The sequence below is a fragment of the Gasterosteus aculeatus genome, chromosome 12 (assembly GCF_964276395.1).
Source record: "Gasterosteus aculeatus chromosome 12, fGasAcu3.hap1.1, whole genome shotgun sequence".
In the NCBI taxonomy this organism is placed as follows: domain Eukaryota; kingdom Metazoa; phylum Chordata; class Actinopteri; order Perciformes; family Gasterosteidae; genus Gasterosteus; species Gasterosteus aculeatus.
The window spans coordinates 18397282-18469370 of record NC_135700.1 but is presented as its reverse complement, the minus strand read 5'-3'; the positions used below and the strand labels follow the sequence as shown (position 1 = coordinate 18469370).

The 72089-nt window shown below is 41.3% G+C and overlaps 3 protein-coding genes across 3 annotated transcripts; all 3 read left to right on the top strand.

Annotated features, from left to right (window-relative positions):
* Nucleotides 1-16771: 16771 nt before the first annotated feature.
* Nucleotides 16772-29794, top strand: mmp2 (matrix metallopeptidase 2). Its single transcript, XM_040201104.2, has 13 exons — nucleotides 16772-17128; nucleotides 17274-17500; nucleotides 18480-18628; nucleotides 19125-19253; nucleotides 19962-20135; nucleotides 20808-20981; nucleotides 22563-22736; nucleotides 23019-23174; nucleotides 23332-23458; nucleotides 26403-26539; nucleotides 27157-27316; nucleotides 27558-27667; nucleotides 28662-29794. The coding sequence occupies exons 1-13, from the start codon at nucleotides 16979-16981 to the stop codon at nucleotides 28763-28765; spliced, it is 1971 nt and encodes a 656-aa protein (XP_040057038.2). The 5' UTR covers nucleotides 16772-16978; the 3' UTR covers nucleotides 28766-29794.
* Nucleotides 29795-29926: 132 nt separating this feature from the next.
* Nucleotides 29927-40407, top strand: lpcat2 (lysophosphatidylcholine acyltransferase 2). The gene is made up of 14 exons (XM_040201091.2): nucleotides 29927-31011; nucleotides 31416-31558; nucleotides 33067-33284; nucleotides 33750-33862; nucleotides 34098-34158; nucleotides 34417-34475; nucleotides 34822-34856; nucleotides 34983-35037; nucleotides 36275-36357; nucleotides 36734-36859; nucleotides 36996-37149; nucleotides 37813-37911; nucleotides 38506-38647; nucleotides 38800-40407. The coding sequence occupies exons 1-14, from the start codon at nucleotides 30895-30897 to the stop codon at nucleotides 38967-38969; spliced, it is 1575 nt and encodes a 524-aa protein (XP_040057025.1). The 5' UTR covers nucleotides 29927-30894; the 3' UTR covers nucleotides 38970-40407.
* A 6279-nt stretch (nucleotides 40408-46686) lies between these two features.
* On the top strand, nucleotides 46687-65096 carry slc6a2 (solute carrier family 6 member 2). Its single transcript, XM_040164504.2, has 15 exons — nucleotides 46687-46815; nucleotides 47214-47655; nucleotides 49228-49359; nucleotides 50401-50638; nucleotides 54586-54724; nucleotides 55104-55238; nucleotides 56050-56153; nucleotides 57993-58117; nucleotides 58325-58437; nucleotides 59225-59353; nucleotides 59820-59919; nucleotides 60108-60208; nucleotides 61023-61190; nucleotides 62803-62874; nucleotides 63155-65096. Exons 2-15 carry the CDS (start codon nucleotides 47361-47363, stop codon nucleotides 63176-63178), a joined length of 1875 nt encoding a protein of 624 aa, XP_040020438.1. The 5' UTR covers nucleotides 46687-46815; nucleotides 47214-47360; the 3' UTR covers nucleotides 63179-65096.
* Nucleotides 65097-72089: the final 6993 nt, after the last annotated feature.

The following is a 72089-nucleotide window of genomic DNA, read 5'->3' as shown; positions in this document are numbered from 1 at the left end:
TTTAATTAAGACCAAAAAAATAAAAAAAATGAACACTGAACTTGAGATGCTATTTTCTTTCTTTACACTCTCCGTTTATCTAATAAAAAGGTCCCCTCCCCGCCCCATAATTATTATTTTTTTCTTACTGCTGGCGGTGAGTGATGGCTTTTGCAGTCACTGTCAGTCAGTTGTAGGTCATCTGACAGAAGACACAGAGGGATACGGAGGGAGGCAGGCATGCGTGTGGATGCTGGTGGTTGTGTGGGGGTTGGTGTGTGTGTGTGTGTGTGTGTGTGTGTGTGTGTGTTGGGGGTATTGTGGACCCAGAATGAATTTTGTTTGTTTGTTTTCTGTGTTTAAAACAAAGAGCGCATGGCATTGAGAATTCCATCTGAAGGAACTCCCCTCAGAGATTAGTTATTCAAAGGCATGCAAATGACATCGCCATGTGCTGGTTTACAAGGGGGTTGTGTTCATTTTGGATCTGCTTAATTGCTTCATTTCTAAAATAACTTCTCTGTTGTTTGCCAGCACAATACAGATAAAGGCTGTGTAGAGCAGAGCTGGAGCGCATTTGATGCACCCAGTTTTTGCGTTGTTTGTGCATTATTTCGCTTGTTGGTCGACAATATGTTCATCAAAAATGATTGTGCTGGTTTATGAAGTACAGAACAGTATCTCTATGTGGGTGAGGTCGTTTTGACTGCCTTTTGACTGCAACCTGGAAAGGTCTATTGCAAAGTAATAATAATACAATATAATATAATATAATAATAATAATAATAGTTTTTATCTCCATCATTAGCAGCTTTAAAACACCACCAAATTACCTCCAGATTACTTTACCTTAAATTACCATCATTCCAGCTGGTCCCGACCGGTTCTGACCATCAGCACGTTTGTTGCAGTTTGTTCTGTTAGCAGTTAGCATTGTTAGCCTCCACCTCAGCGTATGTTGAGTGCTCAATCTCATTTGATGCCCCATTATGTACAGCCTTCATTTAGTGTGTTTTCAGTGAATTACAACAGTATCACTATTATTTTAATGACTTTCGTTGGAGTTTTTCTGAGGCTGATTAAAAAAAGATGAAGGTTTTCAAATTGTAAAGCCTATAGATGACCCATGCAGAGTGCTGTTTAAAGCCTAACCCGCCATAAAAAAAACAAATACGAAATACTATAACTCTTAAGTCTTAAACTAATAAAATCTAAGATTTTGGATAGTTTTGTTTTGCACATTTGACTTTTCACTTAAAATATAAAAAAAAATAATAAACTCAACTACATTTTGCCTTTCTCAGTCAACGATAAATTAATAGGATCCATATTTTCAGAACCAAATCAGTTAAAGAATTGGATTATGTGAATGTATGTCATTATGCATGATACAACATGGAGAAAGCGATTCTATGGGTGTAATCCAAGGGAGGAAGTCCGGCAGCACTTGTGTCCCACAGAGTTAATCACCTTGGTGAGGTGCAGAGGGCGGATTGAATTACAAAAAAGCAGCATATCTTCAGAAGTAAGCCATGCGTGAGATTCCTGCACTCTCCTTAAACATGCAATTCCAGCAGGGGCCTCGGCATTTTAAAATCATTGAAAAGAATCAATTACTGTAAATGCAGCCAAGCATGTAACCCATGACATATCTACACATTGCAGTTTGGGGAGGCTAAAGCTGCATTTGGACTATCTATTGTGAGATTCTGTAGGGTAGAAACATTATTATAAGCTAATACCCACACATGGAACCTACATCCCTCTCAAGGATACTGGATACATTTTTAATGCATCTTTTGTAAAAGGCTAATATCAGCCTCAAAAAGAGTGCCAGATGTGTTATATCAGATCGGCCACATGAGCCACAAATGGGCCAAAAAAAGAAATATACAGTATATATATATATATATATATATATATATATATATACATCTATATATGTTTTATAATGCCACTGCAGTTTGTTGAACTTTCTATGTTTGATATTAAATTGATGGCACTGTGTAGCAGTCTTCAAACCCAGTCTCAAGAAGTGAAACCCTGTGGGAAAGCAAAGATTTGTGGATTGCCGTCCTCAACTAAGCCTTTCAAAATAACCCCAATATTGCCCAAATATTCTCATTATGTACACAACATAACCTGCTTTACTTCCAATCAGCCCAGAAGCCTTACTTCAGCTTTACATCTGCAGAAACATGCCTAATCCCATGTTAAACGGAATAACACATAATAAAAGAAAAAAAAAAAACGTCATCCCGTGGTCACGGCCTAAATCTCTTTTTCCATGTCCGTCCTGAGTGGACAAGCAATGTTATTCATTGTGAAACAAGGCGGGGACAAGGATCAGAGCTGCTCTTTGGGCACCATCTGAGGACCGAACCACTGTTTTCACATCATTTCTAAGTGTATACAAGCTGTAAACCAGCGTTGGTATGGCCTAGGCCCTTTGTTAACACTTGTATATTGGTCCTCCTCTTGATCAGACATACTCACAAATATTGATCGCGACAAATTTGTTGACATCGCCCCCGGTGCCAGAACACCAACCTTTGAAAAAAAGGGGGGTAATGCAGAAGAGGATTGACTGTCTAATGTAGGGTTGTCTTCAGTGCTGTAGAACGACAACCCTCCCTCCTCTACCTTTGTGCCCATGTATGCTTATGCTGCCTATTCTTATTTGAGGGGCATTGCTTGATCATTCATTATTAGCTCACGTCTGTCAAACCAAACAATGAATAGACTGCTTAAAATTGATGACTATATAGAAGTGCATATGAGCAAAAAGGCTTTCATTTAGTGCCCTAGTCTCCATGTAGGAGGTGACAGCCATGATGGATATGACACTATACACCAGATTTATCTTGGAAATGGAATAATTATGCACTTAATGCATGACTGGTGGTCTGCATTTATACTGATAACTAACAGGGTATAGAGCAGGATAAGGAGGGGGGGTTGGAAAGTAAAATCCCCAAGGCATCATAGCCTTGGGGCCCATTGGAAATCTTTAACTACAGGAAAACACGTTTTCTTCAGTCAAGGTTAAGATACAAGTCTACATACACCAAGTGACACTCTGACAGTGTCACCTCCACAGGGACGGTCGGCTCATTGCAAGGTGACCTTAGAAGAGCTAATGGTGACTAATACCCATGTAGAGGGAAGCTAAGGGTCATAACACGCCACACCACTTACAGGAGAACCATACAGAGGCACCAGCCAACGCCGATCAATATGCTGCATTACAAATTCCACCATCTTTCTTTGTTCCTCTCCATGAGTTCAGACACGGAGACACATAATGTGGAAATAATGTAGATTTTCGTCCAATCTCCTGTGAAGGCGGAACACAAACACCTGGCATGTAAATGTTCACTGTTTCAAGAGACCGACTTTCCATTACAAGTTCTCAGTTTGGCTGTTCGGGGAACAGAACAAACATCTTTGCATGCAGCGCTGCTTTTATAATTGAATGTGCATTTCCCAGACATCAAGATGATCTGAATGTTGCAATGGAGGCCTCTCTCTTCATTTTACCTCAGCCCAACTTCAGACAGGTTTTCTTTTTACACCACGGGGGGGGAGAGGGGGGATGGAATCCCTCAGTGGTGTCACTGAGTGTTTTGCGTTACACGAGACAAATAATCCTTCCCTCTCAGAGGCGTGAATGTACTTTACAGCTATCCGTCATCCAAGTGTCAATCCTGCCGACAGATTTCACACGCCACTGGCACCAGTGCACATCTATCTGCTCGCGTCCTGATTGCATAAATACTCCCAGTGACACAGTGGACTGCATCCAATTCCACACCCGCTCAGACAGCTCAGGCAAATACATGCACAAGTCATGAGGGCGAGGGGGAGAAAAAAACATTAACTAATAAATACAGAGCGCCAGTAAAGGGCGGGGCTCTTATCTGCAAGGCTGGCTTCTCAACTCCCGAACTGGAGAGGGTATTGCGTGATGCTGTATATCATCAGAATAAAAATGAGCAAAGCTGAGAAATTTGTCATTTGGGAAACGGGTCACCAAAGGGCCCTAATAGCTCATATTAGCTAAATACTTTGTGTCTGCACACCTCAAAGACAGATACTCTATAATTAAAGTAATTGTGGTCATTAGCCTTGCATTATTTTACTAATAAATTCCCAGAGGCTTGGTATGATTACGCTGTTATACTCAGGCCTTTTGAAACGCCACAAATCCACCCTGGCGCTAAGCTATGTACGACAAATGTTACAATGCCACATTTCAGGTACAGGATGATGAACAGCGGCTGAATGGGAAAAGGGTTCAAATCCATCTGGCGGGCTCCTATTCATTTTTATGTCTTGGTTCTAGTTGTGTGTGGTGGAGGTTTGCTGCCGTGCCTTTGATCAGCAGATGCAGACAATGCTGCTCTCTTCAGCCCAGTGGCACGGGGGTTTACCTGCTGCTAAGTCAGGTATCACAGCCGGGGACCGAGCACCTTAAAGAGGCTTTAACCCTCCTCTGGATCAGGCTGACATGATTCATGTGGGCTGGGTGTGGATTTGAGTCCCTGCTGTGGCACAGCGTCTTTCATGTCAGGCTGTTTATGAGAATATGGAGATGGGGTTTTCGCGTGCTTGCGGGTGTTCCTTAAAGCAGCGATACGACCTCAGGCTGGGCTTGATCCCTGACGAGTCAGAATCTACCTCTCGATGAATCTCGTGTAGCCCACTTAATACCCATAAGAACATGGTGCACGAGGTCCCTCATCTTGGTAACAGAAAGGAATTTTAGAGCAGATTAATATTATGAACAGTAATATTCCCCCGGCGGCATCTGCATGCGCCAGGGATTACAGGGCTCTGGGGTGATTACCGGCAGGGGAAGAGGGGTTACAAGTCCCAAAAACTTTTCATCTTCACCAAGGACACAAGAGCACACACATAGAATGACATATAAACACAAAATAACAGTACGTATGCATGTCTGCTGAAATATGCACCTTGAAATATTAATTTGTCCATGTCATGAGGCATGGATAAGATTTTTTTTATATCATGTCTTATATTACCTTTTGACCCATTTTGTTTAGGTATCTTTTTATTACATCACATGTCATTTAGCTGACGCTTTAATCCAAAGCAATTTACATTACACTTTAAACCCATGGCATTTACCTTTTGCCCAGGGAGCAATTAGGGGTTAGGTGTCTTGCTCAGGGACACTTCGACTTGAGATATGGGGCAGCCGGGACTCGAACCACCAACCTTGCGGTTCCCAGCACACCCGCTCTACCCCCTGCGCCACAACGACTCTTTTCACAAAGAAAGTCCAAATTCATCATTCCTATAAGTTCCTACTGTAATACATTGGGCCTATTCACCTTTACAGCAACTATAGTGGATTTTAACAGTACAATGGGTGATCGTGGACAAACAGCGTTTACAGTAATTTCATAGCATGTTGCCGGTAATTTTGAAGGGTTAATCCAACATCATTTCAAAAGTTTATCACTTGTCCTCTATCATTAATACGTCTCTAAGACAACTCATAGCAGGAACATTTGTTTTCCAAAGTTTAAGGAGTACAGCACGCAGCAGCAATAATTACATTTTACACATGCAAAAAGAATTACGGCAATATTAAAGGGAAAAAGAAGAAAAGGGGAAAGATCGAGCAAATATTGAGAGAGGATTTGACTGCCTGAGACACAATTTGGGAACTCTAGTTCCCCACTCCCTTTTGAACATTGTCCTGTTCCATCTGGTTTGCAGTTCTACAGTCAGCTCTATAATAGCGAAGATAAACACAGTTAGGTAGCCAACGTTACATCATCCCACTTTAATTGGAGAATAACTTAACTTGCATTAACCTTGCTGGCTATGTTGCTTGATAGTTATTACAGCTACTGGAGCTTGGGCTAGCTACAGTGCTCGCTTTGCCAATTTTAGTGACCTGATATATTGAAACAGACCAAATCCAACACTATCTCAGATGTTAACGGTTTATTAATCATGAAAGCAAAATAATACCGGACACTGTCTGGTGATAAGTGTAACTTTACCTCGGCTCCTCAATTTATCTCCACAGGGCCGTGCCCAAAAAGTGGATTACTGAAGCTGTGCTGTCCAAATCGCGATCCAGCAGTTTGAATAATGAAAATGTGCTCTCGTTATTGCTGAAACGTTAGCCTGAAATCTAGATGGATGGTGTAAAGAGAGGTGTATTTCAAAAGCTTTACAGAAACATACTCTATTCATTTAAATGTATGCTTTATTCCATAACCACCTGTAATGTTTTTTTGTTCATATTATAAGTGAAATAGATGACCCTACTCCATCCAATTTTACAAGAAGCCACTTTCTTTAATTATCTAGCTTTTTTTTCTCTCCTTGATGTGTGTGAGTACTCTATTAGTTTAGTGAATTAAGAAAGGAAGCATACAAAGCGAAGAGAAGCAAAGCTAATCTCCCACAGGACGGCATCAGGGATCCCTCAGGGCACCATGTCCGGCCCACTATAGATATCAGTTTTCTGTGAGGCCTGAGGAGCTGCCAGGTTTAAGGCCCTGCTCACTCTAAGCCCCATTATTCCCCTTGCCACCGGGCTGACGCCAGGCCACGCGTGCGAAGCAAGCCAAGGAAATCGCCTTCAGGACTTGTCTTATGACAGAAGACTCAGCAATTTCCTCAGCACCTTTTGCGTGAGGATAACACACAGTCCACTTTGGCCATGTGCAACCAATAAGTCGACGTAATTAAGGCCAGGCCGTGCGGGCAAAGGGGGGCTAAAGAAGGCTGAAACGGGCCTCTCATGTCTGAAATTATCCAGAGGAAAGTGGCCTGACACGCTGTTCTCCTGCTAGGTGGTGGCGTGAAAGAAAAGAAACAACACTGTTTCCATTTAGAGTTAAATCGGAATCACGGTGCGCCAAAGATTGCACACACTTGTGAGAGAAAAACAGCAGGATATTTCCCTTCTTAGGCTCTAATGTTGACTTTGTAAATTCCACAAGGTCTCGAGGATTGAGTAGAGGAAGGAAGGCAAGGGGCACTGCTGTATGCCGCCAAGCAGGGTCTGAGTTTGTCAGCAGCGCATAAGCTTGAAGTTCAAAGAGTAATCTGATAGATAAGCTGTCTTGGCAGCGGTTTCCTCCAGTGTGTTTGCCAGCAGACTGCTTCCGTCGGACAGCACCCAGTAGTCATCAATTAGAAAGCTGAAGGGTGCCATCCACACACAAGCACGGCCACTATGTGCGTGTGAGTTGAGCAGGCAGCATTGCTTACAATCATACGGGACCAAAAAACAGCAATGCGACATGATATGTGTTTTTTGTCTGCAACATTTCTTTGGAGTTCTTGTTTGAACTGATTCTACAAATAAAATATAATGACTGAAGGTAAAGTTACTTTTTTTGGAGTTTGCAAATAAGACAATAAATCTAAGTTATAAGTCTATATTATTCTTTATGTTTTTTTCCCTAAATGTATTAATTAGTATAACAAAGCACATTACTGTATTTTACAAACATTGTTGTTGAATCTGATTGAAAGAAAAATATTTTTAGAATAAAAATGGATTATATTACAACAATACGTTTAGATACGTATATAAAGACGGGGGTTTATGTTTGTACTCATGTGCTGCTGAATCATTCATGTACAGTTTTTACTTCTACTTGGGTGTGATTTAAACTCAACAATTATTTTAAGCAATGCACCTCTCAAGTCGTCTATGTCCAGCTTAGCAGACACACATTTAGCCACTAGCTAGCTACACATTTGCCATATCAATTTAAAATGCAGCATTTATATGTCAGGGTGTTCACATTTAGCTTCTGCTGCCCCCGAGTGGCAAAAAAATTAAAATGATGTAATAGATGGCGGAAGGCAATCAGCATGAATATTAAATCTGAATGTAATTTAAACTATTTAAAAATAATAAAAAGACAGGAAAACTCGTAAAAGAAAAATAAATAGGCTAACTGTTTCATTAATGCATAAAAAGGCTCTTCCAATATTTCTCAGTCTGTCACAAGCTGCTTTCGAAGATTAAACTGAATCTCCGGTCTGCAAAAGCAACATGAGAAGAATATAACAAAAGGCTAATGATCCGTAGACCTTTTACTTAAATATCATTTAAATCCTTATGTGAGGAAACATCCCAATTGATAATACTTGAAATTCATCATTATTGGAATAATGCATTGGATGAATTACTTTGCAAGAGCCAGCCGCCTGAAGGGTGACCTGTGACAATTCCATACAACACCTCTTCAGAGCTGAGGGAATTCATTTTCATCTCCCACTGGCTGTCTTAATCACCATGTTTCATTGTGACAGAGAGTTCACTGCGGCTGCTCACATTTCAAGAATGGGACGTTAAATTGGTTTCACCGCTGTCCAGTCACATTCTGCATTAATAGCGACACGAGTTTTAACACAATTTGGACAGACTTCTTGATCAAAACAGCATAAATTACTGCTCACGCTCTATAATGTGATGTTTTTTGGGCCTATCGGTTTGTGAGGACATGGTTTCAGTGGGTGCAAACATGATAATAAACATTACGCAGAATATAACTTTCACAATATGCCACAGGGGAAAAGGTTGACAGGATCGGCATTTAGCAAACCATCTGTTTCAGTTCTCTATCCTCTTTAATCCCCTGATCTTCAATTGACAAGTTTGCAATGGGATATTCAGATTTATTTACTTGATTTTGCAAACATACTAAATCCATTCTTAGCTGACTGGCCTTACAGAATAACATCAAATAAGATATCATCACTTGTATTGTGCTAAAAATCATGAAAAAACATTGTTCAACGTTGACTAAAACATTGAAAGGACCAGCTCTGTAATTCCAGTTGGGGGAAATGACCGTAGTTCTGGGCTTGAGAAGGTGAATGGAACATGTGGGTAGTTATAATTTAAGTGCAAGAGCGGAGATGCTGTAGAAATCAATACTGCGCTGCATTTGCGTTGCTTTGATCGTGTACAGCAGGACCGGGAGATTAAGTAATACGGATTCAGCCTGACAGGTCGATCATTAACACTAGTTTGTAATCTGCCTGTGCCTCCACATGTCCTGTCTGACGCCTTGGGAAACACAAGTGTTCTACATAAGTGAATTTAGGAGGGCACATGTAAGACAATGGTGGTAACAGCTTGCTAGGTGAGCGTTGTCTCCGTGAATCACTGTCTGGCTTCAATCACGCCTAACCTAGGCCCCCCCTAAGTGAAGAAAGAGGTGTAGGTGAGATCAAATGCCTTAATTTCCAGGTAAAATAATCAACTGATCTCTCTGGCGGCGGCTAGACAGAATATGGGTCAACGACGGCCATGTCAGAGGGCAACCCTTGCCATGTGTTTCTCACCCCGGTTCACCCGACTCTCTCTAATCCAGTCAAGAGGTCATTGTGCTTAGACGACTTAGCACACTGATCCAAGGACACAAAGTCACATTTCATGCGTCAATTACATTCACAGCGCTCCACATGCGACTTATCTTGGCTTTCGGCTGGCTCCATTTGCGTAGTCTTAACACACACACTCACGCACACACACGCAAATAATAATACAGTACAAATCAGGTTTCAATATGGCCCTGCTGTGGAAATCACTGTCCCTGATACATTACAAAGATCTAAAATATAATGTGGTGGATTATGCTTTGATATCAGCTCTTACTTACTATTGTGTGTTAGAGGAAAATACCTGCCCTCTTTCCCAATAGGATCAGCGGATTAATCTTGATAAGACGTAACACACACAGATGGCCAGACAGGAAAAATTAGAGAAATATGCAATATGAATACATTTGTCTTGCGTAATATCAAATATGATTCATCTATCAGAGAGATAATGGCTTGATGCATTGGTGTACTTAGCAAAGAGACAAAGTAAATTTTTTTATAGGCCAAATATTCCTACCTACCCGTAATAAAAATGATTCTACGGGGAATATTATATAAATTAAATGTAACCCATCTATCTTGCTTGCAATGCAACAGCGCAGCCTTGTGCATTGATTTGTTTCGAGTCGCATTTCAATGTTGCAAAATGCGCCCAGTAAGGAACTTTAATCCCTGCCATAACATTTTTATTCAAATACATTTTTATTTTCTGCTGGACAGTATTTTACCTTGTTTAAGCAAAAGAGCCCATAGCATGACTGTCACCCATCAAACACCTTTGTTGTTTACTAGAATGAATAGAGAAAGGTGATACGGTAATTTGGAGCAGCAGGGTCACTGCCCCCCCCCCCCCCCCAATGACGAGTGGGCCTCAGCTTCCTGACAAAGGTCTTTTTCAATATCCTGCAAACACGGGCCGCGGAGACCTGCATGCTATCCGGTAAAACACAGGAGGCCTTTGGGCTGCAGGCACGGCCCTACAAGACTCAGATCACAGGTAGCAGCGATAGAAGGAGGCACCGCTTCCAGGGACTAGATCAACTGGCTCATACAGCAGCTCCCGTCTGCTGCTACGTCACACAGAAAAGCTGTTGTCAGCCGTATAATCTAGACCCTGCATTCACGGCTAAATAAGCCATATGGAAGGGTAAACTTGTCCGCAATCAAGGGCAGCACATTTTCCATCCATCCATTGTCAAACCGCTTATCCTGCACAGGGTCGCGGGGGGGGGGGCTGGAGTCCATCCCAGCCAACTTCGGGCGATAGACAGGGTACATCCTGGATTGGTCGCCAGCCAATCGTAGGGCTACACAGAGACATACAACCATCCACACTCACATTCACACATCTACGGGCAAATTAAAGTCCCCAATAAACCTGATCCCCAGAGCATGTCTTTGGACTGTGGGAGGAAGCCGGAGAACCCGGAGAGAACCCACGCAGACACGGGGAGAACATGCAGACTCCACACAGAAAGGCCACTGGACGGAATCGAACCCAGGACCTTCTTGCTGTGAGGCAACAGTGCAAACCACCACGCCGCCGTGCCGCCGGGCAGCACACTTTGCTTATTCTTGGTTACTTGGTTATTCTTTGCTACGTGGAAGTTAGAATATATATTTATAATCCCTTTGAGAGAAGCATGAACATAAAAAATGTATGTTTCAAAAGTGGAAAACGCTACTGAGCTGTGTTATCAGAGGTTCATACAGGATAGTCTGGCAGGTTGTAGAAAAGCCTGTAGGGGAGAAGTAATTCAACTCTCTCTTGCTAACAAGGTGACTAGGGGTCAAAGGGGAAAAAAGAGAAAACTTTATTGAATCATGCTCCCTCACCTTCAGAGGTGACATCGAGCTTGTTATTGACAGGGAATAGGAAATTCACTTTGTCTGGAATTTGTGACGGTGGACCAAAACCATAACAATCAATGGCCTGTTGAGCATTCAAGGCATTACTGTATTATCTACCAGGAAGCAGGTCTGCTAGGGTGACTGTGGGGATTTGTTTGTTCTTAAAGTGTGACTGATGAATTTAGAAGGAGAAAAAAAAAAAAAGTGAAAGCAAAAAATAATTCAATTAGACTGTTGAAATTTGCTCTTCTATAAAATCCAGAGTGCCCAAATCAGATTAAAGATATTTACCGGGGTGTATTTTACTTTTCCTGACTCTCGGCAGATGTGCAGCATCTTCCCAAAACCGATATACGTATTAAAGTAGGATATAGTTGCAAAGCTGGAAGAGATTTGAAAAGAGTTGCCAGCCATGGTTGTCTTCTCTTTTAATGAGTGAAAGGAAATGATAGTGAATCTGATTTCCCGAAGGCTCTCAACACTATTCTCATTCTCTTTTAACCGACGATTATTTATCTTCTGATTGTTTTCTCATTCCTAATTACACTCCAAGGGAGAAAAATCAGCATTAGCATAAAAAGCTGGTGTTAGTGTATGAACTCGGGCTGGGGCGGGACCCTGAGATTATAAGAGAAATTATTTTCATAGATACATCTTCCCACTGAAGGATGAACCTTGGGGTGAAGTAATAATTATTGTAGGGTTTTCTAATTCCTATGCTGAAAGTGACGCGTGGAGAGACTGTGCAGCAGGTGAACTATTATATTGTTTGCACGCCGGCTTCAAAAGCTTCTGTCGAGAGCATCAGACTAACCGTAGCATTTCAGCACCCCTTTCACTCACTTGCATCATGCGGTGTTTCGTTTTTATCCAACAGCCCAGGTAACAATGTTCCTGACTTATGAAAGCTATCCTCTCACAGTGACAGCTAAATCAAATCACTTCTGAAAAATGAATCTCCGAGTGTCAGCACGCAAACCAAGCAAGAGCCGCTGTGCTCCAAAATTACCACCGTAAATATTTCACAATTACTAAAAGCAATCCATGGTAGACATTTATATTTCATCTGTTGTCTGTGTACCTTAAGATATCTTTGAGAGTAATTTGTTTTTTATGTGCGAAAGTCATCAATATTTGAATCTTTTAAAAAGATCACAAGAATACCGATGAGGTCTCTATTGGGCAACGTAGCAAACAAGCGGTATAGTTGTTCCGAGTTGTGACGTCAGTGCTCACAATTTACCCAAAGCTGTGAGGATACAAATAATATGTATAGAAAATATGTGTATGTTAAGTAGAAACTTTGAAACCACCAGATTAGCATTTCATAGGTGAAGGATCTCTGAAATTGTTACAGAGGCCTTATAAAAACAAGTCGACTCTTCGGCATACAATAAAACATGGCAGGTAAATGAAGAAATGAACACCTTTTTAATATACTTAAATACTTAAACTAGTCTTTAAGGGAAGCAGGGACGGACTGGGAAAGAAAAAGAAGCGAGAGTACAAACTGTGAAGAGCAGCGGCGGGGTCAGCCCTCCCCTCTCTTGCTGTTGCCAGCCTCTGCCACAGAGTGGTGCCGACACCGCTGTCTTGGAGTGAGGCAGGGCCAGCCCCGTGTCCTATAAACTCACACAAATCATTTACATGCTGTACTCATCAAAGGCAACTCTTCCTCATCTCCGCCGAGATTTGCTGCTGATCCGAGCTTCCAATATTGCATCTCAGAGAATTGCGGCTAACCTTCTGCAACTGCCAAAGAACGTGATTAATTTTTTAAATACAGCTGTTGACCTATTATTGAGACGGAGAAGAGCCACGAGAGACAATCATCTCCTCTCCCCTGTATAATGGAATGCATTATTGCATCAGTGTTTACAAGGCGCGCTAAAAGAGAAACAGAATGTGGGAGAAAGCATTAAATAAAGCAATTGGGCTAATGTCGCTTTGGGCCTTGTGCACACACAAAATGTCAATCAAAACTTGCATTTCTTTGATTCATTCCAGTTTGCTCTGGCAGTTGCATCTGAGAAAAGAGTGGTGACACAATGTGGAACAATAATTACCCAGCAGTGTTAAAGTCCTCCAGTGTCTTGGTGCATTCATAAATAAAATATGTTCAAGATAATGGATTTATGTTCAATAATTCATCATCAGAATGTTTCCAGCCGAGTGATATAATATGTGTCACAGTATTCTTTAACACAGTGCTTAGCCAAATTAAGTTATCTTGAAACAGATTTATTGACAGGGCTGTTGCTGCATTCATTTACTCAGCAACCATTGCTTAATTACTGCTGCAAAGCACATAAAACAAACAATGCCAATAGACTGATTCTAAAGCACTCAGTGTCAGTATTACCTACAGGCCCAGCCGAACTATGCATCCGAGCCTGGACTGAACCGCCCTGAACATAACAAACTTGGAGTGAGAGGAGCGGTTGGAGTAGCCTCGGGACTGTGATGTTTGTCATTCATGACCTTGGTGCTAGCCAACCATGCAGGCAGTTTGGTTTGATGACCCATCAGAGAATCTCTCTGGGTCCTTGCAGGAGCCAGTGGACCGGGGGTGAGGGAAGAGGGTGACACCCAGCGCTACGGTCTGTTCAGCTGGACTGGGGTCAATCAGTAGGCCTGGATATCAACAGCCAGCTGGAGAGCCATGATACGCCTGGCCTTCATGTCCAGAATGTCCCATCATTCCCAGTGGCAAGAGGAGGCCATGCTGGCATGCTGGAGGAAGCCACTCGACCTCATAATTAATGACACAAGTTTGTGTGGTGTAGGACCAGAGCAAGCAAATTGCAGCCTTGCATTAGGTCGCATGTGTGTCACATGTAAACATCCCTGAAAGTCATTCAAACTATAAATACACGTCCTTAATGAAGGGGCCATGTGTGATTTTCTTGTGGTGTAAATGCTGAGGTACAAATCAACTCTGTTGGTGTAGACTAGCATAGTATATAACCATGATTGTGTTAAAATCAGCCATCTCAGCAACGAATAAGTACAAATGGGATGGGTGCATTTGCAATCAACAAGACACCTTCTTTAAAAAGTATTTTATCAAAAAACACATACACAAACATTGTGTGATGCATTCAATGGGGGCAAAAAAAGAATGAAAACAATTTACATGCAAATCAAACCTTATCATCTCTATCTCTTTATGCCCTTCCGCATGCAAAATTGCATTAATATGCAAACAAAAGCATTCAATTACTGTAGCTGTGGCTTTTCCCATCCAAACATTTTCTATTTGGAGAGGCAGGCCCATGTACATTTAATAGGTAGCCATTCTGTTCCTCGGCTCTGCCAGAGATCACTGTGAGTGTGTCAGTTAGAAGGGAAGGCAGCATGTATCAGTGCATGAAATAAAGCTCCTGCTCCAAAGTGACAGGCCCTGGATATTGTTGGAAAATGGATGTTATATTCACTCTGCAACCTCCAACAGCAGCGCCGGCTATGAAAAATTAACTGTACTCTGGCTAAGGGGAAGGGAAATTGCTTTGCTAGATATACCACAAAATCCTGTTTGTGAGCTATCCATCTGTCTGATCTCTGCACAAAAAAAAAAAAAGTCTTTCAGCTTGATGTTCACAGTCATCCAGTATAGGAACGGAAACAAAGAGACGTCAAAGGGAGTTAGAGTAAATCCCTAATATAAAGCGAAGAAGTATACAGAGTAAGTCAAGAAGACTGGCTCCAAGGGCTTGAGAGCAAAAGGAGAAGCTACACGTATGTCAGCCACCAGAGGGGAGTGATGCTGACGCTCACTGCTGCAACCTCAACTAACCTCCTATGCACGGGGAGCCTGTGTGAGTCACTGCATTATCATCTGAAATTCTGGAAATGATTGAGAAATCGAATTAAAAATGATTCCATGGAACTTTCAGACAGTGATGAGTCAGTGATCTGCAACATGGTGTCATGCAGCACATGCAAGTAATGAGTCCGATAAGGTACAGTGGGAAAATAAGTAATAAGTAATAAGTAAGTGTAATTAAGTAAGTAATGAGTGGTTGTAACAAGAGTTGCATTTACTTCTTAGCATCTTCAAATGTGCCACGAAATGGAAAACATATAACATATAAACATATAACAGCTAATTAAATACAATGTTAGAAAACATGTGAAACAGAAGGTCAGTAGTTTGTAGGGGAGTTGATGAGCAAAGATGCTAAGTGCATTGTGTGAATTATAATGGAAGTTTAACTTCATGTGCACGTAGCGCGGTTCCAGCTGTAAATATTTTACATTAAAAAAATAATCATTCCATTACAGCTTTTTTCATCCTTCTCATCCACGCTGTGGCCTTACATTTCTCAAGCTTCTCGTTTGGGGTTGAAGGTGCAGCATGGGGTTCAGAGCATTGATATAGCCTGAAACTATTCGTTGTGTAAAGCTATAGTGTAGTCATCGACCTGAGCGGAGCATGAAGCTGCTTGCCTTATGGGTGTGTCGTTTATAAAATTAGACCAGGAATGTAGTTATAGCTACATAATAGGTGAGTTTTCACATGCTGCCACCAGATGTCATTATAACACTTTAAATGAAGTCTGGCCGGTCTACATCGATATCATATTTACAAGATGTAGACAATGCAATCCACAGAGAAAAAAAGAGACATGTCTGTTTTGAGCAGGAAGAACGCAGAGAAAAAAGTTGTATAATATTCTAACTGCAGGGGCACATATTCGCATATGCATGTATTCCCATTATGAACCACAGTCAAAATGTATTCACACTAATCTGGCTACTGAAATTGCATTAACCTGAACGAGTTTATGTGGTCTTGATACAAGTGGCATGATGATTGGACCTGATCAGGATTCACATGATGGGGGGCATTTGAATTACGTCTATGGCCGCCGTCTATGGGTTCTGATGAAATAGATAATTGCCATTAAATAGCGCGTGTGAGATGTACATCGTGGAATCCTGAGCTACTCTGTTACCAGCAGTGGATGGCCAATAGAGGGCATTGGGGCGTCACCCCACCTGGAGCGCTCCTCCTTCATAAAAATAGAAAGAATATATAATAATAAATTATTTGAAAAATGTAAATATTTGTGTTTTGTAAAAACGAAATGTACCCAGTGATATTTTTACAATATTACATATTTTCTTGCACGACAATGCCTGTCATGCACATCCTGTCCTCATGCAGCTGCACTAAGGGCAACGTCAAGTTTGCCCGCAGAAGGCGGGTCTAAGAAGCACTTATGTCAATTGCTGATTAAAATAAAAAATGTGTGACATACAATTTAGCCAATCAGCGTCCTTAAATAGACTCAGTCAGGAGACACATTATTTAACTGCAAAGTAGTACTGTGTTTTTCATACCTTAATTGTTTTGCATTAAATCAACCCAGGATGTTTGCTGAAATTGATTCAATTGTCCCACTAGAACATTTTCCACCAGCCGCCACTGCCTGTTAAACAGTTGTAAAATCAAGGCGGACTGAGAAGTCCACATGAGTAATCACCAAACCCTCCCTGTGTTAGCCTGTGGATCCCCCCGCAACCCCCTATTTCTCAGCCTGGAGACTGCGCAGAAAGCTGTCAGGGGAAAAAAGTGCGTGTGTAAGCAGAACTGAGAAAGTTCATAGAGCCGAGGTGCAGGATCTCCCGTTGAGGAGAGAAAAAAAAATCCTGTAGAGCAGCAGAAGCAACACGAGCTGAGGGGGAAGAGAAGTGCAGCTCAGGACCAACGGCATTTACCGAACTCTAGACATCGGTAAATTGGGAGAAAATGGCTTTTCCGACGATATTTAGCTGTTGTCGGATTGTTTTCAAACTGTTTGTGGTTCAGTTCATTGCCTTTCAAGCCAATGCTGCCCCATCGCGTATCATCAGCTTTCCTGGAGACGATACTCCACAAACAGACAAAGAAGTTGTTCTGGTAAGTTTATTGGTGGTTTTCTTAAATCCAGTTCAGCTGTGAAGTAAATATGTTTATTCCAGAAGTACAATGATTAAACTGTTTGGGAATAGTTTGTGTTGTCAAGTAATAGCATTCATTTGTATTTCTCTTTTCTCTCCTCAAGAACTATCTGAATAAGTTTTACGGATGCTCAGAAGACAGATGTAACCTTTTGGTGCTCAGGGACACTTTGAAGAAAATGCAAAAGTTCTTCTCTCTGCAAGAAACTGGAGAGGTTGATGCCCAAACTGTGGCAATCATGAAAAAGCCCCGCTGTGGCGTCCCAGATGTGGCCAATTACAAATTCTTCCCCAGGAAACCCATCTGGCAGAAGAAAGACATCACGTACAGGTCAGGGAATTAACTTCACCTACACATTTACTGAACAAACATTGGACTATCCTTTCCTTTAGGTGCTAAACGGTGTCCTGCACGGGGTATTTTATAACAGTAACTCCCATTTCATTCTGAACCTGAAATAACAGTCAAGTAATGACATTATGGAAGATCTAAGCGGTATTGTACGTCAGAAAATGTAAAAAAAAATGCAATTTTGCATAAAGCTTAAGATATTTGACCTGCTTTGAGTTCGTGACATCATATATGATGTTTGCAGGCCACAGAAACGTAAAATGCTTTGACTCCACCCAGCTGCAACACATGAATCCTACAAGAAATAACAGAGTTCCTCCGTAACACTACGGTTTAAATGTAAGTCCCAAAGCAGCTTTTGATGAGTGCACAAAAGTACAAAGCCAGAGTCTGTTTGCTTTGCAAAATGTACCACAGCTTGGCCCCGCCTGACCCCCCGCCCCCTCCCCCTCCCCTCCTCCCATCAACCTCCAGTCCACCCAACCCCCATCCACACAGTTGCTGTGTGCTCGCATCTTGCGTCTCGCTTACACCAGCATTCCTACACAGTGTGTGTCAGGTCTTTTGTTTTCGTTCTGTTTGAGGTTTACAACAATCTGGAAAAGCGTTTATTTATGTGAGTGGGTTTTCGTGGTCATTCCAGCCCGACTGCCTCTGTGTTTGTACGGAGTACTTAGAGCCAAGGACAACAGCAACTCCGAGATCTTAGACTTTTTGAGAAAGGACTGTGCAGACAGACAGCGTTTGTAGCTGGACACTGTTTCAGGAAGCATCATCATAAGAGAATCACAGACTGTAAGCTGAAGTTGAGAAGATAGATCTTGTGATTTCTGAACGTTTTACCAGACAGGCCCCTCACAAAGACACACACACACACACAGCATTTTTTCATGATATATACTTTGTGTTCATTTTGCTTCTTTTATCTTATATTTGAAACTCTTTGTTAACTCCGTAGAATCCTCGGGTATACTCCCGACCTGGATGAGGAAGTCATAAATGATGCTTTCTTCAGAGCCTTCAAAGTATGGAGCGACGTCACGCCACTCACAATCACCCGCATCATGGACGGAGAGGCTGACATCATGATTAATTTTGGCCGCAACGGTACGGCGTGTATTTTAAACAAGCACGTACATGTACATCATACTGTACTTTAATGACAACTTTGCTCAGTGTAACTACCATCAGGTTATCCGTATAATGTGGGGCCGTACAATCAGTGACAGACCTCAAACCCTCAGTTTATTTTATAGTAAATGTCGACATCCTTCGAAGATCACTACAGATCATGTTAATAAATAAGGAAACAGTTGAAAACAATGTCACTGCCTTGTCGACATGTCTTTACGGTTACCTATATTTTAACACTTCTTCACACAGGTCAGTCTGACTAAGACAGCCATTTTAGATATTTACGCACAATAGCGTGTCGCAATAGCTTCTGTTTAGCCAGGGGCTATTGTGACTGAATCTAACAATAATAGTGGAACAAAAACATGGGAAACCTCAGATGACGTAAAAACTAAGGAGTATGTTGAGCTTTTTAAACACACACAAATGTCACATCACTAATGTTGACGTTGCACGATGCAATCAACAGAGCACGGAGACGGTTACCCATTCGACGGCAAAGATGGCCTCCTGGCTCATGCTTTCGCTCCAGGGCCCGGGATTGGTGGAGACTCCCACTTTGATGATGATGAGCAGTGGACGCTGGGAGATGGCCAAGGTAACGGGGGAAACGTTGTTTGGAAACACGCAAGCGTGTTGCAATAGCTCCACCGCAAGCGTTTTGGAATTGTGGCGTAATCTTATGAAAATGTGTACCAACTCGATTGTGTGAAATAAGTGTATTTCGCATACTTAGATGTAATGTGGAGGGAAGGCCTGCGCAAGAAATGACACTAATAATACATTTAACTTTCAAGTACTTTGTTTGGATTTTATTAACTTTGTCTGAACTTTCTGGCACTGGATGTGACAAATCTCAGCCATCTGGAAGCTCAATAGAAGAAAAACAAATCTCTCTTGCAGGCATTTGCATTTGCTCACGGTGACCCAGATAGTTTAATGTATTTCCCATTATTCAGGATCTTCTTTTTCTGAATTCATAATTTGCGCACAAGTATCTATAAACAATTGTTTACTTGTCTCATGACACAAATAAGTCAAACTTTAATTAAATCACAGCCTCTCAGAGTTGTATCCCATTTACTACAATGAATTTGTAATTTATCATCATATGTATTCTTTTCGAGTGCCTACTTTTAAATGATGTTCCGTAGTTTAAGTACCCTCGACAACGTTGCAGTTTCCTTGCTTGAGATACGCAGCCTATCGGATCGAACATCATGTCACCTTTAGCTTGGTTTGGGAAAATGGATGGCCGGTATATGAGAGTAAAAGCAAGAGTTTTAATGTTTAATCCTCTTAACAGTGGTGAAGGTGAAGTACGGCAACGCTGATGGGGAGTTCTGTAAATTCCCCTTCCTGTTCGAGGGCACTGAGTACAACAGCTGCACACCTCAGGGCCGCGACGACGGCTTCCTGTGGTGCTCGACGACCTACAACTTCAACGAAGACGGCAAATATGGTTTCTGCCCCCATGAATGTGAGTTGGACCTTTGGTTGTCTTTTTTTTTTTTTTTTTTATGTAACCACATTATGTAACAATGACTTTTGTGGCTCTGCATGACCTCAGCTGCATGGGGGTCACGTCCTATCTGCATCTGGAATTTGGAACAGTGTTTTCTATACTGGCAAAGTAGTACTTCATCAGATTGTTCTGATATATTCAAAGCTCCTCTGCTGATTGTTGACAGCAGGAAAGTAGGTTAAAGAGTATGCCAGGAACGTGTTGTTTGGTGCTTGGAGTGGATTATGGAATATGTCTTTTCCAAGTCTCTGTCCCACTTTAGAACGCTGGGCTTTGTCAAACAATTTGTTTATCTGTGTTATATTGCTGTCCATGGTGCTAACATGAACACATGCCCGTTGCATCTAAGTGCCAGAGTACACATGTACTAAGTTGTTTTGTAGAAGAACATGAGAGAAGCCTGTTTGTACTTGAGCCGTCCGTGTTGTTAAGCTTTTTTGTATTGATGCACAGAAAAAAAAGTTCCGTTCCTCCTTTTTTCTTTGTTCAGATTTCTCCTCTTCATCACACAGGCGTCAAAGCAAGTTGCTCATTATAAGCATCCAAGACATGGAAAAGTGAATCGTGCACAATAGTAATGCTACTATACATTTCCCTATAACACCTCTGTGTATTTTTTTTCTACAGTGCTATTCACCATTGCTGGAAACGCAGACGGCGCCCCGTGCAAATTCCCCTTCACCTTTCAAGGAGAGAAGTACGACGCATGCACCACTCAAGGCCGAGACGATGGTTACCGCTGGTGTGCAACCACTGACAACTACGACCAGGACAAAAGCTTTGGGTTCTGCCCTGAAACCGGTAGGTGGTGTATTCTACTGCCTGTTGCTCCAATATAAAGTAAAATAGCGATAACAAAGTAAATATATTTCAATATAAAAATGTAACCCTTTAATAGCAACATTTTTTCCCATACCAGGTCTTACGGCATGATTTGTCAGGGCCATTTAGTAGGATTGTTAAATGCACTACATACAGCGAAAACAAGTATTGAAATTTGCATCTCATTAAATAGCATCAGCGTACATGGAGTAGAGTGGCTGCGCCGGGAACCGCAGGGTTGGTGGTTCAAAATCCGGCTGCTCCATGTCCCATGTCAAAGTGTCCCTGAGCAAGACACCCGACCCCCTAACTGTTGCCTTTACGGCAGCCGACTGCTCCCACTGTGTGGGATGGGTTAAATGCAGAGAACAATTTCCTGTATGTGTAATATAATACTTGGCAATAAAAATGGTGCATTTTCCCATCACATGTGTAGCCAAAACTACTGCCAGCTTTCCGATTTAAAGTAGGAATGGTGCGTGCTTTCCTGCACATTTTAATTGCATTATATTTTATGATATTTCAGTAAGTAGTAAAGTGTAGCTTTTTAAATACTTTATGCTCGCTAGCAGTTACCACGTAGCTTGATCAAGCCCTAATTCAGAGTTTTATAATGTATAAATTATTTCCATTCCTTCTTTATTGTAATAGAAGTTTGCTTCAATCCAAACCCACCTTTTGGCTTGTTTTTTAAAAGTAGTCTACCTTTCCCCATATAAGATAGACTAATTAATTAATTTACAAAATGATACATCATGTTTGCGTATGATGTACTAAAACGTTTGTTAACATCTGCATGGCAAATACAGGCTGAAGAGCAGCCCCTACATATCCATTGTATTCCTTCTATGTCCCATATATTTCCATAAATTCTCATGAAAAGTTACCCCCTTGAATATTTCCAGAATTTGTGCCACATTTGTCAAGTTTTAGGGTTATTAGCTTGCTTAGATGCCTACAGTGTGTTTTATTGGCTGCGATTATTTTGATTTGTAGTGATGGGTGTCCTCCCATGAATCGGTCTACAGGAATTCTGCGGCTGTGCTTTTTGGTTTTCGGTCTTGCTCGTGGTCCGCTGAATGGCTGTGAAAGTACTTTAATGTGCAGTTGGCAAAGCTTATTTTCCATTCTGTCAGTGGGACTAGTTTATGGTTGAGGTAGTGTAGCAGGGAGGGAGATGGACCACTGGAGCCTCCATCTGCTTCTAATTGATTAGGAAAGTAGCTTAGTTTTAATGCCTTGTGCAATGGCTTGTGCTAAATAAGAAATTATATATTTCTTTTAACAAAAACAGTGTCTAAGCAAGTCTGCTAGATGGAAAATGATCTCGCTTTGAGAGAAAATCAACTTGGGCGAGTATTTTTTGGTCCTGTGCCCCCTTGGATTAGTTATTTATGTTATGTGTGTTCTGCCAGTGCTTTCATGGTGCTGTTTTCAACATCATCTGTGTTTTTTACTTCACAATACAATACAATCTGTTCTGAAGAAACATTCTGGCACACAAATGGACAGTTTATTATACACGTCACTTCTTCAGTACACTTGTGTTGCTCCCTCCAGCCATGTCGACTGTGGGAGGAAATTCAGAGGGAAGCCCCTGTGTCTTCCCCTTCACCTTCTTGGGGGACACCTACGAGGCCTGTACCACATCTGGACGCAGCGATGGCAAGATGTGGTGCGCTAGCACCAAGAGCTATGACGATGACAGCAAATGGGGTTTCTGTCCAGACCAAGGTATGAATAGTATTTGTGGACAGTTCTTGCGTATGCATTAGTCATTGTGTTACTTACAAATAGTATAATATATATATATAGTATCATAATAAACATGAACATAAAAAGGTAAAATGAAGGTTGGTTGTTATTCAATCATGTCTCATTCATATATAACAGTGTTTTCCAAGGCTACAACTGGTGTACAGTAGTTGATAGACCTATCCATGGGCTCATTAGTATTTTTTGAGGGTGTATTCAGAGTTTTCAATTCATTTTCTGCATTGCGCTGCATGTTTCCAGGTTACAGTTTGTTCCTGGTGGCAGCCCATGAGTTTGGTCATGCCCTTGGCTTGGAGCACTCTGAGGACCCTGGAGCATTGATGGCCCCCATTTACACTTATACCAAAGACTTTAGGCTTCCAAATGATGACATCAAAGGCATCCAGGAGCTCTACGGTGAGATGAATTGTCATGTCTGGCCAGTTTCCTAACAGAGATCAATCCTAACACTAGAATAAGCATATATATATTATAAACATGACAGATTAATGTACTGCGAGTGTGTAATCACTTTCTCAATCATTAAATATTCTGTAAAATCTCTTATGAACAGGTGTGCCAACAGACAAACCCTTGCCTCCAACCCAGGGTCCAGTTACTCCAATGGACATCTGTAAAGAGACAGTTGTGTTTGATGCTGTAGCGCAGATTAGGGGAGAGACGTTCTTCTTCAAGGACAGGTAATTAAACAAAGAAAAAAGGAGTCTCAATATTGTTTGACCTTAACATGTCTTCAGCAAATATGTTTATGCTGCATTAACAAAAGATGATGCATGATCACTGGCAATGAACCCTTTGCCAAGTCCCGCCCTCAAACCCAAACTAGTTGATTACAGCCAAACTTGCTGTGACTGAGGTCCAACAGTTAACCAGCTTTGAGCCATCCGTTCCCATGTAATGGTTTTATGAATCAAGTTGGTTTTGTGGATTTTAGGACGGTAATAGATAAATAAAGGGTCAAATAATCATCTGAAACCCATCCAAATCAAGTTCCCGACCACGTTGTTTGATTATGTTAGCTGATCTGTTTTCATTAGCTTTCTAAGTCATACATGTAATCGTGTTTGAGTCTCTGAAAACTTGCAACAACATATATTCGATCTATACAGGAAAAGAGACAAGCCCCCCCCAATAGCCGACTTCTGACTTCATAAGCAATTTCACATGAGGTTTCTTCTCAATTACTACAATCGTAGGGATGTTTTTTTTAATGATGGGACAATTAGTGTGAGGGAGTAAAACACTATTCCTTCAGTCATGCAGTGACAACCAAATACTCATCGGTCATAAACACAGTCCACACTCCTCCTTCCCCACTGGCGCCAGTGAATGCAATGTCTTGTCAGCTTAACTGTTTCTACCGGCTGACCGTGTGTAGAAGTGCGTTTCATGAAGTGCTTTGGGTTCGTCAACGGCCTTTATGAGTCGGCGTATGTTCCCATGGGAAAGTGAACGTTTTCATTACAACAGCTGAAGTTTGTTACGGAATACCCCTCTCGGGAGTCACTGAAAACAAAAGCAATAACGTGGTAGAAAAGGACCCGATGGAAAACACGAAGAAGCGTCCTTGTTATTTATGATATCTTAATGCCTCTTTTTGCGCTTTGACATTGAATCCTTTCACTTTTATGGGTAACAGAGCGGTATACCTGTCATGGCCATAAATGTGTCCAAAGCAAACAGGCCCGCATTCCTTCTCACCAAAGAGTCTTTCAGCTAACATGGTTTTGCTCAGTGAGGCCCTTGCCATGATTCTGCTCACAAGTCCTGCTTTAATACTGAATAACTTTGCAACACTGCGATGCCTCCCATTCACAGATATGCAATGATTGTAGTTTGGCGTTCAGCTCTGGAGACTATATTACATACTTGAATCATCCACTGGGTTCACCAGAGCTTGCCAGTAATGGTTGTGCAGAGAAATGCAATGAAAAGGAGCAGACATAAATCCCAAAATATTTTTGTCAAAATGGGATTGAGTGGATGAAGAGTATCAGAAGCAAACGTTTTCAGACAGTGACAAAACTCCCATTGGTCTGTTCTTTGAAAAAATATGTCAAGAATTACTTACCAGAAAATTGCATTTACCTAAATTTAGTTGACTAATTACAGACAAAATCGACATTGAAAGGCTATTTAGCTTCATGTTTGGCCATAATGAGCAGCTTCAGGTAATTCTTGATTTGACATTTGAATCAGGAGGAGTAGAGTCTTAGAACAGAGTGATATCAGGGCGCAGTCGGGAACGTCGGTAAGATACATTACATCTTCCCGCAGTTTCAGGGAGGTGTGTTGCTCTGACCTTCACAGGGGCTTAATTAGTTGCCTGGAGGCCATGTCAGGTTTGTGGGCTGTAGAGCTCTGGTACAAGCCACGTTTTATAGCTTCAGAATTAAAGCGCTGCCTTCTGAGTTCCCAGAGCTAATGCTCATTATCCTCCTACCATTTTAAAAGTACGATCCCCCTTTTTCTCCTGACTCAACATTGTTATGATGTAGGACACATCTTGACATGATGCAGTGAGTAATACTTACGCCTCCCTGAGCTCAGCATAGTGTCTGTCTGGAGGCTTATGGGGAGAAGGCAATTATAAAGTCTCATAGAAACAGTTATGCCAGCATACTGAATCTGTAGCAACGTATTCATGCACATGTATCATAGCCTGCATGTCAATAGGGATGTAGAGTCTTTACTTTCCATTGTAATCTTTCAGATTTGATTGACCTTGACGTTTGGTTTATAACTCTTTTGGGCGGTATTTTGCCAAAAGATACAACTGAAGTATCTGCAGCCAAACAAACCACACAGTTAGAAGTGATTTGATATCTTGAAATGCAAAGTTAATGGTTGATCTGCTTTAAGGTTTGCATTTTGAGCAATGCTTTGGGAAAATCTCTTTCAATTATGTGGAGCAGCACTATGTATGCTGTATGACTATATCACGTTAATCTGTCCCCTAAAACAGCCACCAGGCGGATCATTTATTTATTTATTCTGCTTTTTAATTAAATAGAGACAGGAAGAAAAGACAGAAAAGGCCTCTGGATATTGCTGGTCTACTGCATGAACTTGACAAATTGATCCACTAGAACATTGCTAAAATAATGTAATTAGATGGTTGGTTCAGATTCAATATGTCTCCTCTATCCTCCTGACAAAATGTAAATAAAACCTTATATATGTCTTTATTTTCGGTAAGTTTTATTCTATCCCCATTTCATCATTATTGGAATTTCTCTTGCAATAGGCAAATCTTTTTCCTCTTAAAAAATAGGTCAGTGGAAAAGAGTTTGGTAAGCTGCCGATGTTGTGCAGCTGTGTATTGGAAATCTGGGCAAGATAGGTCTTGTTCCGCTGGCGTCTGCAGCCTTCGTTATAACAAGAACCAGATGCTCATGAATCACGCCATTGTGGCTGCCTCGGCCGGTTAAGCACTTGCATTAAAACCTCCTCTTACGCGGAACACACGCACGCACGCATAGACACACACACACACACACACACACACACACACACACACACTTTCCCCACCTCCTTATCATCATTCCCTTCTGCGGTTTGTTCACTCTCGCTTCCTCCGTGGGCTCATCTACCTCATTCACCCTCTCATTCTCTTTCTGCCAGGTTCCTGTTCAGGTCGGTCAATTTCAGAAGCAAACCCGACGGCCCTACGCTGGTAGCCACCTACTGGCCAGACCTACCCGCCAAGATAGATGCTGCCTATGAAAACCCATTGGAGGAAACATCTGTCTTCTTCGCAGGTATGCTGGAGAAAACCAAACACTGTGGAGAAACAGCTGATTTTTAAAAATTTTAATATGATATTGCATGAACTGGTGCCCCTGGTCACATCCTCCCTGCTGTCCCTCTACGAAAGTCTACGGTGATCGGAGAAACACACAGTTCCACTTCCATGAGTAATAGAGAGGTGTCCTCATTGTTTTACCATTTGGATTCACTGAAGAGTGGCGTTTTCCTCGAACTGAAACATAAGAAAAAGCAGGAATGTTGGCCGGGCGCTCTTGTGTGCGGTCTGCACTCTTGGGACATTTCAGATACTCCATCATAGTTATTAGTGGTTTAGTATACATTCTTTTGCATTTTACTAATATGACAACCTTCTCGAATACTGATGCAAGTTGGATGAATGTGATTAAAAGGAGGACTGTTTTGTTGACATGGGCCACACTTACTGAACAGTTCACTGATTACCTTATTCTGTCCATATAATGTATTGGCAAATAGATATGTAGGGATATGGAATGATACCCGATTAGATAGTTCTGTTTAAATACTCCAACCATCAATGAAACACAGGACGTTAGTGTCATTTCATCCATAGTTACCCTTTTTATACATGCTAACTCTTCCCGTCCAGGCAACGAGCTGTGGGTCTACAAAGCAGATGTGTTGGAGAAAGGCTACCCCAAGAGGCTGTCCAGCCTGGAACTCCCCTCTGACGTGCAGCAAATCGACGCAGCCTTCAACTTTAGGAAGAACAGGAAGACCTACTTCTTTGCTGGCGACAAATTCTGGAGGTGAAGGGGAGCGAAGCTCACGCTAACCACTTGTGAACATAAGTCTGACACGCCTTAGTTTGTGCTGTTGTTGTCAACGCGCCTTGTAGCGATGCCAGGCCAAGTCTGGATGTAGTTAGTGTTTGGTGTGACCTAAACTGCACTCAGCTCTGTTAGCCTTTGCACTGTTTTATAGAAAACTATGAGTGGTTTGGATTTCTGAAAGGATTATAGTTTCAATGCCCTTTTATTGTGTGTTTAGATATGATGAAGATAAGAAGAAAATGGACCCTGGCTTCCCCAAACTCATTGCGGATTCCTGGAATGGCATCCCAGACGGCATAGACGCTTCCTTCAGTCTCAATGGCATTGGTACATATTTTTTTTCTTCACATAAATTGTTAACTAAGAGGCTGCTTAAATGCTGATATGTAGAAGGTAACAACCTTTGTCACCATCTAAGTTTAGCATGTTTACCATTAATCATTTACAATTTCAGATCATTTGAATAAATGTAAAAGGATGGTAAAAATACATGTTTTAGGTTAATGCAGTTCATCCTGAGCAGGACATAAATAAGTGTTAACTGCAAATGGAAACCTCATGGGGACACTCGATTAAAAGACAGAGGATATCTTTAATTAGTAGGATTCATCCCAAAAGCCCAGCCAATGTTTGTGCTGATTTTTATGGAAACCCATCCTACAGTCAATGAGACATTTCAATAAAAAAATGAAATAACCACTCTGAAGTTAGGGTGTCATCCGTGGCCTGATGTTGATATAAAACAGTCAGAGGAGGAGCAATGCTTTGTGTCTCTCATGCTTTCATTGGCTGTGAGTAAACACCCCATGTGAGTTAGGCCTACTTTGGTCAGAGCAACTAAGGTGAAAGAACTCTATGGTGATGATGATGTTTTTTCATGACACTATCATGAGACTGTGATTGTCACCCGTGTGTCCTTCAGGATTAAGTTTAAGCAGATTTTTGTTTATGGCAAATTGCCTGGGATTTTTCCACTAACATAAACGTGTTACTGTAAGCATCACGTCGCCCCTTCCCCACACAGTGGACAAACACGTTTATATAAAGAAAGTCTGTGCCCCTCTACAGAGGTGCCTGTATGCTTCCTGATTAGCATCATTGCGAGCGAAATAATCTTAACATTGGCTTTAGAAGAGCCTGATTTGATGATGTTCCAATACTCGTTACTTTGATTGATTTTTCTTTGATTCAATTTTGATTAGTTTACTGTTAATCAGTGGAGGTTTTCCCTTATTTATTTTTGAGTATTATACAAGCAATATAAAAAGGAAATGATAACTTCAGTAATTAACTAAGTGTGCATTTTGGCCATCTCTAACAGATTACAGCTACTTCTTCAAAGACAACCACTACTTCAAACTGGAAGACAGCAGCTTGAAGATCGTCAAGTTGGGTGAAATCAGAAAGGACTGGCTCGGCTGTTGAGCTTCTTCCGAAACGTCTCGCAACTAGCCAATTCCCGTATTGATATCTGACCTCACGAGGACGTTGCCGTAGTACCGCGCACAACCCGAGGTTGCCGCAGTGCACAATGTTGTAAGCTTTTATCCTGTCAAGTCCGCGCGCTTCTGTGGGAGACACGTCCCTTCCAGACTGTATAACCGGCCTCCAGCTTTGTAGCGAGGCATCTTGGGACTTCCTTCCCAGGCTGAACATAGGCAACTGGATATTTTTGCTATATTACCATGGGATGCTTACATTTCATTTGTTGTGTTGAGGCAAAATTATTTCAACACGTGCGCCCCGGTTTATTGTTTTTAACTCAGACATCAGGTATGTCAACACTGCATTGAACGCAGTGTGATATTGCCATTTTATGCAAATTGAATTCTGCAAGGCTGTTTTACACCATGTGAAGTATTCATGTTGGCTTGGAATTACTTCTATGTCCAGTGTATGAGTGCAGTTTTATAAATGTATCACTTTTCATTTTCATTGTTGTGCAATACATTTGACAATATCAATTTGCACGATGTGTTTGACCGAAAATGGTGCTTTAGAGATCCTTTCAGCTTATAGTCCTATCTTCATACAGTATAGTGTATATATACACACACACATTTTATATTCCATGTATCTATGTCTGACTACTTAGTATTTTCTGAATGTTACAATGTAGCTTTGGCAGGAACACACTATTCTTCAATTGATTAGCACTTTGTATATGATACATAAGGGGACTGCTTAATATGGAGACCAAATTATTGTCATGGGTGTTGCATTCTCTTCACTAATGTTACGGTGGGATTAAAGGCACAGGTTGCCTCCAGAGGCTTTATTGATTTGTTGCATGATGGAGTCATGTCAAGAGTACCGCAGTAGTATTTTTTTTATTTTTTATATGTGTATTCTTTTTTTCTTTCTTGGGTTTTAACAATACAGTCATTGTGTTTGTGTTGTTTTTAATGCTTGTGCACTTTGTTTTACTGTCATCAATAAAGATGGTCAATATAATGTGGATCAGTGATGAACAAAGGAATTGAAGGGGATGATTGATGCCATTATGGGCCTTCAGCATTAAGCGCGTGAACTCAAACAAATCTCCAAATAATTCAGATAAAGTGAAAAACGCATCACTCCAATGCACAGATAAAATAACCCCGATGCTAAACACATTTTAAATTGTACTACTTTTAATCTAAACACTGCATGATATTTAAAAGTATCATTATGATATAAAGTGTTATTATATGGGAAATGTAAAGTGACTAGAATTTCTGTAACATATGTGGGATAAAATGTAACGCTATTATTTGGTCAAATATAGTGGAGTACCAATATGAAATAGTAGTATGAAGAAAAAGGTACTTGATAAGGTACTTTAAATGGCCCTTAATATTGAGCAGGGCTACTTATGTTAATAACCTACTTACCAATGACCAGTAGTATCGATATAAACAGAAATACTTTATTTTAAGTCAGCGGCAATCGACAATTATTTATTAAATTGCGCCATCTCATGGACAAGCATGGAAGCTTGTAAACAAATATATGAATACGGCACATTTCTCCCTTGGCTTCGTTGCTTATACCCATTTTGTGCAATAAGTCGTGTCGTTAAACACATGTGCAAAAAATAACACACTGGTTTCTTACTCTAGTATGTGCACAAAGCACAAAACGTGCGCACGCACCGACAGCGCCCCTCTGGCGTCTGTGCTTTCATACACATTACATTATTGGTTTGAAATAGTTTACAGGAACGATATCATCCTGCAAGCGCTTATTACGGAGGATCGCATATTGTAGAAAGGGTCTATGAAATATGAGAAATAAACAAAAGCACCTCACACACGCACACGCGCACACACACTGCGGAGGACTCTGACCCGCCGCTGCGGCCGCGTTGTGGGCGGAGCCTAGACGCGCTCCCGTTGTTCCGCACTCGGTGCACACACTGTGGTTTGCGGTGGCGCCGTGTGACGCTCGTCCGGTGCAGGTGGTGGAAGTGTCCCGCCGCTGACGGAGCGCGATGATAACATAACGCCGCCTCGACCTCCGACCGATCGTTCCCGCGTCTCTCCGCCCGCTCCTCCCGCTCCTCCCGCGCCGCGATGCCGCCGCCGCCGCAGCGCGTGTTCGCTCTGCCGAGGCAGCAATCTCTGCTGCTGCCCGCGGTCATCAACCCCTTCATCCAAGACACTCACCTGACCAAAGCGGCCATAATAAAAGTGAGTATGTCGTTCCTGGTCTACGGACTAAGGAAGTACAGGGAATTGTTTTTGTACAGTAGTGTCAACGGGATTGCTGAAGTGGCTCACGCTCACACATGCACACACATCTAATGGGTGAGATTATACACACACGCACACACACACACGGAAACTGCAGCGCCAACCAGGGCCTGTAATCTTCTCCAACAAGGCTTTGCCAATCTGCTTGTGAAGCACTAACAATGAGAGCCGTTGTGTGTAGAAATGCAGTCCAGTGATGAGGATTTCCAGACTCAGTGCATATTTAGTTTTTAAAAAAGGTCAACAGCCTGCCTGCAAAGAACCCTGGCAGCAGTCTTCAGTCTACCCTTAAATGGTATCTGCAATGTACGATGCTTGTGTGTGTGTCCGTCTCCATGCAGTGTGTCCTCTTGGGTATCATCCTGGTCCCCATCCGCGCTGTCCTCATGTCCCTGGTTCTGATGGTGACATGGCCTGTGGCCGTCCTAATAACCCTCAACCATCCTCTGAAAGGAGCAGTGGAGCCAATGACAGGCTGGAGAAGGTAATTAGGGTGCAAACAAGCATCTGGCTGCAGCACGGAGCGAACACACACACACACACATCGGATCCTTCGGGCTGACAAGATATTTCATGACTCACTTTTGCACAACTACCTTTTTTTTACCACTTTTGTTTATCTACTTGCATGCATACATAAATAATATTAAATACGTTTTTTTCCACCTATTTGAATGACAGGCGATAGTGAAACAGACTCACTTCTTTCTACCAGTGCAGCGGCGTGAAAATGTTTTGTGTATGAAACACGCGTTTACATCCTCCAGTTTGGAGGCATTTTCTCATTCAATTCAGTGTGTCCAAACCTTTGACTGGTACAGTATGAACTGCACTAAAACAATACAGTATACTGAAGCAAGAAGAAACATCAGAAGCAATGCCTTTGCCTGGTTTATAAACCAGACAGGAAGAAACACAGAGACAATGGTATATTCTCAAAACAATAGTTCCTGACGTGGCTTTATTATGTGCAGCAGCTTGAATTACTACCAAATCATGTTTGTCTCTAGATCATATCTGCACCTCGAGCCTTACGCTCAGTTCTCAGAAAGAAAGAGAGTCAGTGGCATCGGCAGGCTTAATAAAAACAACTGAGCAAGTGACCTATTCATAGATAATAACCAATATCTCATGTGTGTATGTACACAGAATGAATACAGCATTTACGGTACTCATGTCCAGGTTCAATATTTCTAGCAGTGGTTGAATTGTTGTATTTTTTGTTGTTTTACAAAGCTGCTACATACACACACACACACACACACACACACACACACACCGTGAGCAGTGCTAGTTAACAGAAAAATTATGGTGACCCTAGGCCACAGCTTTTTAAACGATTAGGATCAAGTATAGTGTGGGTGCAGTAACACGCGAGAAGCTTATCTCTATCTCACCTACTTTTTTTGCCTGGCAGTGTGAAGGCTTTTATTTTCTCACGGTGGAGAAATATGTGACGCTTTAGTTTGGGTACAATGAATGGACAATAGTTTTAAATAGGCAAGTATTTTCAAGTATTTATTCAATTCAATCAATGGTATCAATGGTATTTGTGATGTTACCATTGAATCTAAAGAGGCAGCCTGTGTTTTTTTATTTTATCACTATATCTACGTGTTGTTGATGTGTTGTGTTTGCGTGGGAAGCTCTCTACGCTCAAAACGCAAAAAAGAGCAGAAAAAACAAAGCAGCAGTAAATAGTCAGAGGTGAGCACACTGTGAGTACATGTTTAAAGTCAATCATTATGATCAGGTTATTCCCCCTTTCTGGAAAATGAGGAAGTAACTGGTGGTTGTGAAATTCAAGAAGAGCTGAGTGATGTAATTCTTCCTGTTCACCGACATTTTCACGCTTGCGTCATGCGCCTAAAGGTGATGATAATGAAAAAAGAGACATTTCACCATGACAACAATTGTGAGAATGATAGTATTTTTAAATACACATAAACATTTTTCAACTCAATGTTCTGAAAACGTTGTGGTGGTTTCCAGGGTCATGTGTCGGAGAGTGCTGGCAGCTTTGGGGCGGACTTACTACTTCTGCATGGGCTTCAGAGTGGTGGTCAAGGGCAAGCAAGTGGACAGCACCGTGGCCCCCATCCTGGCTGTGGCCCCGCACTCCACCTTTTTCGATGGGATCGTGTGCCTCGTGGCAGGCCTTCCCTCCACCGTCTCGCGTGTCGAGAACCTTGCTACACCCATCTTTGGCAGTGAGATACTTTGGGTTTGCTTTGCTGTGTCATCACCACAGGAAAGGCAGCATGTGTTTGTGGGGGCTTTCTGGTTCTCTCAATTTCCATTGTGTGTGTGTGTGTGTGCGCGCTTTTGACAGTACACCAAAGTGTGAAAATTTTTATTCACATTGATCTTAAATAGAGGAAGCTTAGTCCTATAAACGTCCATATTTGAGCATAACTAAGTAACTTTGAAATAAGGGTATACTGTGGAATCCATTTTTTTTTTGTTGCAATTGTGACACCACAAAGCTTGTGATACTGTCATATAATAGTGTTATCATCAGTGAGTTAATATCAACCTAATTGACTCTCCGTAACTCAATTACAAGAAAGACGTGCAATCAACCCGAGGCTTGCCGATTAAAGTGAAAGTAAACAATATGAAAAATCATTGTTTTGGAGTCTGCATTAGTGTTTGTGTGTTGGTCCGTTCGGTAGGGTTTGTGCGCTGTCTTCAGCCTGTGCTGGTGTCCAGAAAGGACCCCGACTCCAGGAAGAACACAATCCAGGAGATTGAAAGCAGAGCCAAGTCCAAAGGCCGGTGGCCACAGGTCTGTCCCAACACATACAAACAAACCATCCCAAACTAAAGTTCATCCCAATAAACCCTGTAAATGGAGAGAAGATCCAAAAGGCTTTGCTTTGTCAGTAACATACAATGTTGACTAAAAAACAAGAACCATTATTTCAAAGCAAACTCCACCTGTTGCTAGGGGCAACCGCAAACTGGGGCATAAATGATGAGTGCTGTAATTTTAACGTTTTGTCATGATTTTGTTTCCTAAGGTTTTGATTTTTCCAGAGGGAACATGTACAAATCGCTCATGTCTCATCACTTTCAAACAAGGTAAGAAATTAAATAATAATTTAATGCAATTCACGGTAAATGTAAATGTGCAACAAGGAGTTGTTGACGTGCTTAAGAAGAACAAAAGTGAACAGTTAGGAATATGTCCTCTTTAACTCAAATATACTGAGCAGAATGGTTAAACAATGGCAATCAGGATCCAACACCTGCTCCATTCGTTCATTCAATGATGTTGTTTGCAGCGATGAACCAATGAGAAGTCTCCATGATGTCTTTCACAATGTTTCCCACCTCCAGGTGCTTTTGTCCCCGGGGTCCCTGTGCAGCCTGTGATTATGAGATATCCCAACAAACTGGTGAGCGATTGCAATTGTAATACAGCAATAATATATTTATCTTCACATATTGAGAGCCCAATTCATAAAGGGGCCACGCTGCACTAGTTTGCACCGACAATAGTCAAAGCAAATGCAAATGCGTCCTGTCGGGTTACTTTACGCGCAGTGTATGACGGCATTGATGATTCACACGAGCAGAAGTACGTGGGTTTATCAGTTCGAGGAATCTGCACACTTTTATGATCTTGGCCAACTGAAAAGCCCTCATGAGCCGAGCTTACACAGGTTTCTGTGTCACACAGCCAGGTGTATACCACTGTATGTCAGAGTTAATGTTTCATGGAGCTTTTTGCATGTCTTCCAGGATACAGTGACTTGGACTTGGCAGGGTTTCGGCTCGTAAGTATGCTTCCTACACACTCCTGTGTTTCACATTTAATGGAGGGGGTCTGCTGCTGCCTGAACTCCAACGACTATTGGTACAGTGGAATCAATATATGTGTCTTGCTCTTGTTTTATGTGCAGGAAGATGCTGCTGCTTCTGACTCTGAGCCAGCTGTACACCACAGTGGAGATAGAGGTAACAGGCATTTTGTATAATGTGATGTAATGTCATTTTATTAAAAGAGCGGTTACACTGTTTTTTATTCTTTGCATGTGAAAATATAATTCAAAAAGCAAAAAAAGGTGGAGCTCTATGAAATTTGACACACGTTTTCACTTGATTTGGGCCCCGTGACCTCACGTCGGTTCCATTCTTGTGAATGTAATATCTCAGGGACTCCTGAAGGGAATCTCATTAGATTTCACACAAACATCTAATTGAACTCTACGGGTGACCCGATTATAACATCCATCCATCCATCCATCTTCAACCGCTTATCCGGGGTCGGGTCGCGGGGGCAACAGCTCCAGCAGGGGACCCCAAACTTCCCTTTCCCGGGCCACATCTACCAGCTCTGACTGGGGGATCCCAAGGCGTTCCCAGGCCAGTGCAGAGATATAATCTCTCCACCTAGTCCTGGGTCTTCCCCGGGGCCTCTTCCCAGCTGGCCGTGCCTGAAACACCTCCCTAGGGAGGAGCCCGATTATAACAATGATACAAAAAACTGAGTTTGGGCAATAACTCAATTATTCATTATTATGTTGGTTATGGTAATTTAACACAAGTGTCTAATACAATAAAGTGATGACATTGTGGAAGGACGTGCACGCTGCATCTCCACTGGGTGGTGGAGGCATTTGATCGCTGGCCGTTCATTTTGGTTGCATTATGTTTGATTATATGTTATTCATGATATTTTCTCCAAGGTACAACCTGTCAGATTTTCAAGTAGATTCAAAGATTTTTATTGTCAGTTACACACGCCCTGTGTATTGATATTCTTGTGCTTGCCCTTTCTGGAAAGCTGACCAATTTTAAAATAAAAATAAAAATACAATATTTACATAAATGTCCATTAAATGAAAATAAAAATGAGGTAAGGATGAGGTAGAAATGAGGTAAGGAGGAAAAGTGCAAAACTGAGCAGGTTGTAAAAGAAAAACTTAAATTAAATAAAATGTGTGCAATATAAAATAACAGTAACACTAAGTAGTACCAGTTGCATTTAAAACTAAAGAGAGCAAAGTGTGTAGCCTTCGATATCTTAAATGATGTTCAATATGAAATATGAAAGCATTCTCCAAGGTTCTATATCAAAGCATGACGTGCATTCCTGCATTTGGGAATTTGGTTTCCATGCCAGGCTCTTGGAGTTTACTTCTTGCTCAACCGTCTGCGTGACCTTTTTTGTCTGTTTTTTCTATTTTTACAGTTCTTGCCAACGCAGATCCCCACAGAGGAGGAGAAGAAGAGCCCTCCCCTGTTTGCTAGCAGAGTGCGACAAACTATGGCCCAGTAAGTGTTAGTTGGCCTGCAACGCAAACTCCCCGGTGTATTGCTCGAGCACACAGTGCTACAAAACCCAATAGAAGCGTAAAATTGACATGCGTATACGGATAATGTTTAATACATGTGCAGTACATGTATGAGAAAATGAAATTATTGGTTAGTGTTGGAGGGTCCGCAGTTCAATATAATAGCCATGCTTTATATTTAACCAATAATTCTGATTCCTTTCTGACTTGACGACTACCGTAGTGTACAAGTACGAGTTTAGTTATTGCTTCCCCTTGATCTGTCCGACTGTCGCGTGTCTTCCTGACCGGTGGCATCCAGCACCATAAGAGCATCGCAGCCGTTGGAGCTGATCCCTGTGCGTGCCCGCTTTCAGAACCTTGGCAGTGCCCGTGACGGACCACACGTACGAAGACTGCCGCCTGATGATCTCGGCTGGTGAGCTGACGCTGCCCATGGAGGCCGGCCTGGTTGAGTTCACCAAGATAAGCCGTAAACTCAAGTAAGACCATCTCACTTAAGTGCGCTGCAGGCATCGCCTGTCATAGAGATAACTCTAAGAGCAATGATGAAAAACGGCAATGCATGACAGAGTGTGACGTGCAGCACAACCTCCTCACTGTGCATGGCTTCCTCAGTCTGAAGTGGGACAATGTGAAAAAGGACCTGGAGGGCTTCGCAGCAATTGCCGGCTCTTGCAAAGGGGGACGGATCACCATCGAGGAGTTTGCCAAATTCCTGAAGTTGCCTGTCAACCCAGCCCTCGAGGAGCTCTTTGCATTGTTTGACAGGGTGAGAGACATATACAGTATTTTGGTTAGCTGTTAAAAAAAATGGGAGCTATTGGTAGTTGTTCCCAAAACAATAACAGTTTGCAAAAGCATCTAGGCTTTGCATTCTGCTTTGTTATAAGTAGCAGCCCATCCCGGGCAGTGTGAGTGTGGACTAAGCAGGAAGTCAATGGCAATTTTAAACAGGTAATAAAGGGTATTTTGAGGAAGTGTGAGTCACGCAAGGTCCATAGCTGGCAGTCACGGACGCAGGGGCTGACTCAGTCACTCACAACATGGCCGCAGGTTTACGCCGCGCTGAGATGATTAATACGGACAGCGTTGACATCATAGTGTGCCACAATCTTAGTGTTCAAACTACAGAATTGCACACATATTCCATCATGACATAGTATGTGTACCAAAGCGACATTCGGAGGACGCCATGATGAGTGTAATGCATAAAATACACCTTTTTCAGTATTGTTCCTCAGTAATACCATGACTCATTGTTTTCCGGTAACAGAATAGCTATTTATAGATATCCCTTATGCTACATATATTACCCCATCCTCCTTTTTACTGAACAGACCGTAAAGTATTTAGTGCTAATCCATGCATCATAATAATCTGTACATTTACCGACTCAAATATTTGTACGGCTGTCTCTTTTATTCCTGTGCAGAACGGAGACGGCACCATAGACTTCAGAGAGTACGTTATCGGCGTGACCATTTTGTGTCGACCAGCCAACACAGAAGATGTGCTTCGGATGGCTTTCCAGGTACTTGGATTTCTATCCAGACATTGTTTTTGCTTGGGTCTGATGAATATACACTGTTGTACACTAAATACAAATATATACACAAATGATCGCCACTGTTTCACAACAAAAATGTTCCTGCAGATATATACAAAGATTAGATTCCACGACTCTCCTTGCTCTAACTAACCTGACGAATGACATGTGTATACTATATGTAAAGTACATGAAATCTTTACTTTTTTAGACTATTATTAATATATATGTATATATTAAGATAACTATAAACAGTGAATCCAAGCTGAAGCAGCCTTTGTTTGACATCGGACTGCAGCATGCAGCACCGTAGGAAGAACAGAAGCAGCTTGCAGAGAGGCTTGGGTAATGTCAACTTAACTATGTCTGTCGTCCGTGAAGAGCATGGAGACATTTCTCCGCCCGTACGGTTAAATGTGGTTTCGGACCAGCAGTGCAGTGAAAGTGAAAAGTTATTTCCTTCTGACTAACTTCGGATTTAGCCATTTTCTTACTTACCCACCAAAAAAAAAGGTATTTTTTTTCCTGAAAATGCATGCAATGAAATATTCTATTCTCTTTCTTTCCCCTCTCGTGCAGCTGTTCGATATTGATAAGGATGAGAAAATCACCCGGGAGGAGTTCAGTGCTCTGCTGCGCTCAGCTCTGGGTGTTTCCAACGTTAACATGGCCAAACTCTTCAAGGAGATTGATGCTGACCACTCTGGTTTCATCACCTTTAGTGAGTAGACTCCCACGCTACATTTTATTCTCCTGACCTCCTTTAGCTTCTCTAGTACACTCCAAGTACTATGAATATAATCTGTATTTACCAGTAGAATTGTTTGTGCTTTCCTCATCTTGATGTTTTTCTCCGTGCTCGTGTTTCTTCAGCTGAATTTCACAACTTCGCCATGGTCCACCCGGAGTACGCCAAGCTCTTCTCCACCTACCTGGAGCTCCAGAGATACCAAGCCATCCAGGAGGCGACGCCAGGTGATCTGGAATTAACCGGTTCAGCGGAAAAACAGGAAGAGAGCACATCTGACAAAAAAGACGACTGAGCGTGAGACCGAGGATGACTGTGAACTGTCCTCGACTCCCCGACGCTAGAACGGAAAAAGCAAACGCGTGTCCTGCCTTCTGACTTTAAACACATTCAAGTCGTTTCCCACAACAGGTCAACATTGTAGGTCATGTGCTTGCCTTTTTATAAATAGTTTATTAATAGTACTTCTTTTTTAAAAGTCGGTGCCTTATCGAGATCTCAAAGAACCACCTCCCGCACAATAAAGTTTTGTGTGTAGGTGTGTTTTGGTTATGTGTTATTTGTAAAAAAAAGAAAATATGGCAGAAAAGTCACACGGGACTCCGTTTTAAAAGGTGTTAAATTAAAAATTCAAAGCATTAACATCAACAAGTTAGTGTCAGCTTTTTTTAAATATACTTAAACTGCCTCGCCATACTTTTGACTTTTGACCACATTCTATGTATCTGCAGCTTTCCTTTGCTTGGACTTGGATAAACGTACATGTGGCGTTGTGTACCTTCTTCTTGGTCCCGTGTAAATGAGTAGAGAACAATTGCCGAACCAACACCTTTTTAAATACAACCAAAGGGCCCACGTGCTTCTGTGTTGCAGTATAATTAGTGTACTGTGAGCTTCGTTAAGATCTCTCCAATTGGGCAAACGCACTGATGTTCTCTAGTAAATCCATGTCTACAAGGAGCATACGTGCTGTGCATTACACTTATTTTCAGCGCCCGGGGGCCACGGACCTTGTAAGACGGCTGTATAATTAGCCAGAGGTTTGTTTTGCGTCTGTATCTATTTGCATTTCTACCGAAGGCGGTTGTTGCTGAGACAGCAGCACGTCTGTGCAGCTTTAAGTTCACTAAAGCAAATCAACCGCTGAATTTAGGGCAATTTGTGAGCAAAAAGGCAACAGCGCTTCTTCACAACATCCCATCCCAGAGGGGTACGCTTTCAGAATAACTAGCGCCACGCGCATTGCAATTATGTGAATTCTTTTTTCTTTTTTGTTAACACTGCAAAGTTTGCTTTTTAAAATAAAACAAAGAGTACAATTTTAATCTTGCCGGATTTTTTGTGTTCACCACTGAGAGAGAACTAATGACTTGGGCTGTAGATTTTGATTTTCATGGAGCAGAGATGCCTTGGAAGTATCTGGTTCACTACATCACCACCAGGGGCCAGTACTTACCTACGAATACTTCCTCCATGTGTTTGTTTTTTGTTTCTTGTACTAAAGTATTAGTTTGAAATTCGGCCAGTATAGAAAACAATGATGTTTAAGTTACACTCTGATTTACGGTACGTGTATTGGTATGAGAAGGATATTGCGTAAGTGTGCAAATGTTGCAATTAATCCTGAGGCACTGAAAATGAGTTTTGTCATCATTTAAAATTAATATCAGCAAAAAAAGTGAGTTAATCTTTGATCTTGAACATAAACATTTCAATAAATATCTTAATTGGTTCGATGAGTAATTTCTTAATTGTTACTACAATGTGATATAATTGCTCAATTTATCTTGTCATGCATTTCTTCTTTTGTCTTATTTATGACCCTCTAAATTTCATTTCAAATACGGAATTATGGACATGTGCAGTATTTGTGTTAATTAACCTTAAAGAAACACCATAAAATGGGTGTGGGTCAATTGGAGATGCAAGTCCCTCCATTAAGTTAGTTATTGTTTAAACACGCGTGTGGCTGTTTCTTTGTTTTGTAACTGAGCCAGAACAACATATTTTATTTTGATGTTAATTAGAGAAGTTGGTCCAATTTGTAACATTGTAATAGATGTTATATTATAAAATATAAAATCTGTCCATCTATTTTGCAGTATTTATTGATTAACGTCTACCTTTGAAACCAATTTGAATTTATATATAGAAACTTTTTTTCCAACATTATATGCTGTTCTGTCCCAACAATTCTGAAGTGTCGATTAGTGTCAGAAGGGTGGAGCTTGAAGACAGAATATATACGATCCTTGTTTGGTGCCAAAACCGTTCCAGGTGGCATGTTGAGCTTTGTAAATGTATATTAACACCTCATAAATAACTGCACATGATTATGCAATTAAGTGGGGAAACCATCTGAAACAGGTGCTATGTTATTTAACATCGCTTCAAGTGCTTTCTCTCATTCATTGAGCTTAATGGGTGCATCTAGGACGTCTCTGTCGTCTTCAGGAGGTCTAAGTAAAAGTTCAAAATGTTTGTAAGATACTCTACGAATTTGTCAATGTGTTCAAAGTAGTTATGTTTTAATGGTGTAATAAAATGGTCCCTTGCGAGTTATTTTATAAAGATGACATGATATTTATTTACAGCTTAGTGTGCCACTCAGTTCTTCGCTTTTTTCCCAACTTCTGCTCATTTGCTGGACTATTTTTCCTCTCATAGGACTTTGTCTTTTCCCAGAGTTGTGTAAGGGACGTGTTTGGGGAATCATTTAGTTTTAGGGTGTCCAGTCTCTTGTTATATATCAATAGTTGTATATCAATAGTTGTATGTATCAAAGTCATAATCTACTAGTGACGATGGTTTAAGGCTGGTTTTATTAAAAAAAGTGAAGCTTACTGGAACAATAGTGGTAATGGGATGGATTTTTACGGCTTGTGTTGTTGATACAATCCAGTTGCCAGTGCGGAAGTAATCGCCGAATGTCAATCATATATAATAACTGGTTCAGATGATTTCCCTGGTCTGGGAAATTGATTGATGTTTATTGCAATTTTAGATAAATGTCCTCGTCCAGTATATCAATGTAATTGATTAAAATAGATAAGAGATACGTGTAGATAAAATCTAAATAAGTAAAGAGAAAATAAACTATTTCATTGGATGAAATGAGTGATCCATTTGCTTGTTGGTCAAGCTTTACTTTTTTTTCGGGACGTTACGTTGAGAACATGACTCCATTTTGGCACAACTGCACATTCCAGCTCAACTGCTGTCAAGGGAGTAGTTCATCAAGGGGCCATGATGCTAATGCAATCCCAACGCATGCTGTTCTAAATACAATGAACATGAGTGTGCTTACACACACACGCACACACACACACGCAGACAAGAAAAAAACCTGCAGTCTCGCTCGGTGCACAGAGGAGACTGAAATGAATGATGGAGTGCTGGTCGCTTCATTAAAGGCCTGCTGTTAGACAAACTGTGATTACCAGCTATGATTTCCAACTTCAATTAGTTTTAACCTTTTCGAACGTACGGAGGCTCATTTCATTTTAATCCAAATTGATGAGACTGCATGGAATCAATTAAGTGACATTGTCGCCGCGCTTACAACAGCGCGACACCTTCCCCATCCGCAACTCCCGCTCTCTCCTACGCCCCCCAACGCAGCCTCCCCCTTTCCCCTGCACGGCCGTTGTATATGGCTGCATCCACCTCAGCCTCGCCTGGGGGGGTGATCCTGTCGCAGCAGATTGTGAGAGATATGTGTCGGTAATGCAATTTGGTCTCCTCAGGACCAGAGTGAGTGAGCAGCCTCTGTTTGTGGACACAAGCTTGACACCGGGCCTCTTACTGATGAGGGGAGAGGAGGGGAGAGGAGGGGAGAGGGGGGACTCACTGGTCCAGGCTGGAAGGAAAGGTCAGAACAGACAGGCCTCGCAGTTTAACAGATGTGACAGTACTGCGCGTCTAAATTGAACCAGGTAGCCCGGCTTCCTCGGGCCAAATGAGCGCGAGTCTCAGTGGCTATTCCACAAGTTCACAACAAGTCAGCCATTCATTTCAATTTCTTTCATGGCATTTCCACTATTGTATAAGTTATGGCTTCCAATCGTAGCGGGGTGAATGCTGTATGTATTGTAAGAAGTCAATACGTTCACTTAAACTAATGCTCCCATCCACTGAATACATTTTTTACATCACTATGTATACAAAATATACAGACTTTGCTTATGGTGCACGTTTTAGCTGCTTAACTACGATACAGCAGACTGATTCCTTTCTAGCGTAATAGTTCAAAAGACTGTTCTTATTTAAGGAGCATTACATAAAAGGAAGATTCTTCTTATAGAACATGCCTTCCTGCTTATAACAACAGGATACCTGGGTGTGTATTCACACTCCTTTGACCCCCCTCCTTTGTCCTGAATGACGAACGAGGATGTATGGCTTCAACATCACAGGGTAGAGGTTAATTGCTGGCGAGGACTACTGCATGCAATAAAATAGTAGTAGGGGAAATATCAAGTAAAGTTAAAGGTATTCTTGCCTATTCCTCAAACTGAATTTTAAAAACGAGACGTCTTTGTTTGTAACGACAGCATCGCTCCTCCAGTAGAAACATCCTATCAGTCCAGTACATACTTCTACGTATACCATCCTCTTTAATCCAGTATGCCACACTGACGGGTATTTTGGCCAACTACACTGAACTTTGGAAAGTCCAGTATATTAATTTGATTTCTCTGAAGCTGAACAATGCTTGGCAACATGAGGTACCTTTATAAAGATGGTCCCCCCCCCCCCCCACGCTCTGTCCTCTCACGCATGGCTTCCGTCCAGCTACCCAGTGCAAAGGGTTTGATGAACTCAGATGAGGGTTTGCCTCCGCAGAAGCAGCCGTGTCATGGATACCTATTTATTGGTGTGAGTCATGGGCTCGCAAACAAACACCCGGAGAACACACACATCTTTTTACTTGGACTGCTGCAGTTTTGGAGCCTAGCGAGCCGTCTCCTTTAGCTCCTCTGGGAGTTCCTCTCAGACCTCATTGTTACGTTTCCTTATCACACCATATGACACCTTGTTGACTTTCTCTCTCCTATTATTCTCTCAGGAAAGGGATTGTTCCTCATTTCCTGTGTGATGGTTTGTAGAAACAGTGAAGGTCTCGGTGAGGGCAAGGTTTGGGGAACCGTATGAAACAGCGGCCGTCCAGCGGCGGTATATCTGCGGCGCAGGTTTGTTTTCACGTTCAATGTTTGGGGTGTTTCGCGTCTCTGCGTTTGATTCTTTTCCAGGTCTTTTTTTGGACGATGGGCAACAACTTTTACCCTAAGTTTTGGGTGGATGGGTCAGAGCAAGGTTGTGGAAGAGGCAATTGTTTTGTACTTGTTAGTGAAACATGCCAAAAAAGGGGTGTAAATGTTTACAAGCTCCAAACAAACTCACCACTCTGGTAACCGTGATCAAACGTGTTTTTTTACTCGTCTCACAGTGTCCTTTTTCATTTTATTTCTAGGTGCGAAGTGACAGGAAGTGCAGTGTGTGGCCATGTGTCTTAGGCAACAATTAGATGAGAGAACATTAGAAATGTCCGTATGGAAATGTAATGTGTGTCTCTTATGGGACGTTTAAGTTCATCTGAATCTCAAGACTCGCCAGTAACTGATACACATTTTATTTTTTGGTTATCAAGCACTCTTACAGTAATAATGCTAAAACTCCTGCTGTCGAGCTTCCCTCTCTGTGCCCCCTAATTACTATCAATTCAGACTCAAGTTGTGCGTGCCCCCTATTGTGTTACTCATTGACCAGTTGCTTGGATATTAATGGGGGGGGGGACTTCGTGCTTCAAGATTCTTTGATATATAGATGAAGGAGACTGGTCATTGTGCTAAGAGTTTTGAGGACAATGGTACCACATTCTCATAGATTTGTTTGGGAGTGTATGTGTTGGCTGAAGCACAAGATGGGGCTACTTGCTGAGGAACATTCTTCAGCCTGCACCTTTTATATACACCACATTTACCAGATGTGTGCTGCTCAGAAATGTTCTGACTCAGATGGCTATTTGTTCCAACTGAATGTATACAGCATAGGGAATAAGACTTAACATTGCTTACAGCAACTTTGCAGGCGCTAGGGAAGCCCAGAGAGAGAGAAGCTTAAAGACGCTCCTCCTTTTGAGACGCCGGCAGAGATTTAAAACCAGAGAGTTTCAATGGGATGCAAAACACAAAAACAGAACTCATCGTGAATCCTGTGAGATGATTAACATGTCTATGGAAAGACAAAACAAGAAATCAAATGTATTTTCATGAAGAGCATGCATCAAATAATGGGTTTTTTCCACAGCAAGCGTTTGGACTGGTGTTACTGACACGCCGACTCTGTTGATGAATCCCAGTGGGAGTACTGGTGAGCGAGCAGGCGACACCAGGGTCCTGACATTAGAGCACCCCAATGAAATCCAGCCATCAACTGTTTAATTATTAACACCTCAGCTTTCCCAAAGCTGCCTCCAGCCAAAATGTCCTGCTGGCCCGTACTGACAGTGAAACATCCTTCGGTAAATTCTTATTTGTAGCATGGCGTTACGGCGCTTTTTATGATGCCGGTTTGACTCTGGAGGCGTAACTTAGAGACGCAAACCGCGGGGTCATTTCACTGTGGGGTCGTGGGTGAAGGTTTGCAGGGTTGTATGAGTGTGTGTGTGTGTGTGTGTGTGTGTGTGTGTGTGTGTGTGTGTGTGTGTGTGTGTGTGTGTGTGTGTGTGTGTGTGTGAACCAAAAGAACCAAGTGTAGCTCTTTGCTGTGACCCCATCCCAATGCACAGGTTAAATCCAGACAGACACCCTGGGTTGCGTCTTGTTTCGTTAGCGTCCAGTCCTCGGGTCAACATGGGAAAGCCCGGACCTTAAGAAATAGGAGAAGGTCTCCAGAACTGTAGCTCCAGCCAGAAGGCGGAACCCGGGACGATGGAGGCGAAGGATGACAGAACTTTCCCTTCAGTAGCGCTGTACGTCCTGTGAGGGGGCAGCATGAGGTTCAATTGCTATCGTCTGTTCTCAGTTAACACCCTCACATCTATAAGTCGCCATCCATCGAACTATCGCTCATTACGTGTGCGTTGACATTTTGAGTCAGTGTTTGAATGTACAGCATCACAGTGGTTCATATTCAGAAATACACTCCCCTTTAAACGCTGTCGTGATGACACAAAATATTTGGTCATCAGTTTCTTCAGGTAGCGGACAATACTAAACCAAGTGAAAAATGGGTAGAACTAATTCAGGGGAGAACAACAGTAATAACACATTATCCTTCCATGTTACCTGGTCCTTTGCTTCACCATCTTTGCAGTTATTCAATCTTCACAAACAAAAAGCCCAAGACCAGCCCTATTAGGGTTTTATAAAACAAGCACTGGGGAGCAAAGAGGACATTAATTGACTTTAATGGGATGAACTGATCAACCATATCTAATAAAAATCATTGCCCTTGGCTAAAGCTGCTTTAGAATTAAATTACACATGGAACACAATGCTTTCATGGCTTCTTAGAAAACTGTAATTCGATCTGTTTGGGAGAGAAAGAAAAAAACAGATCAAACAGACAAAGTCCAAATCCAAACATTCAAAAAAGTTTTTCTGCACATGAAATTCAAAAGGACAAATGTGAAGCTGAATGTAAAATGGTCTCAACAAATTTTAAAATTCAAGCGCCAACCGAAACCCAAATACATTATTTTACTTTATATTTTGCAGTTGAAAAAAAAAGTTTGTTAAGTTCAAAGCAAAGTCCATGAACAAAATATTGGATTCATGTAAAAGTTAAGACTTCATTGTTCAATTCTCCACTGACTGCAGATGCACACGTTTAATGGTAACACGAGTTTAAACGAAAAAACGAGCATGCCAAATCCACCTCCGACATGGAGAGGAAGTGTTTAATTATAAGACATCACGTGGAAGAGAGAGAGAGAGAGAGGGAGAGAGAGAGGGAGAGAGAGAGAGAAGGGGGAGGGAGGGAGGTAAAGGAACCCGATTTAAAAGCTCGCACTTTTTTTATCTCCTCTGCTGGAGAAGGCGAGTCTTATATTTCCTTCCAGAATGGGCAGTGTTGCCTCAGATGCGTCTGGACACCAGCAGCATCGAGTCATGGACATGTGTACCTAGCTTCACAAAGTACGGAGGGACAACTTCTAGCCACACACCTTTTAACTGCTTTAGTGACGGTGACACATTGAAATAACCATTGCTCGGTCTCTTGTTCCTTGCGGGGGGCTGTTTTAGTGGATGGTTTTGAGTGGGTTTGCGCACAATACGCTCATGCGCGCGCCGTGACGTGGAGCGGACTCTTTATGGTCTCTCACCTGCTGCTGCCGCGGCTGCTGGGCACCAGCCTCGCAGATACAATGTTTTATCCTAATTACGTACGGGTATTATGTGTTAGGTCCGGCTATTATAGTAGGAATAACGTCAGCCACCCCGACGTGTCCTAAACTGTGTCCTAAACTCCGCGCGGAAACTTTACGCACGAACGTCAAACATCCAAAGTCTGTTTTCTCTTCCCTCCTCTCCAGCCCATGTACGCGGACGTAGCAGCTGCAGTTTCGGGGGCCAACACTCGCTTGGAGTTGCCGTCCTCAGGAGGACCGACGCAGACCATCGGGTCCGCCAGAACCCGCAGGGGCCCGTGAGAGCACCGGGTTGCAGCAGCGTGGATCAACATGAATATCCAGGTTGTGCCAGAACACAGGCTCTCGTCGGTGGCCCCGCTGAACCGGTGCAATGTGGATAAAAAAGAGGTAGAACTGATACTGGTGAAGGACCAGAATGGCGTCCAGTACACCAGTTCCTCCATCATCCCCACCCCTGGCCACCCCGCAGGTCCTCCCGGGTGCACCGATGAAGAGCGCGAGACTTGGGGAAAGAAAATTGACTTTCTTCTGTCGGTTATTGGCTTTGCAGTAGACCTGGCCAATGTTTGGAGATTCCCTTACTTGTGCTACAAAAACGGAGGAGGTGAGTTGAACTGGAATGCACGTTCAAAGATGCTTGCACATGTATGACACAGAGTCACAGAGTTATCGTAGTGTCAGGTGCGGCTACTTCCAACCACATAATAATAAAGAATACGTGGCGTCGGCCAAGTACACTGTGCATGTAAATGACAGTTGTTAGACAAATCTAAGGGCTGCACTAGAAAGAACTTACTCGACAACGGTGTAAAATAATTTAAAAGGACATTTATCAATTATAACATTTGCATGCAGGGGAGATAATTAAAAGACACATGAGTTATGCATAAAGGCTTCTCGGAGGTCTTACTCGCCATCTCTGAGTTATTGAAATGTGAGACACTTAATACAGGGAGATCTGGACCAGATCTTGTAACTGGTCAGCTTCTATCTTCAAACAGCAGAGAAGGTTGTTAATCACGTGCGAGTGGAGGACACTTGGAATAATACGACTTTACATGAGCTCCTGTAAAACAAATTCTCTTGACTATCAGTTTGCACAGAACACCATGTATCTTTGTTAACAGATAGACTCTCTGTAGTCTAAAGTAAGTAAATACTGACAAAGACCAAAATATTATCAAGTGTTTCCAACAATCGTTGTCTGTTTATGGCTCAGGTGCAAAAGCTCCTATTTCTATTTCTAAGCCCTTCGCAACTACAAATGTGTTGTTAAAAAATTTGATTGACATTAGTTGTTTTTTTCCTAAGTTGTTATAATAGTTACTTTAATAATCAGTTTAATGTTCTGATATTTTATAACTGTTTTAACGTTGTGCCACTTTCCATTCTTTAAATAGATATCACGAGGAACAATTTCAGCTTTCCAAATTTTTGAATATTTACTTGTACATGTAGGGTGATGATATAATGTTCATAAAACATGACCATATAGTTTAAATTATCCTACGTGTCTTAAATTATTTTGTATATAGCAATTCCACTCATATTTTGTACTTTGATTTTAATTTACCAAAAAAGGGAAAAACCAACAAACATAGCGAAATGTATTTTTGACAATAACATTATTGTTACTTATTATGGCTGTTGTTAATTATTGTTCATTATTCTTTTCCCTCCCGGAGGGCAGTTTAACTAACAAAGGATAGTTTTAATGGGTGTTTCTCTATCAGCGCTCATCCACAGAGGGCTCATCACCAGAACGCGGGGCCCTGCCCTCGTTTTTGCCCGTTGTGTCCATTCGCGTGAGGCGAACACCAACATGTTCTCCTCAGTGCCCCGAAGGGTCAACTCCAACACCGCCGGCCTGTCAATCAACATTGGCCCTCAGCAAAACGTGTTAATTACTGTAGTCAATCGTGATGGAAACTGTCGAGAACAATTCAATTATGGCAGGTCATTTCCTTGTCGGGGGGGCAGGGTGGGGGGGGGATGTAATACTGAGGTCCTGCATGAAAGTATCCTTCCTGCTTGCATGTTATGGTGTGTTGTTTTTTCCAACAATCTCAAAACAGCTAATCACCGCACCCCCCCACCCCACCCTTTTTTTCCCACTCCGAAAAACTACAGGCCAAACAATGTGTAAAGCGTGAGATGTCCTTATTTCTCTTTCCAGGTGCCTTTTTGATCCCGTACATTCTTTTCCTGGTCATTGCGGGGATGCCGTTATTCTACATGGAGCTCGCCTTGGGTCAGTACAACAGGGAGGGGGCAGCCACAGTTTGGAAAATATGCCCCGTCTTTAAAGGTGAGCTCTAACACACACACACACACACACACACACACACACACACACACACACACACGCACGCACACGCAAACTAGACGCACACATGCGATCTAGCGTGTCCTTTTCCCTCACCCTTCTCCCCAACCTGTGCTACGTCATGCTCTCTGTTGCTTCCCGTCCCTGTCCTGCCCTTTCATTTCATCGCATTGCTCTTGTCCTTTAACCCCCTTAAAGATTCGTAAGTGTCACTTAGAACCAATTTCTCCGTCCCTGTACCTATTTCTCAATTTCACCTCTCTGTATTCTGTACCTTTCTCCGCCTGTGCTTCCCGACCTTAAACCCTGTCTATGTTTCTTCAAATGTCAATTTCAAATGAGTGAAGCCAAAGCAAACCAGGCTTCTGTCTCTGGCCTGCTGAGGAACACACTTCTGGTTGATGTAATTACAAGTCACTGAATCTTAAATTCAAAGGGGATCTGTTATGCACTGTTGTTATTGAAAACGCCTTAAACAAAAGTGAAAGTGAATAATGTTCACCTCTCATGATTAGCAATGAATTGACCTCTTTTCACATTGTGCTCTTTAAACATCAGATTATTATTTGAAGCAGCACATTTGCAATAACGTCCGATAAATACACAGCCTGCAGTACTGAATCAGCAACAATCTCTGCTTTTGTTGGCTTCAGTGCTGAGAAGGGTTTGTTTTCCTTCCTGCCAGAAATAATGTGAATGTGATGGATTTATGGTGGTGGTTTCTTTGTTTTTCGCATATGGATTTATTCATAGCAATAGTTATGGAATGTAAGCTTTAGCTTTTAGCGCCTTCGCGCCCAGCGGATGTGTTTAAAAAGTTTGATTGCACGCTAAGGACGAATAAAACTGTAAAGGGGACTCGAAATATGTTGACAGGTCAACAAAGCCTCAGACGAGAGAATACAAATGACTAAATATGTACCAGAAAACTTTACATACGACAATTTTAAATGAGTGTATGCAGAGTATGCATTAAGTAATTTCATCATTCCGTTCTTACTAATAATAACTCCTGCTCCTCAGGTGTCGGCTACACTGTGATCATCATAGCCCTGTACGTCGGTTTCTACTACAACGTCATCATTGCCTGGTCCCTCTACTACCTGTTCTCCTCCATGACCAATGAGCTGCCGTGGCTCAAATGCGGCAACGCCTGGAACAGCGAGAACTGCACCGACCCCAAATTGGTCAACGGCTCTGTCATCGGCAACGGAACTACTTACGCCAAGTACAAGATCACCCCGTCAGCGGAGTACTATGAGTGAGTGATTTCTCAAAGTCTGAGTAATACGTTTATCGGAGTATTTACGTTTTATGCGACTTTGAAACAGTTGGAACCTCTTACCTGACATTTACGAAGTTTTTAACATTACACACTATCTATTCAAGCATCAGACCAAATGACCTATTAGGTAAATCTCGAAGAAGCAGTTGCCTTAATTTATGGTAAATGGAAACATTCACCATTGTTCAAAGCTTTGATCTGCATGTGAATACGGCCGCTGTCTTCCTGCGTTTATCTAGTTTACCAATGTTTGTACTATACAAGGAGTATACATAAAAAGTTCAAATGCACTCTTTGAAGAGCATGAAAAACTCCATCTGTTTATACTTCAAAGACAGCCAGTTCTTCCCCAGCTTCTATAAAGACTTACTGTGCGGCCCCGGAGGAAGTCTGTGAAGTGACTCGGACAGTAGACGCTACACGTGCCAGGCGTGGCGCACACCACGAATACACTGAGCATGCAATGCGGAAAAATAATTTAGCTCGTTAAAGTTTCACTCCCGTTCTGCTGCGCTGTCTTGTACCGTTTATTTAATCAGGATCCCAGGCCGCTTTTAAACACACACCCCCCCCCTTTAGAAATTGAATATCTTTTTAGAATAAGCAAATACTTTTACTTAACAAAACGAGGTCAGCATTTGCGTCAGAGCTTGTGTATTGCGTTACGCTTTCCAACAAGTGAAGTGATATTGCTCAAAGAGCTGACATTGTGCCTGAAGAAGGCAGAGGGCGGGCGATTTGGTCCAGGTGGACGGTTACGCCACACTCTGGGGAAGAAATAAAATCAGCAGCTGTGCATAGACAGGATATTAGGCTCTGTTGGGGACAATTTGTCCTTCTGCCTCCGGCTATAGCTTAAAGCGCCGGAGCAACGCCAAGGCACAGCATGGGGGGGGTGCACGGCCAACTGAGTCAACAGTCTCTTGATTCACCTGCTACAAATCATCTTGAGCCCACTGTTCTCAGTTATGCTGAGTGTATAGTTTGCATGAAAACAGGGAGCATTCTTTCACACTTAGTTTACAACACAGCTGTTCGGGCTCCCAAGCTCATATATTAGCTGGTTGATTGCCCACAAGTCAGAGTACAGTAGGTTTTCCATGTGCGCACACGTCCAAACTGTGCATGTGACAGGGACAGCAGCCAGAGGACTCGAGTGGTCGGGCGAAGGACGAAGACAGGCACGGCCTGGTGCATAGATTGGTGGGAGGCAGAGGTACCAAAAAGGGGTCAGGCGGAGACGGAATCCAAACATGTAATCAAGGTCGTAGACTTAATAAAAAAGTAACTGGACTTGGGAAACACGAGGGAGCCGGCGCCCTTTGAAGTCGGTACGAGTCGAACTGGCACAACACAAAAAGGGGAGGGTGAGTCGACGGGACCCAGGTGGACACAATCGGGATGGGGACGCTGAAATCCGCACACTGGGAAGACAGGAGGACAGGCTATTCAGGACACCTGAAACAATAAGGGAGTGTAGAGAAAAACTGCATTATATTAAAAACCAAGGCAAACGACAAAAGTTACTGAACTTTAAACAATAATTTAGTGTGTTAAAAGGAGCTACTTCATCAGCATAAACATGAACAACTCCATTGTATTCCCCTAAATGATACATTGAGGTTTAAATTCAAAAGATTCTAAAACATGACACTAAAAAATGAATAGAGTAAAAATCATTGCAGAACAAGCTGGTGTGATATCATGTGACACGACTTGTTTTCGAGGATGTGGAGTGGAAGGCATGCAGCCAAAAACACTGCTTCTGCCAAAAGACTGACCTGGAAACAAGACTTTCTGGACATTTGTCTCTGATTTAATTGCAATATGCAGCCCCCACAGATAACCAACCCCCCCCCCCCCCCCCACACAGAAAAACTGCAAAAATCCCCGCATTGTGTCTATGAGCTCTATGAGCAGAATAGAGCAATGCTGTCTCATTGGTAAAAGGGCAAACACATTATGGTGGCTAGATTATCAGATCGTCAAACAGCAAACAACAACAAAAAACCCACACATCAAAGAGTACAGCAAATGTGTGTTCGAATGAATATTCCTGTCCACATGTACAGTTGAGATAGACATTTAGGGTCCATAGTTCATATGCTTTCTTTTTTTCATCTCAACAGTTAAACAAATGATCGGCACAATCCCGCAAAGCAAAGTATTACATGTCAATTGAGAAGATTGCTTTTACTTACTCACGTGCAATTTAATACATTTGTTTGAATTACATTTAAAAGCTACATTTGTTATTAATTAAATGAATTAGATTGAAATAAACCCCTGAGCTCATTTATATACTTTTTATACGCCCTATTTCTCATTCTTTAACCAACATTAAAGACCGGGCTGCATGTCGCCGTGCCAGCTTAAAGTATACAGAGACCAACTAATGGCAACGCTGAGTGTTAGGAAAGCAGCGTAACCAGCTCGCTGAGTGACGATAAGAGTAAATGTGTTTAGAGTAACTGGGCCTAAGGGACCTGGATTGATGTAGAGAGCATTTACTGGCAGCGCACTATCGGTGCTATCAGACGAACAAGGAGGCCTTGAGGCATTACAACAGAACACCAAAACGAGGCCCTAAGGTCGGAGCACAGACTCTTAATTTTCTCTGCCAAAATAAACGGATGTCTTCACGCCGCTATCTGCGTCCCCGAAGACCTTATGGCTTTGGATTCATCGTCAGCCAAAGATAAATAAATGCGGAAGAGGAGTTTCACAGATCCTTTGGAAGTCTGAACATACTTCAGTTTGCGTGTTTCCGAGGGTGTTTTGTCTCGGGCCCGTTGCATAAGCCAATATCAGATCAAATACAGTTCCTCTGTTTATCAACCAGAGCATCACATGCTCACTTAATTGAATCTTTTTTGAGGACAAATGTGGGGGGGAACAGAGGTGCTTTTCAAAGAGTTTCAGAAGATTGTGGATATCCAAATAAAATACAAGTCGTTCCTGGTTGAAAAAGGACACTTTGAATGCAAATACTGGTGTTCTGCAGCTGGTTGAAAAAGCAGATGACCGTCTGAAGGTCTCGTAGTCAAACTGAAGGTTTTCTAAACGGTATCATGTTCTCTTTTATGTTTATGTTACGTTGTGTCAAATTTAGGAGATTGGTCAAGTTACGTTAAGTCATTCTGTGAACTCTTCTCCAGTCGTGTACAACCTAATAGTTCTCAACAGCATCTTATCTCCACAATCCTCCTATATGTTTTCATTGGCAACCATCATGTTTTCCCCAAATGATGTATATATTGTAGGCGTTTTAATATCTCAAATGGCTTGGAGAATAGTTTATGTAGTACATGTGGGTAAGAGGGAATCCAGGTTCGGACTGAGCTCTGAAAAGGGAACCACAAACAATTGTTTTTCCCATTACTCTATATACATTTAGGACATTTAGATAGAGATGGAAGAGACAGAATTTCTTTAGATATTATTTAATCTACGGTAGTGAAGGGATTCATTTGCTGTAATTCTTCAAATTAAATACTTTGCCCTGAGATGAACTGCGGGGACGTGACATTGTCAGTTTGAAACTGTTTGTTGAAGGTGGAGTGCTGTAATGCATCTGATTAGTTATGTTTGATTAGAGTCTCTGCCCAATACTCCCATCCTCAGACACCTCAGGCACACACAGTCTTTGCTGTTTTGTTAACTCATCCTGCTACAAAGAACTTGTGTGGGACGATCTCTGACTTTTGAGATGTTGCCAAAAGAAATATTGTCCCGTTCTGTGAAACAACGACAAGTTATGATTGGTGCCGATTAGTGTTTTGTTTAGAAGATCATCGCTGACAAAAGTATGTTCCTTACTTCTGTTTATCCTAAAGCTGTGCATTGTGATAGCATTTTATATTTTCTATCTATACACTACATTGTTTTTTTGGATTTCACATCCTCCATATATCCTGCTGCAGACGGGGTGTCCTGCACCTCCATCAGAGTCGGGGCATCAATGACCTCGGCCTGCCTCGCTGGGAGCTGACCTTGTGTCTCGTGGTGGTGGTCTTCATCCTCTACTTCAGCCTGTGGAAAGGTGTCAAGTCTTCGGGGAAGGTACTGGCCTGCGCGCTCCACAACAACAACAAAAAACACTGTTTGCTTTCTCTTCTTCCAACATGTACACACAAGTGTGTAGCTGTGGTTCTATAACAGACAGACTGCAGCACGGAATAAACTGTTGTTATTGGGTCCAAACAGTCCAGAGGCTGTGATAAACATTGTGAAGACTCAAGACTCTTCCCCCATTTGCATGTTTAAGTTGTCAATATATCACAATGCAGAGCTTTTATAATAGTGCAGCACATTATTACTTTATTTAAAATGTTGTATGGCTACTTAATAAGATGGGTGGTGGGATTTTTTCTCTTTTCATGATATTGACATTTGTTTCTCTATTTGATCTGTGTGTGTGTGTGTGTGTGTGTTCATTCAGGTGGTGTACATCACGGCCACCATGCCGTATGTGGTCCTTTTCGTTTTGCTGATCAGAGGTATAACTCTACCTGGGTCAATGGACGGCATCAGGGCCTACCTCCACATTGACTTCAAGCGCCTCAATAATCTGGAGGTCAGAGACGGCGCACATACACGGCTACTCGTAATGTGACAGTCTCATTTGGCTACGTGAAACGCACAAACCCACATAAATATTAAATAGGTATCCATGGAATCACTAATGAAAATCCAGGAACAGTTTTTGCTTCCAGTATGAAATGGAGGTAAAAAATTACCTCTGTAGAAATTGTAAACTTCTTTCAAGTATTGTTCAATCCAGAACAATGTACATTTAGTTGATTAAGGTGCCATTTAAAATGAAATAGCTGATAAAGCAATATAGTTTGTTGTGTTTTTGTTACATATCTCAAACCATTCAGTTACTCCGGTTTTCACTTCCTGAAAGCTAATTGAAATATTTGGCTCACCTAAAAATGCGCCGATGGTCCAAAACAAAGATGGTGACCACCAAGAATTTGGGTCCGGAAACCAATGGGTGACGCCACAATGATTACATCTACTTCTCATATACAAACGATGAAACAGACCTTGAGATTTTTGTGTCATTAGTTGTTTCATGTTAACCCCGTGGGATCTATCCAATTAGGGTACTTTGGAAGTAAGTACTGCGTCTCTCTGTGTACTTAGAAAACCTTCTTTCTAGGATCACTGTAATATCTCAAACTCTGGAGGCCACATATACCAACTGCTGGTATGTAAACAAATTAGCATACATATTTTCAAGATAGCCGACTTGCACATTTTGCAAACCAGAGCCACATGTTTTCCACACAGCTTAGTTAGAATAATTGAATCATTAATTAGCATTTACATTTAACACTTTTCTTACAAGTGTTCTGGGTTTTCTTTGATTTTTGCCGCAGGTGTGGATTGACGCTGCCACACAGATATTCTACTCCCTGGGAGCAGGATTTGGGGTGCTCATTGCTTTCGCCAGTTATAACAAATTTGACAACAACTGCTACAGGTAAGAGCTGGCAATTCATTTGTGTTTTATGAACACAAAGTCCACAACGAGCTCATAGCAACTTAATATCCTGCCGTCTTTAAAGCAGCCTGGCCTTTTTCAGCATGTAACTGAATCACGAAGCAGCAGAAGTGATGCTAATCTGCTCATCTGACCCCCAGGGCCAGGTGTTAATGGGGCAGATAAAGCGCAGGCCAGGAAGCAGTTTTTTAGATCATAGCCAAAGGCCGCATGTCGGTGGTTTGTCATCTGCTGGTCTTCTTCAGAGCAGGCAGGAGGATGTGAGCTTGCCTTATCTTTTTAAACATTAATAGGTTGCAGTGGTGCGGTTTGAGGCAAACACTGCTGGCAGAGCAGCAGTTTCATGTTTGCAAATGTCCAATACCCAACAGACAGAACACGTCTTGCTGAAACCAACAGATCTCTAAAAAAAGGAGGAAAAAAAGTTTATACCAAAATATTATCTCCCATAAAAAAAAAAAAAGTGAAACAGACCTCCAAACTAAATCAGTGCCGTACTGGAAGTTCTAAGCGTTATCGGCCCTTCCTCTCCTGTCCTCACCCATTTCCTCCACCTTCTCAAACACAAACAGGGCCCCCCCCCGGCCATCCTCCCCTCCCGTGTCCTATTTAGAGGTAGGTGGGTGGAATGCCGGCAGGTGGCATTCGCATTGTGCAGCTAATGAGAAATATCTGAACTAGATTAAAGGTAACAGCCTGGAAGAGGTGGTGCAGTTAGAAGACTAAGAACTGACCAGACCTTTGTTTGAATACCCACACAGATGGAGGAAATCTGCATAAGGTATAGTGCAGGGAGTGCGCAGCAGTGACCTACCTGTAAAATAAAACATAACCCCCGGGAACCAAGGTAAAACATTTATCTGGTTTAAATGTTTTTCTTGACTGGTGTTTTCTACCAGTGCGATATGGAGATGAACATTTTTGAAAGTGAGCTACATTTTTTAAACTTAAATGTAAATCTAAAATTAAAATCTCATAGTTACCATTTACAATAAATTATACTTCAAAGAAAATCTTGAAATAGACAAACTGCAAAGGGAATGGATTATCTTCAAGCGAAGAACATAATTCACCGTGACCTGAAATCTATTAATATCTGTGATATTCTAACATATTAAATCACTTCTGAAAATAGTCCCCAGACTTAAAGTAAATAAGGCTTATGTTTTTTCATTAATATTGCCGCAATCCTAGACTGATAAGCTTCAGTTCATAAAATAGACTAATTCCGTCTTACTCTGTCGAAAGAATAACTTGTCCGTAATTAATGTCTTAGTTTTTCATATAAATGCTTTTAAGCGAGGCACAGGCTCTTGACCAGACAAACAATACAAAAGAATAGAAACCATCTGGGGGAAAGTATAGCTTCATTTTCAGGTTTCTAATCCCATTGTGCAGAAGAATTGCCAGGGTCAAGTTGACTCTGTTTAGTTTGTCAGACAGCAGCACGTTAGTGGCCACAGAAGGGTACGTTAACAACAGATCAAATGCAACAAAGCTTCAATTTCACCTCAATATTTGCTGTTAAACAAACTTTGGCCGACGATCAACCCGTGAAAACCCAGAAAGATATCAAGTTACACGTGGCTCCAGTTTAAAAAAACAGCCAAATGAATGGATACGGGCTCAATGTCTCTTTTGACAAGAGACAGTTAGTGACTCATTGGCACAACTAAAACTGAAAACACAAATGCACAAATTGGTAATCGGACATTCATCGTTGGACAGTTGTGGAGCTGAGATGTTGGAGATGCACATGTAAATAAACCCAGCTTTCTTTTGAAACTTGTCCTTTGCTGTTATGTTTTCTTTCTCCAGGGACGCTCTCCTGACTAGCACAGTGAACTGCATCACCAGTTTCTTCTCAGGGTTTGCCATCTTCTCTGTGCTTGGATATATGGCTTACAAACATGGGGTGAAAATAGAAGACGTGGCAACAGAGGGTAAGTCCCGGGGTCTTTGACAAACACAGAAAATATGTTGTAGTAAGATTACAGACACTACTGCACCTCACCACTGCGTAAATGTGTGTATCAAACCTTTTTTTCTACCACACTGTTTGGTCACGTTAGTCATATTTGCACTTTGTATGTTGTACTCTTTAAAGCCATAACTTTTGTTTTTCTGTGTGTGTGTGTGTGTCTGGACAGGGGCAGGATTGGTATTCATCATCTACCCGGAGGCAATTTCTACACTCCCTGGTTCAACATTTTGGGCTATTGTCTTCTTCATCATGTTGCTGACTCTGGGCATCGACAGCTCGGTGAGTCCACATCTCTCCATGCGGCTCATAAACAATTAAATATACAAATATATTTTAGCATTTCCAAAAACAAATTAATTAATTACAAGAATTAAGTTGAGTGGTGGTATATTAGTGATGAAATAGTGATGAGTATACATTTTACGAAAGGTTGAAAGACTATATAAGCATTTATACAGCAATTTACAACACTAAACTACAAAAAGACTTATTGTCCCTGACCAAGGTGTGGTTGTCCTTGTTCTAAGAAACAGTTCTTTCTTTACTGTGCACGTGCAGAAGAGAGCCGATACATTGCACATTAAACAAGAACAATTGAATAGTGAAAATTTGGTTTTAGTTAAGTGACATTTGTTTTACTTTTCCTTATAGCAACATTTACAATTACAGCTCAGGTTCAGTATTTAAAACACACTTAATTACATAATTTACAATTTACGATAATAAGTAAAATGATTTTTCAGTGTGGTCAGCATTAAAGTGACAAAATATCCTGCTGCAACGAGAACGTCTTTCCTTGAGGTTTCAAAAGCCAGCCGCAATTGAACAAATATCTGGCCAAGTCATTAGAGCACTGAAACAGAACCGTTTAATACCCTGTTACGTCTCAGCAGATGTCTCGAAGCACGTAAATTATCCTCCCAATCCTTTATCAAGCAGATGAAATCAGGCGCGTGTTAGTTTTACACCGCGTAACGTGCTGTTCCATGTTTTTGGCTGTACTTTGTTGCTGTGCGCTCTGTAGACATGTCTGAATGTCATGTCCCTCTCTGTTTGTGTCCGCCAGATGGGCGGCATGGAGGCGGTCATCACAGGCCTTTCAGATGACTTTAAGATCCTCAAGAGAAACAGGAAGCTCTTCACCTTTGCCACAGCCTTTGGAACTTTCCTGGTTGCCCTCTTCTGCATCACGAATGTCAGTATCAAGTTTCAAAGTGCCACATTAAGCCCCCGTACTTGAATAAAGTACATGTCAAATCCCCACTTTCAACACAAAATCCGCAGATATCATGTTTTTCGTGATCAAGCCTTGTATTGTTTTGTGTTAAAAGAACAACCTTTAGTGCAAGGTTGGCTTTAGCACTGCATGTAGTGTATTATTCAGTGTGGTGGTCAAAAAGGGATGTCACAAAATTAAAGTTCTATCCAGGAAGCAAATGTTTAATTTACTCTCTAGTCCCTATTTATTCACATGGATTCACCAAGGAGACACGCTTAGATGTCTTACCTTTATCAAACCACTGTTTAGTGAATGATGCCTTGCTCATGGATGCTATGTGTCAAGATTTTACCACTTAAGTCACCTCAAACAGCAAAGACAGAGATGCAGTGCAGTATTAAAAGCTAAGAAGCCAAACTAATCTCTTCCTTCTTCTGTGTAGGGGGGCATCTATGTGCTGACCCTGTTGGATAAATATGCAGCAGGAACTTCCATATTATTTGCTGTCTTGTTCGAGGCCATTGGAGTGTCATGGTTTTATGGTATGAAATTCTACAGCACTTTGGCATTAGACCCTTTTTTTCTCCAAATTACTCAATGTATACTGTGTAGTCTAATTTCAGTACACACTTGCATTTTAAAATAACCTCACTTTTTTCACATTGATGTTATGTTGTAATTGCACTTGCCCCGTTAACCTTCGATCTGTAACTTCTCATTCTCGTGTCAGGCGTGGACCGCTTCAGCGAAGATATCGAGCGAATGATGGGCTTCAAACCAGGTCTCTACTGGAGGCTGTGCTGGAAATTTGTCAGCCCAGCTTTTCTGCTGGTGAGTGTAATGACAAATACATTGACGTATTTGCGTTTGGGATAATGCCGGATCCTAGACACTAGAAATTGGTTGTCTTCTATTAAATGTTATCCATAAAAGCCTTCCGGCTGTCTGAATTTGGCTGATTTTCCCGAAGAGGGATAATGTCTGATTAGAGACAGTTAAACATTGTTAATCTTCGATCAAATGTTCTCCACAAAAGCCTACCAGCTGTATCGAGGCATCCATTCTAGCAGTAAATATGAATTCATGCAGTTATTTGTCACAGGGAAACAATTATCTATCAGAATCAACAGTTAAGTAAAATGTAAACGTAAAACATGAAAAAGCATTGGTTCATATACCATTATTTCAGACATTTCAAGAAGATTTTTTAAAGCAAAAATGATCTGGAAAGTGTGTTTTAAAATATGTTTAAATTGCTTGATATTTGTTAACATTATTATAATAATTTGCAGATGTATTTGGCAGACAAGATATTACTCCAATGAACACGCATTTGCACTATAAAAAAGTACACATTCATGTAAAAAGTCTTCAACTGATTGGCGTGCAGCATTTACCTGTGTCCTCTCTTATAGTAGAAACAAACGTGATGAGTAATGTGAGTCAGAGAATAATGACACAACATCCCACCGTGTCAGTTATATCCCACTTCAATGCTTTTCCTGTAGCATCCACGGATGTGCGCTGCAATTATAGTAATGACGTGACTTCAAACATTGCAAAACCTTTGAACACAAACAGTAACATGCGTTGCGTGTGTCTCTGTCGTCCCTTCTCTCTCTCTCTCTCTCTCTCTCCATCACAGTTTGTTGTAATAGCCAGTGCTGTGACGTCGTCAGGCCTGAAGTATGATGACTACGTCTTCCCTAACTGGGCGAACGTAGTTGGTTGGTGTGTGGCCATGTCCTCTATGCTGTTCGTCCCCTGTTATGCCATATATAAATTCTGCAGCGTAAAGGGAACATTCAAACAGGTCAGTGTTTGGAGATTCTCACTTTTGTTGAGTTCTGTTCTCCCACTCGTAGCTCCGCTGGTGGTGAAGTATTTGTCGTGGTGGAGAGCATTTGTGATTTTTGTTACTTTGCAGTTTATGTGTGGTTACGTCGATAAAATAGGAAAAGTCCACAATTTTAAGGCCGTTGTTTAACTTAAAACTGCAAACTGAGACTTAAATGTATGTAGATAATATTTAATCGCTCCAATAACAGTTGCTTCCTTCGTATGTTGGCACTAGTAGAAAATACAATGTTTAATTATATTGCAAAAACGCTGCTGGTATAGACAACCAGGTCAGCAATCCCTGTTAGCAGTTAGCTATGTCAAACTAACTTGTAGCCAATCGAATATCAACGCCGCTGTTCTCGATTTTCTTTTGAAAAAGGGTCATGTGATGATAGGATTGTGACAAATCAGGGAAGGTCACATGATGAATGCTAAGACCCGATCAAGTAGGGAACGTCGGTTTCTACATTCAAAATATTAATGCTCTTTCCGCTTACAAAACCCGTCTTAGACGCACCTTTTTAAACAATCTAAACAATTTAAACAACACATTAGGGCAAAGTATATATATATATATATATATATATATATATATATATATATATGCTTTTATATACATATATATGCTTTTATATACAAGTAGCAAGTTGCTAAGAAGGCATCCTTTATATTCTTTCAAGCAAAACATCAATCTGATGCAGGAGGGAACTCTCTTATTTCAACTTGATGGCACTGGCACAGTGAAAACCCTTTCTGATTAAATAAGCACTTTAAAGCATTTTTAATCACAATCATTAAAGCATAAGAGAGCTATTTTTATCCGTCAACAGTTAACCAGTGTCAGCTTTACTGTAACAATTATCCCCTCCCAGTAGCATTTCCCGTTGGCACTCAGGGTTTAAGATTATTCTCAAGCTCCCAAAACATACTTTCAATGGCTATCACATTTTGCTGTACCAATGGTCATATCAATGTTTGACATGTGAGAAAATCTCTTTTTAATTAAAAATAGTCATTAAAGCGTAAACACAAGACTTTAGTGTTTATCTCCTTATAGAAACCACAATCTCCCAAGTTCTTGGTAAGGATTTCTGAAGGATTTCTCGGTCAACATATTCTCTGTGGAATCAAAAATAACTTTCCCAAATATCTGAATTTAGATTCTTACTTTCTAGTAGGTTGATGTAGGTTGCTCTGTACCAATATGCCATTGTAAAAAGTAACTAGGTCACTGCCATGGGCCCAAAGGCTCTTTGCTGATGCCCTGAGTTGAAGGCTGAGAGTCAGCAGGCAGTGAATTGAAGAAGAAAAACGTACAAAGTGTGGGACTCCAAAACCACAAGACGACCTTGAGCATGCAGCTATAACTGAACACCTAAAATGGTATCAGTTTGCCGCTGCAGAATAACAAATTAGATGTGGACAGACACAGAGGTGCACACTCACCCATGGATGCATCTTCTGGCCGCGATGAAAACAGTAATAATAACACACAATAAAGGGAAATCGTATTTTATGTTCGCCTAAATGAAAACGGTTGCTTTGAGAGAGAATTTGGGAATGATGTGTTTGTGTTTTTACAGAGGATAGCCTATTGCATCACTCCAGAACATGAACATCATTTGGTGGCTGAGGGAAATATACGGCAGTTCACAGTAAGGACATGTTTTTGTTATACTTATACATACTTTTTGTTGATGGTGTGAATTTAAACTAACTGAATGGCTGAAATCAATAAGGAATGGAACACATTAAATTGTTTGTGAAAAGGAATGATTTAACATTGAAGCATGTTCCATTACAACTTAAAATACATTCTACTTTTCATGCCATTATATGCCAGGAAAAAGAGCATGCAATATAATTGCGACTTGTGGTTAAACTGGAGTAACAAACATTCAACGTTAAGCTACAAAACAGACTCTTGTTTTACAGCTCAAGCATTGGTTGGCCATTTGATGACTTCACCCACAATTCCCTCGTCCATCTTCACATCTGGTGTTTGGAGTTCCTGTGTGCCACCAGTGGTCACAACACACGAGATGAAGAGCAGGCTCCAACTTCGTTCAGCAGTCTCTCCCCGTACATTTAATACCCAAGGCCTTTGTTGACAACAGTAGCTTCAAGCTTTCAAAAAATCTGAACAGGCATAAACTCTGAATCATTCAACAGCTTCAGCTCAGAAGGGAGGGACACTTCGTGGGGACAAAATACACACTGTTATTTGCCCGTAGGGAGAGTTTTTTTCTTTAAAAAAATATATACATATACTGCTATAATTAATCATTACTGTATAATTTGTGGTAGGACTATTACATCCTGGAAGGAACATACACTAAAATGAACACAATGTTATTAACTTTTATACTATTACACAGGAAACCCAAAACAAATACATTTTCATTTAGTTTTAAAGCTTATCATTTATTAATGCATTAATATTGGAAGAAGGTCATTGTTCTTGCCGTTCTGTTGTCAGTGCCTTATTAAGTGAGACACTCCATGTTTATTACACGCACAGGAAGAAATGAAATAAATATTATTAAATGACTCAGGAAGCCACCAAATCAAGCCACAGGTTGTGGAAGGCAATCTCACAATTTGACTTAGTCCTTTAATACTCAAGTCAAAGAGCTGGAAGTCAACAGTGAAGGAATTTTACTATATTTTAAGTCTTATAATGCTTTCATGGCACATTACATTACAAAAAAAGGGAATAATGCAAGCATCACTCCATAGTTTTAAAAAGACTGAGGCAGGTCTCATCCACCTCTCATTCTTTGAAAGGCCGGACTCCCCAACACCGCCTTAACCTCAAAGAAAGACGAAGGCTGAACCTGGTCAACACCTGGCTGCTTACTGGGGATGAAAACAATACAAAATAAAAATGGCGTCACTGTTAGTTTTGTATCATTGTTGTGGGGCTTTCACTTTACACATGTATTTCTGTACAGGGCTTCTGGGGAGTGTGAGAGGCTTTTTTCTCCAAAGAGACCGAAAGGAAGATAGACAGAGTATGTTTGTGTGCGTGTGTGTGTGTGTGTGTGTGTATTGGGATTCGTTGCCAACCACACGGCGTGCTGTTAGTGTGCAGCAGACGGAGGGGTGACTATCGTCAAATGCCTCTTTCGTGACACAATATACCATCTTAACTGCGCTTAGATTGTTATTTGAAACATATATCGTGATGTTCTGTTTTTTCATCACCAATATGAAGTGCCAATATGTTCCTTGAAGAATGTTTTTGATCACCTTACTCCTCATACCTCATCTTGTGTTTTCAGTTGGGTTTGTTGATTTATCAGCAGAAAACCTCTGGACCAATTTCCATGAAACTGATGGAAAGATGACGCGTGGGCCACGGAAGAACCTATTACATTTCCGAGCAGATTGGCCTCGGTGAAGGTCCGTGCTCTTCAAGTGCACTTCTAATTTATTTATTGGAATTCAGTAAATTTTGAAATGTTAATTATAACAACCCCTTACCGCAAGGAATAAAGCCAAGAAGAAAAAACAGCAAACTGGAATATAGGAGACAATATAAAAGTGTATTCTTTTGTTATGTATAATCTTGTATTCAAATTGTTTATAACAAAACGTGAATGTAAAGTATTTTAAGCGTAAATGTTCACTGTTACAAAATTGTGTTTGATGTAAAACTAAAATGAACTATGTAGAAAAAAAATGTTCTTCTGTGTAACCCAGGGCTACTTTGTCACATGAATGTGAACTAATGCACCCTGGCTTTTCTGGACTATGTTTACAAAAGAAAATACTGTGTCCAATACCAATGTCTGTTGAATGTTAGTGACAACTATCTATGGAGAAGTCCGAAGTATTCACACTATGATAATAAACACTTTCATCTACACACACACTTGAAGGCCGTGTACTGTGATTTAACGAGCACACTGGCAGCTGAGAGCTTTCCACTGGGGCACGCTCACATAAACCAACATGCACAAAAAGCCGGCCCGGGTGCATGAACGGAAAAAACACACACAGAGGGACAGTGAGGTTAATCTCTCCATATGTAGTAATAATAATAATAAAACTAACAACTGAATTTAGCACCTTTCAATACAACTTTACAAAGTGCCTCACAATGAATGCATACAAACTAAGAACAAATGAAGTGAGAATTACGTGCATGTAAATCAGTACGGTAAATAATCACCACCTAACGAAGAGATTTTAAAAGACTGACAAATTCAGCTTAAAAAATAAACAGTCAATGGTTAAAATTAATTCTAAAAATCACAGGTAACCAGTGCAGGGCGGCTTGGTGTGGTCACTTCTCTTCGTACTACGGTTAAAAGCCTGGCATTGTGCACCAATCTGCAAAGGTGCCAGGTTTGATGAGGCTTTACAGTAGCAATGAAACTATTGTGTTGTGACATAAGGTAACATCTATGTGGTAAACAGGAGGGGACCCACTGTAGAGCCCTGAGGGACCTCACACTAGAGGGGAGCAGAAGAAGGGGAGGCATCCTCGAGCATTATAAAAAAGGACCTGTTCGACAGATTAGACAGCATGTAGATTTCACTATAGATTTAGACAGTAAATATTGATTTGGTGCATCAGTCATGTTTAGAATGTTACATTAGCTCATTTCAAAATAGCAAATGAGCAATAATGCACTCTGAAAAACCAGAATGAACAGGATAAAAAGAAGGTACTGAAGGTTCACAAAATAATTAATAATTAATAACAAATAATCTGGATTCTACTAAAACATAAATCATAAAGCTATATATGGCTGGTCAAATCTTTTGTTGCTGCCACTGGAACCATTGGAACCATTTCACCTGAAAACAAGCACTCCATCACTTGTACATAAAGCGGTCCTGAGAAGTCAAAAGGCCTAACGCCACAGGAGGAGTGTCTTCAAGTGGTTAATTTGCATGTCAATCCATTAACTGATTTTTTTTTCATCATTACTTTTACATATAAGCCGTTTTTTGGGAAAAAGTTCAATTCTGCTGCATCACCCAATCAAATTGTGCGGAACAAACATTCAAAATGAACACCAGAGTGTACAACAACATGTGTAAAGGCTTTATGACCCCATTTCAAACACGTACAAGTACATTTTAGTTATCTTTAACTTCACCCAAACACTCAGTTACTGGCCCGGTTGTGCAATGGTTGCCATTGTCATCGTATACCAAGAAAGTCTGAAGTTCGAGCTAATCAATGTACATGGTTGCCTGTTATAGTTGCTGTGACTGGTGACCTATGCAGATTGTCCACCAACTCTATAGGCTCCATGCAGAGGTCTCTGCAATTGCAGAGGTCGTGAACTTGTCACTGGCGTGTCACAATGAAAATCACTTGTCACTGGCGTGTCACAATGAAAATCACTTGTCACAGTGCGTTGAAAATATTAAGTCAGATGAAACTTGTTATCTGTTAAAGCTGCTTGCCATACTTGTTAGCTGCATTTAAAGCCCACATATACAGGTTCAAATGGCAGACTGGGCCAACAGAAAAAAAAAGAATAAAAAACACTGGTCTCGGCAGATGTCTAAGGGAAGATTTGAGCCTATTTCTGGCAAAAAAAATGGCCAACACGGAAAAAGAATAACATACTATGTTCAAAAAAGAGAAACGATAACAGAAAAATTACAGCAGATGGGGTTTTATTTTGCTATCAGAAGAGAAGAAGCCAGCTCAGAGGGGACCTGTAGGCGTAACACTACAACAAATTACACTACAAAAGAAAAGAAAAGGAGTTTTTAGACAGTAAGAGAAGAAACAACATTTTGGGACAGTGAATAACTCAATTATGCAAAGAACTTAACACTGAGCTCAAAAAGAAGTCTTCATTGGTGTCTTGGTTAGAATGCTTATTTCATCAAGTTTAGTCACAGAGTAGTGACACACCCGGGGAAATCTTTTTAAAGGCTCTTTAGTATAACTAACTACGGTACATGCTGAGGCATCTTGAATTTACCTCATGTTGGAACATTATACTTCTGAAACAGAATTCCAGAACAGTGTGATTTTTAAGTTTTTGTTCACAGAACAGATTATTGGGACAATATATTTTCTAACTGGAAATAACACGCACCTCTCATCATCTCCTTCTTCCTTTTCCCACCAAGTTCAATGAGGAACACCTCCACGGCTAACAGTCGGCTTGTTGTGATGTTTTGAAGTTGAACTTTATGGTCAGCGTTTTCTATCTTGTCTCAGCCGTGGATCTTAATGCCTCCAGTTCTACTTCCAAGCAGAAAAAAGGTCAAAACCACAAACTTTCAGCAAATTTGTTTAGCCAATAAAAGTCAAGCCTGGCCACCACAAACTGGTTCTTAATTGGCAGCTCTGTGCAGCACTAATGTGATTGGGGCAAAGGAGAGCCATTTTGAATGTGCCTCTTTAGACTGAAGACTTGCTCTATACTCAGAATCCAATTTCCAGGGAATAATCCATGTGACTGAGAAGTGAAATCCCTCAGTGGTTGGCAGAAGAAAACGCACGGAGAACATCCTGACACAGAGATCTGTGAATATTGTGTTATTGAAAGGTTGGTTATACGATATTCTGTGGCAAGGAAAATGTTATTGCTTCCTTGAAGTTATCCTTCCGGTAACTCAATTGAAAACTGATTCATTGTATGGCATAAAATGCCATTCTTATGGGTGGCAGCAGTGTCAGATCAGTTGTATATGTTTCGACAATCCGATTGTGTCCTGAGATCAGTCTTATGTACTACAATATGAGCCCTTTGCTTCCTCACATATCTTTTTTTAGTCATTTAGTCAGAAAGCAGTGCCCCTCTTTGATACAGAAGTATTCCAATGTTTGAGCTTCAAAAATGATTTGCCGGTACTTTCATGAGTGTCATGCCCCAATTTTTTTATTCCAAATTGAATCTTATGATTTTGATTCAGCTACTTGTTTTGTTCAATGCCAAACTTATATGAAAACTTATATAATTTATATATTAAACTAATCTGCCCTACAGTGAGGGATTTATAAATGAGTCATAATCTGTCTATAACCCTAAAGCTAATTTGGACACTGAGCAGTGTGGTCAGCACTCCACAGAGCTTCATCTTTATTTAGTAGTAAAGGAAATAATCTAATGAAACCCCTCATTTTAATTGGCACATAAAATGTGCTTACATTCGGCCAAAGCTTGTACCTTTTTAAGATAAAAAGCGTATCGTTTTAGAGGTGCATATGCTGCATTAACCGTAATCTGTCCCTCTCACAACTGTTGCACCTGCCAATTTTTCTCCAAACGGAGCCACGACAGGATTATTTCGTACGTGCACGAACAAATATGAATGCTTCACACCGTTGGAAACACTAGTTTTGGCGGCAGTCTGCACATCCTAGTTTGAAAATCCTCCAAGTTACAAATTATGATATGCAAATTAGTCCAGAAAATGTGCACACCAAACTGTTCGCTAAGACAATACAGAATACGCTGATCTGAAGCCACGGCAAAACAACCACATAAATAGTTACCTTTGTTATTACACATGTTATCATGGGTGTGCCATTTTCGGAGCAGAGGCCATAAAACACCCTCAGTGTGTAACTTTCACACATACAAAATGCAATCTTTTATTTACCATTTGGGTCCTCTAACCAATATACAATAACTTGTTTCTATAGCCAAACTCTAATAAACCTGTCACTTCATTACTCTTACTCTTGAAGCTGACATATTTATCTGTGGAACGCCCATAGCTTGAGTAGACCACACATTCTTACATGCATGTGTGCATATGAATTCTTTCACAACAATACAAGTGCACACACCCATGCAAATACAAGCATTGCAAACCAAAAGAAACGGTTCTCAATGCGGTCATTGTAAAAAAGGATATCAATTCTCTATAAATGAAATATGTTGAAATGCCAGTCTGCTTGCACAGATTGAAACCAATTCTTTTAAGCAGATCGGCACATAACAGATTTTTCCTTGGAAAATTGGATGTGTTGAGAAGAAAGGGAAGTGAATGATGAAGATAAGCAGATGACGGAAGCAGAAGTATCCCAAGAGAAGTGCCAAGTCACTGTAGGCTTGGGGCTTGAATTTGTGTTACATTTTTTCATCCATTCCCATGTGAATAATTCTGATTTTATTTTCTGTTAACAATGAGAAGCTCTAATGAAAGGACATCTTGCTAGTTGGACGTCAGACTTCCCTTTTATGGTACACTTTGACGCAGGCCTTGGTCGAATGGACCACTGTTGGAGATTTGTCAGAAAAGGAGAACTTTACCTTTTGACATTTTTCAAAAAAAGTATCCCTGCCTTCTCAAAGCCGAAAACATACCACATCCGCAGTATAATCCATGTAGTTTAGTGAAAATTGAAAAAACAACTATACATTTATGTAACCAGTTCCTTTATCATATTATGAGCGATTACCAAATCCATTACATGGTCAGTTAACATTTCCAATGAATCCACACAGCAGAGCGACATGCACTTTCACTTTGCAGTCAAACAGAACAGAGATCGAGGCCGGTTAGTTGCTGCAATTTGAAAGAAAACTATGAAACTACTCACTCCCGGAAAAGCTTTGTGTTCCTAGCTACATATTGTTGGCCAAGGTTTTTGTTTACAGTTTCAAAATGCTAAAAAGTTCTGGGGTTAGATGATGTGCAACGGCTATCTACAAAGATAAAGCAACGCAGGATAGGGAAAACAAACATATCCTGTGGTGAGTGAAGGGGGAATGTTTGTTTTCAACTAACCCTGGATTAATATCGCTACCCCTTCTGATGTTCTTGCCCCGGTTTCCTCTCAGCTTTCTTCATCTCACTTCCGCTCTCTCATATTCTCTGGTTTTACCTTCCTCCTCTGTTTCTCTTTAAAGCTCTCATTTGTAATCCAGTTTGAGCTGGTTCCCAGTCTGCAATCTGTCATAGATGGAGTACGGTCCTGATTGTATCAAATCCATCAGCAATAGCCGTCCTGAGAGGATTGCATGTGATTGTTTGTTCTTGCGGGTACAAAATAGCTGTGCAACACAAAGCAAAGCTCTTGTGTGTGGCACAAATGATATAAAGTTCTTGAGCAGATCTGTTATGGTACTTTAATAAAGTTGTATACTGTGGAAATAGGCAAAAAACTATTAAGTAGAATAATAAACTCTTGCGGACAAAATAAAAATGGCAGTGAGGGGGTTAATATCCATGGCCATTTTCCTGTCTCGTTAACTCTTGATTACATTTGATCTGTTGTACAGAAATGAACCGGATGAGCACTACAGTTTTTAATATAATTTACAAAATCATTTTCTGGATTAATATTAGATTACTTCAAATAGTTAATGCTCAAAGTCTGCAAGTTGACCCAGATGCTGAAAAACAATTACATTTGTTGAACAAATGGTCACCTCAGGTATCAAAAAATAGCAATAAAATGGAATAAATGATGAAAAATGCATAAATATTATCTGCAGGTTGTTAGTATAGACTGAATCATTTGAGTGCGACATCATAGGTGGGAACTGGTATACTGTGTACTCTTGTGGCGAAGATCCCAAACTGTAAAATTTTCCTGGTTGAATTAGAGTAACAAAACCAGAAAATGATTGTCTAAACATTGTCTGAAGCCAAAAGCTTTTATGCAGGGTTCACCAGCAGGTCCCAATAGCCTCCTTCTTCAATTTAGCCTGCAGTCTTAGCATTTGGTGGGAAGTGGGTGCATCCCAGCCAATGTTATATGCTGTTTACAAAGAGGAAATCTCATCTTTATTTGAAACTAATTCCACTAGTCAGTAAATGGCTTTCTTCAGGCATCAAGCCTTCGACAAACCACATGCTGCCGTGACGAAGTGGCCGAAAGTGTTTGGAATCCAATAATCAGTCACAGGTTCCAACTCTACAATGTTCAATGTCAGCCAGAGAAACCCTCCAACAATAAAACAAAGCTCAAAACATTTTTGTGTTCTTCTTTTGAGCGTGTATCTTTACTGGGGGAAGCTTTGAGAGGCGTTGAAAGCAATATTCTTCAGGGAGTGGCACTGACGTGTTCGTGCGAGGTGTTTGTGTGCGTAGCTCAGCTTTGAACACCATGCAGCTCAGTCCGACCTTTGTATGCACAATTTGGCCACCGCAGTCCCTTTTACCACCAACATTGGGAGCTTTTCCTGTGACAAGGAGATCCCTGTTAAATAAAAACGTTTTTTTTCTGAATCTGTGCACATCTTTCCCCATTGGACAGCGTTTTAGGTGTTTGCCTTAGAAATATTGGACTGCAATGTGGTGACTTTACTTTGACCTGTAGCTCTGTGTGCTTCCCTCTGAAAAGCTTCAAGAATCAGCCGTGAACTGCACTTTATCAGAGGTGATAAAGATAACATTTTCCTGGACTACAAACCACACAATGTTGAGAGTTCTGCGTAATCAAAAGTTCTTCTGGTTTATGTCTTCCACCTTTCAATGAAGAGCAGCACACAGACGTTTCTCTAAACTCTCTCTAATCCAGATACACTCCAAAACTGGGTTATGCAATACATTATTTCAGACTGTCATCAGGGAACACAACCACACCCTCTCAGCAGGGCCATACCGTAATGCACAACAGACCATGCAGGTAGATTTGGTCTTGAAATTCAACTTTTTCCTTTAATATTCACTAAAATGCAGGATATTTTCAAGCCAAGAGTGTATTGGGAAATAACACTCACTTATTATCCCAGCAGCTCCCAAATGTTGTATGACAGATGTTGCATTTGTTTAACACCCATAATAAATCCATTTACAGGGAAATATTTTGGCCCTCCCGCCCAGAGATTTCCCAACCAGGCCTGTTTTCACTGTGGTCCACATTAACAGGTAGCAGTTTCTTCTGAATCCATTATTTTGTACAGTTGAGCGTCTAATTACTGCAGTTTTA

What these genes read in the sequence shown, in the direction of transcription:
- mmp2 (XM_040201104.2), top strand. Translation starts at nt 16,979, where the DNA reads ATGGCTTTTCCGACGATATTTAGCTGTTGTCGGATTGTTTTCAAACTG. An exon ending in CAGACAAAGAAGTTGTTCTG is followed by an intron (nt 17,129 to 17,273) that starts GTAAGTTTATTG and finishes TCTCTCCTCAAG; the next exon opens with AACTATCTGAATAAGTTTTA. An exon ending in GGGTTTCTGTCCAGACCAAG is followed by an intron (nt 22,737 to 23,018) that starts GTATGAATAGTA and finishes GCATGTTTCCAG; the next exon opens with GTTACAGTTTGTTCCTGGTG.
- lpcat2 (XM_040201091.2), top strand. Translation starts at nt 30,895, where the DNA reads ATGCCGCCGCCGCCGCAGCGCGTGTTCGCTCTGCCGAGGCAGCAATCT. An exon ending in CCAAAGCGGCCATAATAAAA is followed by an intron (nt 31,012 to 31,415) that starts GTGAGTATGTCG and finishes GTCTCCATGCAG; the next exon opens with TGTGTCCTCTTGGGTATCAT. An exon ending in TGAGATATCCCAACAAACTG is followed by an intron (nt 34,476 to 34,821) that starts GTGAGCGATTGC and finishes CATGTCTTCCAG; the next exon opens with GATACAGTGACTTGGACTTG.
- slc6a2 (XM_040164504.2), top strand. Translation starts at nt 47,361, where the DNA reads ATGAATATCCAGGTTGTGCCAGAACACAGGCTCTCGTCGGTGGCCCCG. An exon ending in AGAAGACGTGGCAACAGAGG is followed by an intron (nt 58,118 to 58,324) that starts GTAAGTCCCGGG and finishes GTGTCTGGACAG; the next exon opens with GGGCAGGATTGGTATTCATC. An exon ending in TAAAGGGAACATTCAAACAG is followed by an intron (nt 61,191 to 62,802) that starts GTCAGTGTTTGG and finishes GTGTTTTTACAG; the next exon opens with AGGATAGCCTATTGCATCAC.